We start from the raw sequence: 60,948 nt of genomic DNA on the forward strand, positions 1-60,948 counted from the left end.
TTGCATACGTGGCATCAAGTAATTTACTTAAACTGCTCAATATGGGTTCAGTTTACATGTTATAACCGCGCATTGAATACAGAATTAGTAACAGACCTTATTTTGGGACAGTGACTCAGCAGGAGAACTGCCTTTTATTCTGTTTAATTTGAGTTAATGCATGTAGACATGTATAATCTCTGAGTGCCTGACTATCAAGTATCATAGTCTGCCAGAGTATCAAATCACATTACATAACATTTGTGGGATTTGTTACCTTAGTTACAGGCTTACAGCCCCAATGTTGTCTTTTCCAAAACAAGTTGATATGTGGACTACCTAACCATCCTTCCATTGGAGGAAGTGTCGTTCACGACAGTGTAATTATATGAATGATTGTTTGACTTGAGTTTCATTGAGAGAAGCAAAAATCGGAACCATACAATCTAAAAGGTGGGCCCCACTGTACTTGGTTTAGCCAGAACTGATCAATCATAGGATTTACGCCCATTAACTGTGAGCCGTTTATCTGACATTTCTAGTTATTTTTTCTTTCACGGCCGATCCAAAGGTTACGATCGTTCGATGGGCCATCCACGACACGGGAAAGCTGGATCAATGGTCCTAATCTGTTGGATTGAGAGGCATTTGTGAAATTGACAGGATTCCTAACTTACCTACTTCGAGACAGTATTCAAGAAAAAGAGACCATTTCTTAGTCTCAAAGGGTGGGGTTGGTGAGGGGGATTTGATAATGTTTTGTACTCTGATTGTAGAAATTGTCCACGTGGCATACACGTAGCTCAATCTAGACCATTGAAATTGCCGACTCACTGTATACGCGTCATAATCCCGAGATCCCGGTTGACTGAATGAACGCAGCCTCTGATTAACGGAGACTTGATTTTGAATTTGCAACGTTAACTAATTTTCAATCCTATCCGTCCATTAGATGCCCCCCCCCAAATGGACAGTTAGGATATTACTTCTGTTTAATATTTTGTTCACGACCCATCCAAGTGGGCCCCATGATATTAACGGTCTAGTTTTAGTTTTACTTGTGCCACTTATACAGTACTCCAACTGCATGCTTATGAAACTTCCCAGCCTTTCAGAGTACCAATGCTTTTGTTGCGGTTGGTAGTATACAAGTACGTACAACGGTACAAGTCAGGTGAAAAAACTTTAAAAAAAGTCAAGAGAAATGCTCCAGTGCTCTCAGAGTACAACAGGTTATAGTGCTCCTAGTTGCATTGCGAAGCTCTGAAAGTCCAATACATTGATCTAGACCGTTCATTAGGTTCAATGCCTATTTCAAGGCTACCATAAAAATATTGCACTAATCTGAAAATATTAACCATTTGATCAGTGGACCTATATATGGACGGTCAAGATCATTTAAACAAAAATTGGATTAAGCAGCAATTTGATCCATCTATTTGTTAGGGATCATTATAGATTGTTTATAATTCTAAAGAACCACCTTCATTAGGAAATCATAGCCAGTCAATCCATGGCTTGAGAAAAGAATAACTATTGAAAATAAGACCAAATCAAGGATGGATTGAATCATCCGATCAGTCAGTGTAGTCTGAAATGTTATTCTGAACACAATGGACAGTTCAGATCGATTGATTAAACTGTCCAAGTGATAGGATCACTTACCAAGCACTGAAGCATTTCTTAAAAAAAAAAAAAAGAAAAAAGAATAAAAAAAGAAGATAACAAGATATTGGGATTGCCGTGGCCCACTTACCAAACACTCTCCCAACATACCCATTTACCTACCGTCGATTTGCTCCCATGACTTTCCACCGGATTATATTAAAATAGAGTTCTGGTAATGATACCGTTTGTTTCCATGGCATTAAAGAAATTGTATATCCACGCCGCCCATCCGTGGGCCCACCTTTTAGAAATTGTCCACGTGGCACATGCATAGTTGTAATGGAGACTTGGGACCGTCCAATAATCGAAAATTACACCAACGCAATGATCTTGACTCTCTGAAAGTTGGTCAAGAGTGTATTAGGTGGGTCCCATCAAACAAATGTTACAAGTGATTACTGTATCTATTTTTTTCTACTTGATCTTAACCATTCATTTAACATGCTATTAATTAGATGGCTAGGATTGTCCAATGGTTGTGCTTCTTTCATGATTGCTTGCCAAGAGGATTGGAGTGTCCAGTGTGTCTAAATCTACCAATTGTAATATAAGCCTATGATACAGCTGATTGCATCAGATCATTCCCAAATTTAGACTAATAGGGCTTCAGGCCTTCTACTTTTTTCTGTGGTGTGGTCCACCTGAGGTTTGGATGTGCTTCATTTTTGGGCTCATACCCACAAATGAGCTAGAAAAATGGATGGACGGCGTCGATATTCAACACATACACTAAGATGGGCCCATCTTATATCCACCGAATCCGCTATCCTCCACGTCTTACATAAATACCACGTTGCGTTTGCATGTTAACTCAACATTTTCCACTGACGTGTCACTTGGATATCAAATCCGAGCCATGCAAAAGGTGGGCCGCATAATAAAGATCCTCTGGAAGGAAAATTAGGATGGCCCGTTCATCAACGGCTACATTTGAAATCAATGCACAGTCAACGGTCTAACTCAATGTAAATGTGTGGCCCACATGATACGCCAAATGTTCCAATTTTCCATGCAATTCATCTTTATTATATGGCCCATCCTTTTTATGACTCAGATGTTTCACTGAAATGACATATAAGTGGAAAGTAGAAACATATATCTATTAACATACAACCGTTGGATGTGATCATTGGTCCACATGTTAATAGCCTCTGACAAAGCCAGCATTCACTTAGGGAGACTAGTGCTGGCTCGAGACTACTTAATACAAGAAATATCAAGTGTCCCTTTCGAGAAGTGATATTCCATCTCAGCCCTATCTTCGTTAGATCAGTAAATGGCACACCACCCAATGCTAGTGAAGCACGATGAGTTTTTAATATTTCATGTCTTTTTACAGGGCCTATCAGAATAAGGAATAATGCACGGCCAAGATTTCACGAGATCTTCTGTCCAAATGGGCGCTTTGTTTTATTTTTGAAAAATGATTTTACTTTAGAAAATATGGAAAAAGATCAATGGCCCACCAAACATTAGATGTTGGGATGGCAATGGCCCAAGTGAGGTTAGGGTCGAGCTTGGCCTGAGCCCGGCATCAACTGGGAATGGCCCTGGTGAGGTCCAAGGCCTGAGCCTGGCATCAGCCTGCCACGAAATTGGCTCATGCCTAAACCTAAGTGCCAGTTTGGAATGCAGGATTAAATGGTATTGAATTGCATTAGGTGGTATTAACATTATTATTGTCCAATGATTATATGTCTAAAAATATAATAGTATTTTGACAGTCAAATATAAGTTTAAGATCAAATTCTACCTTTAAAAAAAAATATTGTATTAAGTAAAATCGGTGTTTGGTAAATTAAAAAATTATAATCAATGGATGAGATTTTAAAGATGATTCTGATCACCAGTGTACATATGCAACCCGATTATCACATATAAAGAACGTATATGGATGGATGGTGTAGATAAAAAATATGCATTAATATAGGACTCATATATGTAATGGATTTCCATTTCCAAATCCACCAAAAATCATATTGTATCTCATGTTGTGACTGAATGATATGATACTTAGATTAATCCAATCCTTCTCATCCCAAATAATAGATGGAACTTATATTTGACTAAATACAATTCCATACCACCTAATTTAACGTTCCAAACAGGCGGCTCGGACACACTCGACTTAACTTGACCTTGCTTGAAAATTAATAAGATTCTTATTTCCCACTTAAATGTTCTTGATATCATAGTATGATTAAGTAGGCCATACACGCACTGGCAAATGGCTGCTTAGAGGAACAAACTATACAATCCAAATTCAATATGTGTTGGTAGCTTATTTAAGGATTAGAATAATATATTTGTAAGATATAAGACATGTAAAAACAAACTTGGATTGGGTGATGTTTGGTTGGGACATGCGGGGTGGCACTTAAGTGACTTAAGAACAAGTTTTGCCTGAAAATTAATTAGGCCATACATGCCAAGGCCTAGCTAATAGGTCCAAGTGCAGTCTAGAGTGTAGTTGGACTTGTTGAATTGCTTGACTATTGATATATAAGACTTTGATCGATCGATCAATGGAATAAACCTCGGATTGAACAGATTGGTTTTTGGACAGTTTAAACATGTTCGATTGATCGACCTTCGAAGTTTGAGCAATCGACATAATTCGAAAAATTCATGTAGATTCTCTTGATACTTTTGAGCATGTTCGATTGATTGAATATGAGGAGCTCAATTGATTGTAGGTTGCTCGAGCGACGTTGACCAATCAATCAATGACGCGGGCATTTTTGCATAATTGTGCAATTTATTTCCTATTCCGAATGTAACACTATATATATGCGGGGGGGGGAGATGATTTTTTTTTGTAAAAGTTTTCTATATAAAATCGTGTGTTCTTGTGCATACTTTGTTTGTATTTATCTCTTATAGTGTGATTCAAATTCAGAATTTCCTTTAGTGGTTCCCAACCATAAGGTTCTCCGTTGGTCAATATGAATTTTCTTTTCTTTTTCAAGTTTGAAACCCATGACCTCAGCTAAGAAAGCAGTGGTCTATGCCAAGAGACAACATGCCTTATACTTTTGTATATATATATGGAAAATGAAGGCCGGCAAAGTAGCAAAGGAAAATTAGCAATGCTCCCGGAGCTTTTAAATAACTCTAAGACACCTAATCGATGATTTGATCTATCCATTTATATATACAAGGTGGGCATGCCCTGTTGAAAAATCACACCAATTTAGATGATCCTAAACAGGTCAATGGTATGGAAAATGGCCAATCAAGATTGAGCGTAGAAACAAAATAGATAAAATAATCATCTTGAAACATCCATTATATAGATGCCACATCATATTGCTTATGATTCAAAAGCAACACTTTAGTTTGATGATTCTACCCATGCGATCTATGACACATAATAAATACATTGTTATTACAAATTGGCCCATTTAAAGGGTTACAATCATTTGATGGGTATGATTCTTGCACTATGGTTTGCTTCTAATGATACTATTGAATGAACTGTCCCCATTGATAATTAGCATCCCATGTGTCATTTAAAAGCTTTGTTGCTTGTGTCCCTATTAAAGTGGGATGTTAGCATTTAAATATCCACACACACAAACAAATATTTACTAACATTAAATAATTTAAATACTACTATTATTCTAAGTAATTTTTTTAACATTTTGATAATTATAAGTATTTAAAAAATCTATCACTAACATTTATGAGTAATTTTAGTTAAATTATTACCTATCAAGCAAAATCATCAATTAAGAACTCGGGAAGCGGACCCTACCCAACCTGGCTGATGATTGAGTCCATCTGATTTATGGGGTTTTTTAACTATGGTTCTAACCATGCTTGTAGATGATTAGTTAACACAAGAACAGCCAACTAATGGTTCTGATTGCAAGATTGGGTCCCATTTTTTGTTGTGGAACCTAAATACTACAATTTTGGACCGTCCATTAGACCACTAAACAAGTCCTCATTGTAACATTGGAGTAGGCTATGCCATGTCGAGAGAAATGTAGTTTGTACCCGAGTCAACTCACAACTTGGTTTAGGACCCAGTTGAGTCGACTCAATTGCTGAAACAACACCTCTTTTCTTTTTTCTTTTTTTTGTCAGCTTGTTAGTACACCCCACTGTCAGTTGACACTTCACTGTTAGCCACCCCCACTATGAAACAACACTTCTAGTTGTATGGAATTTCCATAAAATAACCTTGAACCGTCGGATCACTTGGATCTGATATGAAAAACAAATTTGAAATCTTTTATTCAACTTTTCTTCATTTTCCTACTCCGATGTTGATAAAAAACCATATTCTAAAACATTCCACAGGACTCAGCATGCTGCGGAAGAGCTCATCGAGTCAATCAAGCATCTCTACTTTCACATGCAAGTTACCAGGGGAGCCGATTAAGTGTTACCCTTACCGTGTAGGGCCCACCTTGATGAATTTTTTGTATATCCACGTGGCCTGACCATTTTTCCATATCATTTTAGGACTTTATTCTAAAACTTAAGCAGATTGAAATCTCCGGTGGACCACACCACTGGAAAAAGTGGTGAATGATCATTAAAATAATTTTATAGGCCACAAAAGTTTTGGATCAAGCTGATCTTTGTATTTTCCATTCATCTATGTCTATTTGTCCTTGTCAACAGGTTCAATGGAAAATAACATTATGGATCTGCTTACAGTGGTCCTTAGGAAGTTTTTTAATGGCAGTCGTTCAATCACCAATATTTTCTGTGGTGTGGTCCACCTGAGACTTGTATCTACTTAATTTTTTACACCACATCATAAAATAGACTGGAAAAACGGATGGACGGCGTGGATATACAACAAATATGCAAGGTGGGCCCTACAGTAATGGTAACACCCACTAAGGTGTTACAGGTATAACACCGATAAACCGCTCCCACTTACCAGAGTCCATGCCGAGTTATTAATCTTAAAATCTATACGTAGCAGATGACCTGAGTTTGGAAGTACATTTGCTACAATGATGATACATGGAAGTACACATCATTAAGGTGGGCCCCACGATGATAGATGCTTAGTAAACGCAGGTGGACGTGCATTTTCTACAACAGCTAATTTCCTTTTGTGATTTAGTTTGACCAGTATACATTTAATTATTTGAATTAATTCAATAGTCTCACCATATTAAAATAATAAAAATGCCGACATTTTTAGGAGCTTATTTCAACACCTTCCATGCTCATATTATTAGTAGAAAAGGTGAGTGCCGTGCGCAACGCATTGCTTCACCTACTAAGGTCGGTTAGTTTGACATCTCGAAACAAATTTCAGAATTGGATTTTGAAATTTTCAATAAAACTATATATATATATATATATATATATATATATATATATATATATATATATATATATATATAGCTTCCTAGGGGTGCACACGGGTTAGCTCGGTCCGGTTCTGTGGTGAAACCGGAACCAAACCATTCCTAATGGTTGTAGGATTTTTGGAACCAAACTTTTAGCACCCTAAAACCGAACTGGAACTGGAATGTGAAAACCAATTCGGTTCTGGATCGGTTCCATAGTTTTGAGCTTTTTAAAATCTAGCCGGATTGGTCAAACAAACCTAGACGGAAGGAAATACAAATGTCGGGTCAAATAGACCTGACTGGAGGGAAAATACAAATATCGGGTCCCCAAGAAGTTTTTAATGGTGAGCGTTCGAACCATACCCGTCAAAGAATACATCTTGCAAGGCCACCCATCTAACCATACCCATTTGTCAGTATGGGCTGACATAGGAACTCTCACCAACCAGGCACCCAAAACGCATCCTCTGAAGCCCTTCCTTCAAAAAGCATGCAAACAATTCCTCATTTTGGGTGTTTGCTTGTAAACAAATAATAATAATAATAACAATAAAAAATAATAATAAAAGAGGATGTGGAGCAGCAATTGGTCATTTCAAACACGGTATCATTTGATACACGTGCTCCTAACATCTCATGTATATTAAAAACACAGTTCAAAAAAATAAAATGATTGAAATATTGGCTATAACAGGTGGTACCTGGCTCATAATGATTAGGCATATGAATGATATAACTTGATATAATAGGAGTTGAAAGACGGCGAGAGAGAGGGAGACAACGAGAGTGGGCAGGGCCTTGGGTAGCCGCATGCAGAGAGAGAGAGAGAGAGAGAGAGAGAGAGAGAGAGAGAGAGAGAGAGAGGGTTTTTCTGAGTTTTTTTTTTTTTTAAAACTAAGTTTGGATCTAAGGTTCGGATTCATGGTTCGGTTCACGGTTCGGATTCATGGTTCGGTTCACGGTTCGGTTTGGTTCTACATGCTCCTAAACTAGAACCAAACTGTAACCAACGGTTCTTGAATTTTTGGAATGGGAATCGAAACCGGTGCAGACTAGAACCAGACCAAACCAGACCGTTAGATCGGTTTTGATCCGGTTCCACGGTTCTACCGGTTTAATGTGCACCCCTAGAGCTTCCCATGAGATTAAGCTGTGTGGGCCCCACTATGATGTTTGTCGAATATCTACCCCATTAGTCAAATGCACCATTACATGGTGGCCTAGGACTTAAGAATCAAGTCAATTCATGACTTGTGTGGGCCACACCACATACAAAAGTTGAGAGAGGTTACCCTCCCATTAAAACATTCATAATCATTTTTTACACCCAACGAGATGTGGTTCACAAATTCAACCCATCCATTACGTGTGTCCCACTTGTATGAGGGGTCATACCAAGCTTTAGACGCATTCAAATTTCAAGTGGGCCCTGCCAAGTGATTTTATATGTTTAGGCATGTCTTCATATGATTTTAGATGGTATGGCCCACCTGAGTTCCGTATCTGTCTGATTTTTTGGATATCCCATAATTTAAAGGACACCCATCAAATGCACAGTGTTGATGTTCGGCATATATCATGGTGGGGCCCACACAGACCTCATGGAACCATTTCCCTGTATATATGAATATTGCATGGAACTAATTAATTATTTTTGTACAGATACAAAATAATGCGTTCTGGATGCCACCTAAAAGTAGGTTTAGCGAGTAGTCGTTGAAACTCATATAGGCGGCTAAGAGAAGATTCAATGTACTTGATAAAGTACATATTTCAGAAATAATCTAAGAAAATTACCTATTACTTTGACATTTTTCAACGCATTGAATTTGACATTTCCATGGCATTGAATTCTCCATGCTGTCTTTCACTGACTCTCGGCATAAGGTCCTGTTTGGCAGACTGGATTATATGGGATCATCGTAGCTCCTGTCAGTGGTCTTCGTGGATTTGCTGTGGATTTGAAAATGCAAAGATGCTGCGTAATCTTGTTTGGGAACTCAAGGATTTCTGGTGTAATGGTAACATTGTATAGTCGGCGTGTTTGGTATATGGCGGTAGGTCACAAATTAGCTACAGAGCAGTTTGAGTCGCCACACTCACCACGTGTCTGTGTTAACTCATGTACAGGTTGGATCTGCATATAAACATCACGTTGGACCTTAGGAAGGTTTCAACGGTGAGCGAAATTACAAACAGTCAGTGACATGAGGGGTGTTCTCAACCCACTGTCACTCGTAGTGTGATCTACCTGATGGTTTGATCAGACTAATTTTTGGACTCATGTATTAAAATGACTGGGTTAAAGAGGTAGATGGTGTAGATTTAACAACTTATGATGAATCCTACAAGTGAAAACTTACTCCAAAACTCTAAGCATGCAACGGAAAGAGTCATCCACGCTGGAGCTTTCCAGTCATTGTACCTCATGGTATGGCCCACTTGAGATGAGGATCGACTTTATTTTTTATTTCTAAGGCTAAACTAATGTGGAGAATCATATGAATGACTTTAGATGAAACATTTGCATCATTTTGGGACCCACCAATGAATGCCCCACCCTTCCGCTGTAACTCATGAGGTGGGATTTGGAAAATCAAGGGAGAATAGTGAAATCCCACCTGGTCTAGAAGTGAAACTCAAATAATTTTCGTTCAGGTATTTAGCATCCTTCCAAACATGCCTAAACCATCTATTACGGCTGGCCAAACAGGTAAGGGGATTGCATGGTGTATTGGTGTGCCAACTTCAGTTGTGTGTTGACGTCAATAAGTTCTATGGGTCCCATCATGATGCATCTATTATATAAACGTTGTCCATCCATTTTCCGAGATCATTTTAGGATATGGACAAAAAATAAAAAATAAAACAGGCATATCCTAAATTGAAAACTTTCGGGCGTCCAAGAAGCTTCAATGGTAGGCGCTCAATCCCTACTACTCTTTTTTTCTTTTTTTTTTTTTCTTTTTTTTTTTTTTTTTTTTTTTGTGGTGTGATCCATTTGAGATTTGGATCTGCCTCATTTTTTGGTCCATGCCCTAAAATGATCTCACAAAATGGATGAATGATGCGGATAAGACACATTCATCATGGTGGACCCCACAAACTTGGTGATGTCAATACACCAACAACGTTGGTAGCGTGTGGCACACCACACAATCCACTTCCCAACCCCTCCATGCTATGCTTCATCAGGTACGTTGAATCTTCACCAAGATGATGTCCACAAGCGTGGCCCGGCTGTTATCCAATGTGGCTTAATTTCAAGGAAGCTCTTTCTCGTGATGGTCCATTCAATGAATGGTTTGGATCTCAAACGTAGATCACATATTACAACCGAAAATCACTTTTTGGAAATTAGGGCAAGGGCAGTTTTCCGGACGAGTGCAGGTGTACTACAGAAAATTCGATGATTTTGATTTACACCGAAACAATACCTAGAGCATGGTTTGGGTGAGAAAATCTCGACTTTAGTGGGTCCCACACCCTTTGACGGGCATGCAGTTCTTGTCCATGCTCTAATAAAGATCTCAAGCATGGTTTTAAGATCATGCGACTCGTCCGAGTCGACTCGGACTCAATAGGACCCAATCCGTTTCTGTACCCTGAGTCACCCGACTCTGGTGAGTCGGGCCAATTCAATCGCAGACAGAGTGTTTTGACCATGCTTTGACCATGCTCTCAATTGGATCCTTACTCTTGCTTGGGTGGTAGACTATCAGGAGTTTCAACACCCGGTCAAGGGTTCAAGCATCCATAGGTAGTGAAATCACACTACTGTGTGGGGGTGTGTGCGCGTGTGTAAATAAATAAATAAATAAAATTCACCGTTGACTGTGGGGCCCACTGTGATATATGTGACTTACATCCACGCTGTCCATTGCTTTTGAAAAATCATTGTAAATCATTATCCCAAAAATGAAGCAGATCCACATCTTAGGTGGACCACACCACAGGAAACAGTGGTGATTGAATACTCACCATTAAAAACTTCTTGGAGGCCACCTAAATGTTTATTTGCCCTTCAACATATTTATAAGGTGACAAAGACCTGAACGAGTGAACCACTTAAATATCATCTTAAACTTTTGTGCCCCACAAGAAGCTTTTAATAGTCAATTACCACTGTTTCTCGTAGCGTGGTCCACCTGAGATTTCCATTTGCTTCATTTTTGGTATTATACTGAAATGAGCTGTCAAAACGGATGAACGGTGTGGATGTAAGTCACATAAATCAGGGTAGGCCCCACAGGGATACACCCACCTCAGATCCACCTAAGTCCAAACGAATTTCACGTGCACTATAAAAACGTTTATTATTAAATGGCCGACTGCCCTTTTGGCTATAGACCGAAAAGCTCGGCTTTTAAACTATTTCACAAAACCGCCCACCTATTTCGAATAGGTCTCGCGGCCGCTTATACTGACGAATGCTTAACAGATGGAGTCAGTAAATTTTACCCTCCATTGTTCATAGATATTATTATTTGATGCTCACTTTCGATTTTATCTTTGCCAAATGACAATACTGCCCCCCTTTTGGCCTTATTTGAGTTGACTCATCGGTTGTAGACGCAAGAGGAAAGGTGGGGCCACATGAACACGTCTATGCATGAAGATAGGTGCGGTCCACATGGACGGTGCTGATTGTATGGACATCTTTTTTTAACTAACATCCACCGATCACGTGGCAATGGTGGATCCAGATCGTCAAAATCACACCGATCACAGATATCTTGCCATGAATTTAGCTGATGAGTATATGCAATTGCCATTATTTTACTTGAACTGTTCTTTTAAGGCCACCTAATGAACAGATAAGATTGATTTATCAGTGTTGTACTTAGCTTGGTGCTCATCCACGCTAATACTACGATTCAGAAGGACTAAGATTACAGTGTATAAGAGAGCACCAACCTAGTACTGTATTGGGGTCCTTAACTCTTACTCCAGTGGTAGACTCTTATGAGTTTCAACACCTGGTTGAGGGTTCGAGTACCCATAGGTGGTGAAATCACATCAAGGCGTGAGTTCCTTGCGCTCCATCAACCTTTCCTCTGCCACTTGAGGACAGATTGTGCAGGAGTGCAAGTCCACTCGTGCATTGCAAAATTCCATTGAATTTGCCCACTGATTTTAGGGCACCGGACGAAAATGAGGCTGATACAAATCTTAAGTAAGCCCAACGAATAGGAATGAGTGGGGATTGAATGCCAACGGCCAAAACATTCATGGGATCATTCCATGTTTATGACAATCCCACTCCTAACTCAGCTCATTTCAAGGAATGAGCCCAAAAAATGAAGTATATATGCAGCGCAAGTGAGCTAAAAAATAAAAAATAATAATATTGAATTCTCACCATTGAAGCATCTTGGGGTCGTCGTGGGGCTTCGCATCTGCCTCATTTTTGGGTACCTGCCCAAGATTGGCGGGTGGATTTCTCACAAACATCAAAGTGGGCACAACGTACAGTCGGAGTTAAGCCGGCATGACAAGGTGGGCACAACGTACAGTCGGAGTTAAGCCGGCATGACATTTAAAGTCCATTAATGTGAAGTGAGAGGTTTGATGGACATTTAAATCCGGAGGAAAAGATTGCTCGACCTATGTGGGGCCCACCATGATGTTTTCCCACCTTATTTGAGGACATGGACCTAAAAAACATAGCCGTATCTAAAGCTTGAGTGGGCTAACCAAACATGAAAAATGGAGAATAAACGCCCATAGTTGAAATATTTATCTAGTCAATTGATATTTTTTTTAACTAATCCACTTCGTCCATCTGTTTTTTCAGCTCATTTTATGCCTTGTGACCAAAAAAGAGGATGATATCACGCTCCAGTTGGCCACACTACAAGAAGAAGTTGGATGGAACACCTCCGTTAAAACATCTAAAGGCCATCTTAGGCCAATTTTAAACTTTTGATCATCTCGTTTTTAGGCCCATGCCCTAAAATGAGTTGAAAAACAGATGGATAGGTAAATTTCTCACAAACAATAGAGTGATTCCCACCTATGGTCAGGTCATGGTTTAGTTTGCACGCGAATCAATATCAATCAATATGAGATTAAGTCCACGGACGATGATGGTTGTTCAACCATACGTGAGGCCACCATGATGTTTGTGAGCAATCCACTCTGTCCATCTATTTGACCACCTCATTTTAGGGCATGACACAATAAATGAAGCTGATCCAGAGCTCAAGTAGGTCACACAACATGAAACAATGGTGATTAAAAGCTCACAGTTAAAACACTCGTGGGGCCACATGATGTTTTCGAAAAATCCACCCCATCTATCTATTTTTTACCTCTCATTTTATGTCATGGGTCAAAATTTTAAGGCCAATACCAAGCTCCAGTGGGCCAAACAACATGAAACAGTGGGAATCGAATGTCAACTGTTGAATAATTTTGGGGCTATCATAAGCCTGTAGATGCCTCACCCAAGCTAGCAACTTGATAAGGCATGAATGATCCCTATGAGCTAAACCAAAAACCCATATCCTACCCCAAACGTCAACCAAAAGCCCAAAAAACCCAAAAAGCCGAAATGCCCAAAAAACCAAAAAAGTCCAAAAACCCAAAAAATCCAAAAGCCCAAAAGCTCAAAAGCTCACAAATCAGAGTTTTAGAGTCAATGGGAGTCGGGCGGTAGTCGGACTACCGCTGGCGGTAATCCAATTACCGCTCTCTCTCTCTCTCTCTCTCAATGTGCTCTCTGACTACACAACTGTTTCCCCTCCAAAAGTCAATTCTTCCATAGAATTACCCCTACAATTCACCCTATTTACCATCCTACTAAAACCTAAAAACCAATAAGAAAGTGTCATGTGGCATTACCTTTCCCTCAATCAATCACAAGCTGTCACATTAGCATTTACCCTCCATAAACCCTTAGAATTACCAAAATGTCATCCCAAAAGGCTATAAATAGTTTTCCTTTCTCTTCATTGTACACACACCAAGACCAAGAAAAACCATCATCAATAACCCACAACCCATTACCAACAATTACCAACTAAAAGGAGAGTGAGAGGGAGAGCTTGAATTCTCAAGCTCCTATCTCTTCAGCCCCCCCAGCCATCCTTTGCCTCATAATTCTATTTGGGTCAATCATTTCTAACTATAGTGTATTAAAAAATTCAAGCTATTTCAAGTGCAAGCCAAAGATCACGCTATCATCATTAGCATTTATCGCATCATTACTTCCCTTCTTAACCCCCCTGCATTTCTAAGTTATCATTAAATGTATGCTCTGTGACCTGCCGAAATACCAGATCCTGTCACATCAGAAATTCATGGTAGCCTAGTTTTTTTTTAATGATAGTTTAGCATCATTCCATCTGTTAAAAAACTCCTCTAGACATTCTTTGGATGTATGCTCTACGACTTGTCGGGATTTCAGACCTTACCACATCAGAAATCCAAGTCTATCTAGTCTCATTTCAATCTTATCATCCTATCTCTTATGACTATTTTACCACACGAAATAGAGAACGTACATTCATACGGGCAGAGAGGGTGTCTAACACCTTCCCTCTTTGTAACCGAGGTCCCTTACTCAGAATCTCAAAACTGCAGATTATGAGTCAATTTAAAGCAAGAGAATCCTCGAATTCTCTAGCTTTACATATTTTGCGGGTTTTAGCCGACTGCAGGATTTTGAGTTAAGTGGCAAGTGACAACTCCATATTTATACTGGCAGAGACAGTGCCTAACACCTTCCCTCTTTGTAATCGAGGTCCCTTGCTCAGAATATCAAAACCATAGATTAGGAGTCAATTTAAAGCAAGAGAATCCTCGGATTCTCTAGCTTTACATATTTTGCGGGTTCTAGCCAACCGCAGGATTTTAAGTTAAGTGACTAGTGGCGACTCCAAGACATCACACCAACAGTCCAAATCAGTTCAATAACCCATCATAAATGCCAAAACCAGCGTGAGTGCCGAATTCCCAGCGTTCACAGAATGAATACTCTGCTGGGGATTTTTCTAACTCGCACTAGCTGAGACTCGACTCGAAAGAGTGTAATAATACAATCTTAGGGGACATTCTACATACAAACATTCGCTTTCATACTTTGCTTTTAAATTTTTATTTTTTTTAAAAATAAAAGATGAGCATTGATCTTTGGCTTGCACCCACTCAAGGCTTCAACTCACCCCATGCTTACCAGGTTTAAAGTTGTCATGACAAATCAAAAAGAAGAAACCATTGTGCCTAAAAGGCACCCCCAGATGACCTGAACTCATGGCTGGTAATATTGCAACCACTACATCCATGGTCGATATGGCCCAAAGTCTTAATGTTTTATAGGACCTTCTTTCCTAGTGTATTGAAGGAGGGGCTGCCCAAACTATACAAGTATCACCGCCTAGTGCCCCAGTCATCTTAACTTTCCAGTATCCTCTCCGCAACGAAAGTTACCTTCAAGGCCAATTTTCCTCAGCCGAGAATCCTTTTTAGCAGCCTCTCACTAATGAGAACCGCTATCAAAATCAACCTCCCATAGCTAGGAATCCAAGCCAATTCCAACATCCTCTTCTTAGTAGGAAATCCAGTCAATTCCAAAGGGCATAACCCCCCTCATTTGATCCCTCTGAAATCGAAGAACTCCGCGAGCAATTACAAGAGATGCAGAGGAAGTTGCAGAAGCAGCAAGGGGTGGATCTCCCACCCACTAAGTTCGGGGATCTTTGTCCCTTTCTCGATGCAAAGGTACATCAAGACTTTGAGGTATCAAAATTCAAAAGATATAATGGTAAGGGGTATCCTATGGATCACTTAAGAGCATTCTGTAGAGAGCTTAATACTGTGACGGGTAATAACGGAGTGTTGATCCGTTTGTTTCAAAAATCCTTGAAAGGCGATGCATTAGATTGGTACACATCATTAGATTACCATCGAATTAAAACTTCAGAACAACTTTCCCAAGCTTTTTTTGATTGTTTCGTGTACAATTTTAATGTAACGCCCAAAATGACGGATCTTGTTGCCCTAGGGCAAATGAATGATGAGTCATTGTCAACTTACATACGACGATGGCAGGCAATGCTTGCCAGAATGAAAATATTCGTTGATGACGAAGAAAAAATCTACATGATCATTCAGTCAGCACACCTGAGTATCTATGGATACTTCGTCTCGTATCCGTATGCCAACTTTACCCAACTCATCCATGCTGGGGAGCAAGTCGAGCCCGGAATAAGGGATGAAACGATCTCCCCTTGATGGCCTCATCAAGCCTCCCCTGTACAATGGATAGTGAAAGGAAGGCTTACTGGATACGAGAACAACAGAAGAATATAATCTTGCCGCCTCTACCCAAGATGCTCAATTCGCCCCGCAAGAGGGATAATGACAACAACAATAGTACAAAGACATTCCTCGGTACCCCATTCTTGGTCAGCATATGGGGATGGCCCAGGAACCCAGATAGTTCACACCGATAGCCCAAACTTGCAGTGAGATACTAGCCATGCTAGTCCAAAGGTAAATACTTATACTGCTACTGCCTACGCCCCTACCAAATCCTTTGCCACCAAACTATAATAAGAATGAGTACTGTGTATACCACCAATCAAGATGCCACATAATAGACTGCTGTTTCACTCTGAAGCATGCGGTCCAAGATCTAATTGACAACCAAACGATTATACTTACCTCTCTTATTGTTGCCATCACCAACTACATCCTCCGGAATTCCTTGCCACTGCATCAAGTATGCCCCATCTCATCAGGAACCCCTATCAACAATATTGTCCAGGGGGAATCGCCTTGCCTTCTAGTCCAATCCATTCATGCAATCACCACCAACCCAACATTAATGCTCCCGATTCTGCGAGGGGCACACCCAACCAGTCCCATCTCTGCACCCTTAAATATGCAAGGAACATCTCCAACCAGTCCAATCTCCATGCCCCTAAGTCTATAAGAGCCACACCCAATTAGTCCAGTACATACATCCTCTATCTTGCAAGGGGCACCACCTGCCTATTCAACCCTTACTCCAACCGTCATACTCCAAGAAAATGCCCCTTCCCCAATCAACATATCGCATGCCCTAACAAAATCAGGGCCTAGCTTCAATCATGTGATGGCTTTTCAGGAAGGACATTTTGTTACTCAAAGTGATTTGTTGAGCTATATTCAGTCTTTAATACTTTAAGAGAAGAGTTTAAGACAAGTGCTTCTCGCTTCTACGAGATAGGTCGAGGGAGAGATTAATGTTGAGATTTTGATTAGTCCCAAAACATTAGCCATCATTTTTCAAGTCTTCGACATTACAGCTTCATTTCATCTCCTCGCTGATCAATCTTAGATCCATAGAGTGAAGGCCATCTCTTCAATTCTTCACAAAAAGGCCAAGTACATTTTCAGAGATAAGGCGGTGGCTATCATGGATGATCCCTAACAAATCTTTCTGATAAAAGCAGCTAGTCATTAAGAGTTAGAATTGCCAGTAATAGATGTACAATGCTTCGGTGAGGACATTCCATACCATAGTGTCGAGTTTGAGACTGTAAATTGCATTCCTCTTGCATGTCTCATGGGATCAAACTATATCTTCCCTCCAGTCAAGTGCCAATATTTTTATTAACTCGAATATCAAGAGAATGCAGGCATGAGAGGATCGGAATATCGGCCTCCCATGGGTTAGGTACCAAAGCACAAATGGATTGGAGGAGGGCAAAATCGGCAAAAGGAGGATGATCCTTTCATCCACACAGCAATCAGATCCACCAAAGATGGGATCATCTATCCGGTTGGTAGGCCGAGATCCACCATGGAGGATTAAATGAGTGAAATGAGCTTGAGCTATTTAAAAATGACTCGAGCAAGGGGCAAGAATTGCTCCTAATTGACTAGACCATAGTCTGAGTCCTACCCGAGCTGGAAGAATCCAAAGAGTCACAATGCATCGTGGATAATATGAGAAAGGTGACATCCAACACCAACTCAAAGCCAAATCCCAAATTCATCATAGCATTTGGGCACAGTGATAAGGGTTCGCCTACTGATTCGTTTGGCCCTGCCTCCTGAGGTGAGGGAGTGCATGGCAATAGTTGGTTCGCGATCTCTAAGACGACACAATAAAAGAAAATAGTGTTTGGCTCCTCGAGCCGAATTAGGCAATCCCTGGTTCACATCACTATCTTTTTCAAAAAGAAAAAAATCAGAAAATTTCAAAAAGCCAAAAACATTAGATTTTTTTGAAATGCCAAAAAATTCAGATACTTGTCAAAAAAAAAAAAAAAAACAGAAAATTCTCAAAAGCCAAAAACACTAGATATTTCCGAAATACTAAAAAATATTCAGATACTTGTCAAAATCCAAAAAATTACAAATTTCTCAAAACACAAAAATAATAGAAAATCTTTAAAAAATCAAAAGCAATAATGTGTCAGGTGTGTCGGTCAAAGCACTTGAATTTGAAGTCAACTCATATGATTTCGATCAAGAGTTAGAATTCAAATTCATGGATTTAGACGAAGCCCAGGATGAGGAAAATGATGATCCAACTCTCGAGCTAGAGGATTCCCTCAGAAAGTTCGAAACAAAGGCCAATGTCGTTACGGACGATTTTGAAATTGTGAACTTGGGATCCCTTGAGCTTCCTAGAACAGTACGCATCAAGAAATCCTTGCCTCTTGAATACAAATAAATAATTAACGACAAAATTCTTGAGGCTGGGGCTATCCAACTTTGGGTTCTCCTACGAAGCCTTATCCAGATCAGACAAAGAGCTAATCATACGTTATTTGCTATGAAGCCTGAAGTCAAGCCTATCAAGCAAAGTTGTCAAGTTTGAAGTCCACGATGGAGCCCACAACTTACGATAAATGAACATGCGATGTCCAAGAAGAACTTGTGACTAAGCTGTTACTGATGAACGATGGAGACATACTATATTAGGAAGTACTTCAAGTATTCGAAGCTTGCATAACGGATTCATGTGCATGCTTCGAGTCTTTATAACTTGGTAATACCCTAGCCCTTTTTCATTGTGGGGTGTGGACATCATCAAAAGAATGAACCCAAAGGCATCCAATGGTCATGAGTGCATTCTCATGGCAGACAAAGTGAGTGGTGACAACATCTTACTTCATCGATACAAATCAAGGAAAATTAGTGGTGGTAAGTTCAATGCAACTAACTATATCTCGCAGACATAAAGTACACAACGATCGCTAAGACCAATGACAAACATGTCTGAAAAGAAAGGTTAGCAACATGATAATAATTAATGCATATCTTATCATTGCACCTACTAGATCTAAGGGGTAAGTCCAAGCAATTATGGGATGATCTACTGATCGTTCGTGAAGTTCTTTCGGGAGGTGCCATTCATCTCACCATCATTAGGGGCAAAGATCTTCCAGAGCCTATCAATGTCGATAACGCGAATATCTATCACAGGTAATCCTACCTGACTATGTCAACAACCACAATCGTAAAGCTAAAGACAAATAACAAGAGGTTAGCATCTTGAGGTACATTCCATAATCATTCCTTCCCTCCAATAAGTGTTCCAAAAAAGATGAAAAAAAGATAAATAAATTAAAAAATGGACGAATAAAGCACACAATTCGAAAAAAAAGGAAAAAAAAAGGAGTCGAACCAAATGAGTAAGAACATAAGTCACGAGTTCATTTCCTCTCAAAATAGCTTATCTCAATGTCAACAGCTTCACGGTCGTGATTGAAGACAAAGTCAGGCAACTTACCAGTTGCCGACAATGAATGGAATCTAGCCTCTCGCCTCTTCAGAAGAAAAAGAGAAATCAAAAGAAAAGTAACGTGCCTAAGCAAAACGGGCAAGGTGAAAATCTGAAAGGGCGCCTTAAGTAAAAACAGCGGACATATAGCGAACTTGGTAAAGACCTTAAAAGGCACCAAGGGTAAAAAGAGTACAGTTGTCAAGGGGCAGGCAAGATCAAAGACCCGGGACGTGGTGAAAATCCGCGAGGGCGCCACGGGCAAAAATGACGGGAAAGTCAGCCGTAGTGAAAACCTGAAAAGGCGTTACGAGCAAAAATGACTAGAAAAAAAGAGTAGGTATAAAAGAAGCCAAGACAACGAGCAAAGTGAAGAAGCACAAGGAAGAGATAAGTTATGTATCAAAATTCTGTCAGATTCTACCCAAATCCAAGGGGTATGATCCTAGTATGTGTTACTCTCAGGGAACTAAGATCTCTGGTAAACAACTCAGAATACCAGATTTGATATGGACTGAGTTCAATGTCCTAATTCCACTAGGCACAAGTTTAGTGTAACGCCCCGACTTTTCAGGACCCGAGTATATGACTCGTTTCCCAAAAATCCGAGTGTTAACCTTAAAGGATGGTCAAATTTGAGTGTGTATATATATATATATATTTTCTTTTATCAGAGTAAGTAAATGAGCGTAGAATGGACAAGTAAGCATAAAAGAAAATTTCAAATTTCATTTAGAATATATAAGAGGTTGTCCATAATGACTTATACAAATCAATGTCTCCAAAATTAGCAAATACAAGAATTACATGATCTAATATATGAGAAATAGTAGGATGCAAGTAAATTTGAGCCGCAAGACCCCTCAACTTCTCAAGGTAGATACAGTCATGCAACCCTTACACTTGAACCCGGCTCTTCATCAGCCCGAACTTGAAAATCGCTTAAGCCACCTGTGCTACCTATATGGTTATATTTATTTGATAGATGAGTGGCCAACTCAGTATGAATTTCCCTCAAGATTACATACCGCTGTATTAAGTAAGCATAGTTATAAAATCAAGCATACAAAACAATACATGATGCAGGTCTTATTATGTGCATGTATGCATGAATGTAATCATCACCTGGGTATGCTCATCTGTGCGGACAGTGGGCTCGTCACCCATGTAATCATCGATCTAGAAAAAACATCCAGTCGGACATCATCGACCTGGGAAAAGCATTCAGTCGGATAGATACGTACATCACGTACAATAGCAATAGATGCTGGTCTGTGTCATGTATGCATGATTAGCCAACCCGTTATTAGTCCAATTACAACCAGCCATTTTAAATAAGCTCAAATGTCATTACAGGGGCTCGTCACCAGCGTAGGCTGATAAATCGGGCATAGGTCCCATACCAACATCCCCAACTCATGAGGCTACTACCTTAGGATGTCTAATAGGAACTCGTCGAGTAAGTGCCAATCATATTAAGTATATGGGGCTTACCATCGCATGGTTGCATGGTATAAAACATCGAACCCATCTAGGGTAAATACTAAAATAAAATCACGTAGGGCGAATATAAAAACTAAGACACATAGGGCAATTATTAAAACCAAGCCACGTAGGGCCAATATCAAAACCATGGGATAAGAAAGTATCCTTAAAAATCATTGGTCACAATAACCCTGGATGGTAGGCTCACATTAATGATCAATTTAAACCACCACTCAATAACCATTAGATCGAAGGTCCATTGTAACCACTATCAATCGAGTTACATCCCAAGTACGGGTGTACATTTATAAGTGGGAGTTTCCCACTGATGTACCAATTTAAATCCCATAAACAACCCACAAATAATCCACAAGCATGAACAAATATACAGGGTGAGCATTAAGCATGTAATATAACAATTCAATTTCGACAATTAACACATGTGATTATAAAATGGAGATATCAATTATAATTTAAATAAAAATTATGACTTAAGCTAATAGAAAAATGGAAAGCTCAAGGGGAAGAATCATCACCTTATAATTCGAACCGCCTACCAATGTTGCTAGAAAATGAGTGTTTCCTTAGAACCAAACCCTATCATCAATCATAAAGTTATACCGTTAGATTTAAGTTTTATACGCTATTCTTGATCAAGGTCTTAATCTAAGGTTTGAATTACCTTGGTTTTAGAGTTTTGATGTAGAACTAGGTTTTTATCCTAGAATTAGGTCTATGATAAGTTTTTAGGATTTGGATTGTAGTTGGCGTACGATAATTTACAACATTAATTTGATAAGTGAAAAGTATTTGTTAACATTAGTGTTATAATTAACGTTAGCCAACTTAGTAATAATAATCATTATGATGCCAATAATGCTATGATCTACTATTAATGATTGTGCCTAAGAATGATAATTAAATGACTAATATTTGATAACGGAATTTTGTTTGTAATCACTACTTTTAGCATGGACAATCTACTAACGGTTAGTTGTGTTTAAAAATCAAAATTATTATCGTAATACTAATGATAATAATAATAGCTATCAAGTATCATTAGTGGATCTAATCATGATAATAGATACTATAATCTACCATTAATGATAATATTTAAACACGATTAATAATCGCAGCAACAATAGCAATACTGATTATAATAATAAATCGAGCGATTTATATAGGGAGATGGAGTCGACTTACATAAGTTGTCTTGACAGCAAGTTGGGTTTGAAGGGTCCCATGAACATGGTTATTTGGGCCTGTACTAAAGTGACCAAGCCCAACGGATTCTTGTCCAACAAAGGCCCAAAATGGATAAGGGCCTATACTAGAGTGATCTACTCTCTCTCTCTCTCTCTCTCTCTCTCTCTCTCTCTCTTCCCCCCCCCCCCCTCTTCCTCTCTCCCTCCCTCATCCCCCTCCTCTTCCAAATCCAGTAGCCACCTACCACCATTACCACCCTCCTCCTCCTCCTCCTCCTCCTCTCTCTCTCTCTCTCTCTCTCTCTCTCTCTCTCTCTATCTATCTGACTCGGTGCCAACTCGACTCGACTCGGTACTTTTGACCAGTTCGGACTCGGTTCGGATCAGTCCAAGGCATACGGAGTCGGATCGGGTCAGGCATGCTAGACTCGGTACCGAGTCGGGTCGAGTTCGGGTTAGGCATATTTCAAAACCGGATCGAGTCGAGTCAGCCCTAACTCGGTTTGACTCGACTCGATGCCTAACTTTATTTAAAATTCTGATTTTTCAGGCCCAAGCCCAGTCCATTGATAGGCTTACCATTGCGATAAAGTGAGGGCAATTCCGTCAATACTAAAATATTTAAATCCATTTGTACACTAAAGTAACAGCAAGTGGTTTAATCTCCACTGGAGAAAACTATAAGCAGGTTACAGGAAATAGTGTAAAAGTGGGAGGTTTTCTGTCTACTGCCAAAAAGGGAGGTGGCCATATGAAAAAATTCCTTACTTTTATTCACACATGCTTACATACAACTAGTTGGACTGCTAAATTACAGTCCAACTAGATGATGATTACTAATGTATGTGCATCTACATAATCCAGCCCATCGAGAAAGTAAGTCCACGGCAAAGATCAGCTCACATAAAAATTCAGCCTGATCCACATATTAGGTGAGCCGCTTCACTTTGAATCTGATCAACGGCTACCCGCTGTTTTTCGTAGTGTGAACAACTTGATTAGTGGGGTCAATTAGATTTTTATATCTGCAGTTCTCGGTGGTGGGCCCAATCTGTTGGACGGATTGGATTTCTATTCAAAAGACCATCTGTTTGTCAGTTGGCACTGATCCACTGTGCCATTGATATTTCACTTGTTAGCCTGGCAAGCACCAATTTAAGGACGTATTTTACTTTTGTAAGGCTAAGTAGGGACCACCACTATCATGTGTGTGACGTCCAGTCCATCCATTATTTGGGACAGCCACATCATAGGATGCCAACCCAAATAATGAGGCGGGTACAAGACCCAAGTGGGCCACATCTAATGAATATCACGTCCGTCCATTATTTGCGACAGCGATATCATAAGATGCCAACACAATAATGAGGCGGTCACAAGACCCAAGTGGGCCACATCTCAACGAAAAGTGAGGATGGGATGAATATCATGATGAGGAATCCGATTGTGCAGTGATCCCTCCAGTACCAGGTCTCAGTGCTGGTAGTGCTCGTCGGTGATGGGAGCCCACCATAATGTATGTGTTTTATACGTCCATCCAAAAGGTTTTTAAAGGTAAGCGTTCAACCCCACGAGGTGTGGAATGCTTGAGCTTTGAATCTGACATATTTTTGAGCTCATGCATTAAAATGATTTAAAAAATGAATGGACGTAGGCAACGCATACAATACGGTGAGGCCTACAAAAACTGTGCCACGTCAACAAAGAATCGTATCCGGCCCTCTCAAGATAATGTAGGACTTATAACCGTTACATTCCTAGCATAGTTGGACTAAAAGAAGATACGCGGTATCATCATGAGACGCACAACTCTTCGATCTTTATCGTGCCCATCCGAGGTGAACGATCCACAAAGTTGGTCGCATCCGCCTATTTCACTAGAAAACGCGTACATTTCCCTAGAAAACACGTTTTCGGCTTGAAAGAAAAAAAAAATAAGAAAAAAAATCTTATTTTTAATAATTTCAAGTTTTGTAATATTTTATTATTCAAGAGTTTTAGATTTTTTTCTTTTTATAAATAACTTCTAATTATGATAGGACTCTTCCGACATAAGTTTATTTGAAATCTTTATTTTTAAAAATTAAGCTTTAAAAGAATTATACTAGAATTAGGATTTTTATTACATTTAGAATTTTACTATTAATTACGAATTTTAGTCCGATTTGGAGTAGTTATCCCTATAACGAAGACGATAGTCCATCTAATATCATGCGCAGCACGTCTCATGCTTCGTAGGGCCCACCATACTGTATATGTAAAATCCATTCCGTCCATCTGATGGGAAGATCTATTGGCTACGTACTTTCAATATAGAAGCCGGATTAAAAACTCATATGGACCATTCTAATGGGAGCAATGTAAAATTGCTCCCAAAGCCCATAAGTTCCCAAGATGGTTCCTCTCGAGAATTTTTTTTTTGAATCAGGCTGTTGTTTTTTTCTTATTTAATATTCTCTTCATCCATGTGATTTACACCTGACTAGCGGGTTTGATGGAAGATACCATTGTGCCACCATATAAAAACATATGGTTTTCATCCCAACCCGTTGTTCCATGTGGTGTGGCCCATTTAAAGTGTGGTTCATACTAATTTTTTGTCTCGCCATCTAAGATGAAGGTTAGAAACTGATGGACGGAGTAGATTTTACATACAGAATATGGTGGCCCATCAGACTAGGGTGTTATACGCAGGTGTTGGAGAGGATTCCGGTACTATTTCTTGGGAAGGTTCAGATTCTGATATCTTTTAAAGATGTTTTTGTCAGCTCGTTTAATAAGAATATAATGTTATCTGGGAAACGGATCGGCTACTGACCACTATCTAATGGCTATTGGTAGGCGCTCTATGGGCCCCACCATGATGTATTTGTTTCATCCATGCCGTCCACCCATTCTTAAAGATCATTTTATGGTATCAGCCCAAAAATGATGTTGATTCAAATCTGAAGTGGGCCGTACAGTGTTGATTGAACGAACACCATTAAAAACTTCTTGGGTGCTACAAAAGTTTTGGATCAAGATGATATATACTTTTTACTTTCATCCAAGTATGTATTACCTAATCAACAGGTTAGATGTCAAATAACTATTACAATGGGCCACAGGAGGTTTTTAACGGTGGATATTCAATCATTACTGTTTTCCCACCCAGCGTCCTTGCGCAGGAACTTCCGTAAAAGGCTTCCGCAGAAATCCGCGTCTTTCTCAATCTGACAAGTGGGGGCCATGATTCTATGATCCAAACCGTTCGTACGGTGGATCGCAACGTGCGCTACTCATGCACCAGAAATCTCTCCCAGATTGAAGATCCAAGAGTCCAACGATTCTCTCATTTTTGTCAGTGGTGGATCGTTCCTTTTATTTTCTTCTTTAAGCGTCTATTGCATCACATGCACAACGTGGTTTCTTGGGAAAAGAGCCGCACAGAAAGAAAAGGCTTTTAAATTAACTGATAGGCACGTGACGAGAACGTGGATGAGATCTGTCCCATCCATCAGGTGCACCATCTCAAGTTCTCAATGTGGCCAAACAATGGGGGCCATCCAACTTTCGTGTAGGTCACACGTGAGACAATCATGCATAAAACCGTACTTTCACGTGGTGTGGCCCACCTTAGCTTCGAGATGGCTTAATTTTTGGGGCGTCCCTTGGTCCCGGAGGGGGTCCCATGATGTACGGATTGCATGGCGTATATACAAAATGGTGGGCCCCACACAATCGGCAATATTTTAATGGTGGGTGTCCTCATCCCAACTCTCCCTGTGGTGCGGACCACCTGACTTTTGGATCATCCGCGCCGGACTTATTTGATACTCCGTAGAGTATGATGCTTGCTGCACAGGCACTCAGAAAGTGTATACATGGAGGATGTTAAGTCAAACTAAACCGACCTACTGTGGACCTCACCGTTGCCAATTTCAGTAAATGTTTGCCACGTGTATAATTTTGAGGACTTGCGTACGAAGCCCGACTCTGCTAAACGTGGGGATTTTCTGGACAATCCTACCCATCCAACCATTGGCCTTCTCTTAATACGGACCCTTTGTAGTATCCCTTTTCTCAGCCGCCCATTAACAAACCACCACTTGAAGGGTTCTTATTGGCCAACTGACAATTATATTTTCCCCAAACCATCCTCTATTGGGGTCCATCGGATCAATGGTTATTGGCTAGGATGACTCCTCACTTTGTGAGGACTGAGACATTCTAGAGCTGGGCTAGTGCGGGCATCGAGTTGAGTTGGGCAAGTAACGTGTGACTTGACTCAATCTTGTCTTGAAAAAGTCTTATCTCAAATCTAATTTGACTTACGCTGTGTTTGTTAACATTGAATTTTTAGCACTGGATGCGGAATGAAAAAAATTTTCGTGTTTAGTGGTGTTTGTTAATACGTTGTTAACGTGGAAGACGGAAAACGCTAAGTGATTTTTCACTGAATTTTTTTCTTGATAGGAGTCTGGCTTAATGGTGAACGTGGAATGCGCTCCATGATTTTTTATTAAACAAAATTTTGATCGGAGTTTCTATTTGACCTTGACTAATATAGTCCATGTCTAATCGAGTCACAAGTACCAAGTTGATGAGTCAAGTCAGCACCAAGTTGAGCTAGGTGCAGCGGTTATTATCAGCTAAAATCACAACTCAAAATCTAGATGCACTTACCTAATTGCAATTTCATCAGATACACAACATCTCAAATTTGAAATGCCATATATATATATATATAACTTAACTTGGCTCTCATATAGAGAGAGAGATGGATTCCATGGTAAATCAAGCTAAGTTATATATATAGAGAGAGGGAGATAGATTCCATGGTGAATCAAGTTACTAGGTGGCCTGAAATCGGCTCAATTTTAATTTAGATTGGACGAAGTCTACACGGTTCGGATCGAGTCACCCGCTCGAATGGAATTGAATCGGGCGTGAATGAATTGGATGAACCAATTTTACCCAGTTGAGTTGTCCGGTGCCCAGCTCTTGATATTCATATTATTATTCAAGTGTGCCATCATCCTGCAGTAAGCGTTGATTTATACATTGTCCTCTTACTAAATATGCACACGTGGAGATAGACGTCATATCCCTCGGATATGCTCACACGTTTTTACCTCATCAATAAAAACAAGACACGTGTCTTTCAGGGACATGGATTGCAGATTGCCCACATGGGCACGGTAGTGGACGCGCGGTAGGTAAGAATGTAACCTTAGCCGAGCCATATGGCTTCGTTTTACCCTTCTGGCTCGGCTGATTTTTTTTGTTTTTTTTGTTAGAATGCTTGATTGCTGCGAGAGTATGATTAACCGTGCACAGCCATTTAGGTAGTTTTCATATGGTGTACATTTATCTCAATCCAGACCGTCCATATTTTGTGGAACTTATTAGATAAGGACTGACCCAAAAATCAGATTGACTGAGAGATGATATTAGTGTCCATCAAATGGATTTTTTTGTGATTCATGTAGACCGTTAGATTTATTTAATTAAACCATTCATGGACGAAACTAAGAATAATACCCCACCTATTGGTTGTCCTAGATGGTGTGGCCCACCCAATGGATTTGATAATTTCTGTCAAATTCTTCTAAATAGAGCCACCACAAACTTCTCTACGGCCTGAGGACCGTCCGATTGGATCCGATGGTTTCAATCTGAAATGGGAGAAGCAGCATCCATTTGTATGATATTTAGATTATGTCCTGTAACTTGAACGGACGAGATCGACCGTATGTCAAGTATATACACTGGGTCATCAATCAAAAAACGAGATTGGCTAATCCCACACGCGTGTATAGTAATGCTAATGCTCCCGCCCACCCCGTGTGCTAACGTGGCTGACAAGTGGAGACGGATTGGCTACTCCCCCTGACACCAGCCCCTTGGCTGATGGTCGGTGCTCTGTGGGCCCTACAATGATGTATTTGTTTCATCCATTCCGTTTATCCATTTTTAACGATTATCTTATGGATTGATGCAAAAAATGATATGGATATAAATCTCAGATGGACCATAATGATCTGATATCCACCATTAAAATCTTCCTAAGGGCCAATGTATTGTTTATTTGACATCCAATCTGTTGATTAGTTCATAAAGACCCAGATGAAGGGAAAAAATAAATATCAGGTTGATCAAAAACTTTTATGTGCCCCAAAATGCTTTTAATGGTCAACGTTCATTTAATATTGTTTCTATAACGTGGTTCACTTGAGATTGATATATACCCCATTTTTTTTTGTAATACAAAATCATCCGTCAAAATAGATGGACGGCATGGAGGAAACACATACATCATTGTGAGTCACCGACAACCAGCCAATAGCTGGTGGCAGGGGAGTAGCCAATTGCCGGATTGCGTGCTACCCCGCCCGTATCCAGCTAGGAACGGGCAGGAGATTTGAGTGGCCACCGTGATGTATGGGCCTTATCCACACCGTCCATCTATTTTCTCGTATCATTTTAGAAATCAACTCAAAATTAAGGCAGATCCAAGGCCCAAGTGGACCACACCACAAGAATCAGCGGTGATAATGATTCTTACCATTGAAGCTTTTCGAGGTCCCACCGTGGTGTTTATTTGCTATCTAAGATATTGATAAAGTTAACCTGTATGAAGAGAAAACGGAAATATCAGCTGCATCCAAAACTTCCGCGGCACTAAGAAGTTTTCAACGGTAAGAGTTTAATCCCCATTGTGTAGTCCACATCAGCCTTTGATTTGTCTCATTTTTGGGTTTATTATGTAAAATGATACGAAAAAAATGGATTAACGGTGTGGATAATACCCATACATCACGGTGGCCACTCAAAGCTACTGCCCGTTGCAGGGGGAGACGGTCGGGGTAGGACGCAACGCAATCCACGTCCTCGAAAAGGGTAGCGGGTTGCGTGAGAGTAACTTTGGTACGATCAGCATACTAGTAAACTCCGTGTATCCAACGTCTGTTACATCCATTTTTCGATATAATTTTAGTACTTGTTCCTGAAACGAAACGTATACAAATTTCAAGTGGACGGAAAAAGTGTTAATTGAACGTCTATCATTGAAATTTTCAAATGGGCCACAGAAGTTTTGGATCAAGCTGATATTTGTGCTTCCATTTTATCCATGACTGCGTGGTCATATAAACATTTGTCATGACTAATAAACATTAGTGTAGGCCTTCTGAAGGTTTCAATGGTAGAAATCATTATTCTCACTGTTTATGTGGTGTGTTCTATCTGAGCTTTGTACCTAACCCGTAAAATAAGTTGAAAAAAACGGATGAACAGCTTAGGTAAACTGCAGGACCTAACATAGGTTTCTCAGTATGATGAAGCTTATTAATGAGTAACTCAGTACGATTCCTATCAATATTCTCCCCTAAGAATAAATCTGATCCATTTAGCGTGTTGGCACAGTCTCTTAAATGACATTAGTCAAGCTGAAAATTTGTCGAGTGAGATTTGGCTCATGTATCAGAGTGAGATTTGGCTCATGTATCAGACTATCACTGAAATGGATTAATTCAACTCTGACATTACCGTTACGTTTCGAAATTTGGCACTCAAATATAAAGATTTCGATCCCAAATTTTAGTGCATTAACATAGTAAAATTAATGAGTTCCCACGTTCAAATACAGTTCAGTTAACATTTATCTATAATTATTAATTAGAGTAGTTTTAAAATAGCAACATTAAAAATTAAACAAAAATAACTAAGTAATTAAACAAAAACAATATTAGTTTTAGGTAGATTTTTATTAAACTGCAGTGATTTTGATTGATCAGTGGTAGGTAACTTAAATTTATGCCCTTGACTAATAAATCATAAGGTTATGTACAAAATTTTGGTGATTGGATATATTCATTAACCTTTTATGGTTAATTAATTAAATTTGTATGATTTCTTATTGATAATAAACACTTATAAAATATGATTGAGTGTTAAATATCACCAAGTGATGAAATAAAATAATTCTAACAAAATTTTTAAATTTCAAATTAACAAAAATAAAATAAATTACCACTACAATAAATCTGATCCATTCAGCATGTTAATCATGATTTCATAAACATTTGGACGGTTAAAAACGTCAGTTAAGTCATAAATTTATTTTATAAAATGTGGGCCCATCTGCCGATTAGACTACCTAATTCTGGGCCAAGTAATAAATTTATTTTCTAAAATGTGGGCCCATCTGCCAATTAGACTGCCTAATTCTTGGATGAAAGCGTCTAAAGGGTGGTACGCCTCCGATGAATGGATTAGATGTCGTAGCAATGTGCCAGGCTGGCACATCCGGTCCCATGTGCATTAGCATCATTGTACCTGCGTGTCGACTTAGCGAAGCCCCGAACACCCATGTCCGTCCGTACGTACGTGGGTAATGGGCCGTGGTGTTCCATGCCGGGAGTGGATTAGGTGATCCACGCCGTCCAACCATTTTGAAAGCTCATTTTAGGGCAAGAGCCAAAAAATTACGCTGTATCAAATCTTAGGCAGACCACACCACAGGAAAGAGTCATGATTGAATCCCACCATTAAAAAGTTCATGGCTTCTACTGGAATGTTTATTTAAAATCCAACCAGTTGATAAGGTCACAAACACGTAGGCGAAGAGACCACACGAATATCATCTTGATCCAAAGCAAAGCAGTTGTTGCCCACGGGGAGTTTCTAATAGTCGATCACAACTGTTTCCTGTACTGTGATCCATCTGGGATTTGCAACTGCAATTTTTGGCCCTAAAATAATCTTTCAATACGGATGGACGGCGTGGATGTAGTCGTATACATCACAGTGGGCCCCACGGTCAGGGGTCCCACCCACCTCGGTGGATCCGGGGTCTCACCTAATCCGCTCCTTTCCATGCCTGGCCCACCTTGGGCTGGACCTGGTTTGTGTCTATTTGCCCATTTAATGCGTCAAGGTCTCATTTGTCGGATCAAATACCAGCTGCACGAGTCCAGTTCTGAGTATTGATGATGGTCAAATCCGACGGTCCGCCTTTATTATTTAAGTCTGTTGAGCTGACTGCTAAATCATTAGGCCGGACCATCTGAACCGTCCGATCATGGGCCAGTATTCGAGTAGTTTCACCTGATCTACGTAACAACATTCGTCAAGAACAATGGAAATAGAAGGACTCGGATTCGCTGCAAAACCCTTCCGCAGGAGCCCAAGGATGAGGGGTGGGGTCCACAGAGATGTTTATGAGAAATCCACCCCGTCCATCCGTTTTATGAGATCATTTTACAAAGTGCAACAAAAAATGAGATGTATTCAACGATCAAGTCAGCTACAGAAAAGGAAACATTGGGAATTTAGTCACCACCGTGGAAGCATTCTCATGACCATAAAGATTTTGTATCATGCGGTGTTTTCATTTCGTCCCATTGGGAATGCCCTTATAAACGATTTGGATAGCATATAAATATCAAGGTAGATCCCAGTAAGGTTTCAATGGTGGGAATTTCATTTCCCAATTTTCCCTCTAATGTGACCAACTTGAGCTTTGTATCCACCTCAGTTTTGATTACACGTCCTCAAATGAGCTGGTAAAATGGATGGATAGAATGGATTTCTCACGTGCATTCCAGTGAGCCCCTCCCAAAATCCTTATAAAGGATGAAATCCACTTCCATTGGAGAATGGGTCCATCCCGAGCGGAAATCAGATTGATTATCGTACTGAGTAAATTCAGTTGGGTCCACTTTGAATGTATGTGGTCTAAGAACATTGTCTATTTATTTTTCCATTTAATCTAAGAGGTTGAGTACGAAATTGAAGCATATCTAAAGATCAAGTGGATCATACTGCAGTGGGCTTAATAGAAACCACAAATATAAGCTTGATCCAAACCACGAATATAAGCTTGATCCAAAACTTTTGTAACAGCGGAGAAATTTCCAGCAGTAGATATTCCATTCAATTGTTTCCTATGATATGGTCCATTTGAATATGGTATATGCTTTATTTTATTTTTTTTATGAAGCTCTAAAATTATTTAATAAAATAGATGGACAATGCAAATAAAATACATATATCCTGGCGGACCTCACAGAATTTACTTAGCACGCAAAACGTAGCGAGTTACTACGCGATCCACTTCCGCCCACGAAGATCACAAGGAACCAAAAGTTATGTGGGGCCCACCGTGATATTTGCCTGTGGCACCCACAACTGCCATCACTTGAGCCACTTCAAGCAAGGACCTGCGAAGTACATCACTACTGTTCCACTGTTGAAACCTGTTCATGAGATCTTACAGACATGGATGAAGGGAAACGTTCAATTCAACTTTTTACTATGTTGGGGTCCATTTGAACATTGCATGTTCTTCATTTTTGGGCTAATGCCATAAGATTATCTGGTAAAATGGATAGACGGAGACGCAATCCGCTTTCTTGGATTTCACACGAATATCGCGGCGGCCCCCACAGACCTTTCCCTTGGGGAAACGGATTAGCTATGTGGGCCCCATCATGATGTATGTGTTTCATCCATTCCGTTCATCCATTTTTAAAGATCATTTTATGACTTTAAAATAAAAATAATAGGGATATAAATCTTATGTGGACCACACCACAGGAAAACAATAGTGATTTGATATCTATCATCGTCCTAAGGCCTACTGTACTGTTTATCTGACATCCAATCTGTTTATTAGATCATAAAGACCCAGATGAAGGTAAAAAACAAAGATCAGCTTGATCCAATACTTTTATGGCCCCCAAAAAGTTTTTAATGGTCGACGTTCATTCAACACTGTTTCCTGTAATGTGGTCCCCTTGAGACTGAGATATAGATAATTTTTTGTGTAATATAATAAAATGACCTATAAAAATAGATGGACGGCATGGATGAAACACATGAATCATGGTGGGTCCCACAGAGCACCGACCACCTGCCATTGGCCGGTGTCAGGGGGAGTAGCCAATCCATTTCCTTTTCTTGCACGGTGTCCCTGCCTCAACCGCAGGAAAATCGCTCCCATATAAGATAAGACTCACCAACCTTTTATGAATTAAATGTATCAAGAGAGTTTCCTAATTCCACACGCTGGCGCACAGAAAAATAAGAAACACATGTGTGGGATCTAAGCTTTCATCATTGGAAATTATGCTTAGGTTTCCTACAGTCACCAATTTAACTCTTCAAATGGTTCAGCAAGTATAGAGAAAATTGAATGTTAGTATTTCTTTCTTAACCGTTCATTTCTTCAATATACTGTGGCCCACCTGGGGTTTGAAAAGGAATTAATTTCATAAAATAAATCTAAAAAGAATAAAAAACCTTGATGGAAAGCTCAGATCTTATACATATATGACCAGACACATACGCCCTCGTGTGGATGTGTACCGTTCCCACACGCGCATGGACTTGCTAAATCTCACGTTCTCAAGTCAACTTCCCGCACACAAGCCAAGCCAAGCCGAAAATCCTAATAATCACGCAACCATTGCGTCACGCGCAGCTTATCTCCCCGGCGCAGCGGACGCGGTTTGGCTAGTTACCTAACTACAGCCAACGAGCTGATGTCAAAGCTCCATGGCCCCACCATGATGTATGTTCTTTATCTACGCCGTTCATCCGGTATTAAAGCTCATTTTATGTAACAATAAAAAATATTAGGTAGCTAATTACCTCAGGTGGACCACACCACAGGAAAACAGTGTCGATTAAACTTTCACCGTTAAAAAATTCCCAAGGCCCACTGTAATGTTTATTTGCCATCCAACCTCTTGATAAGTCGGAAACGGATTGGGGCTGGTGTTCGTTTCGCTGTGGGTGCCACCATGATGTATTTGTTTCATCCATTCCGTTCATCTATTTTTAAAGATCATTTTAAGCTGAATCCCAAAAATTAGATGGATATAAATCTAAGTTGGACCACACCACAGGAAAACAATAGTAATTGAAGATCCACCATTAAAATCATCGTAAGGCCCACTGTACTGTTTATTTGACATCTAATCTGTTTATTAGGTCATACGGACCCAGATGAAGGGAAAAAACAAAGAACAGCTTGATCCAAAACTTTTATGGCCTCCAAAAAGTTTTGAATGGTCACTGTTCATTCAACACTGTTTCCTGTAATGTGGTCCACTTGAGATTGGGATATATCTCATTTTTGGTATCATGCCATAAAATGATCTATAAAAGTAGATGGACGTCATGGATGAAACACATACATCATGGTGGGCCCACAGAGCATCGACCACCAGCCATTGGCTGGTGGCAGGGGGAGTAGCCAATCCGTTCCCTTATAAGTCACACAGTCCTGGGAAAACACAAATATCAGCTCGCTCCAAGCTTACGAGGCCCCGCAGGAAGTTTTCTAACACTAAGTATTAAATTCTCACTGTTTTCTGTGGTGTGGTCCACCTGAGACTTGGATCTGACTTTTCTTTTTTGGATCATTACCTAAAATGAGCTGTAAAAATTGATGGACGGCCTTGATAAAACAATACATCATGGTGGAGCCCACTGATCTTTGACCCCAACTAGCCGGCTGGTGTTTGCGTCACTAGCCAAACCGCTTACCAGCGTAGCGTAGTAGGTGAAGCCCCGGCAATCCGGGACCGGGAAAAGGCTCCTTAGCCCATCAGCGGTAGGTAAAATCCTACGTGGCAAAGTGGAAGGTCTCCAGTCAACGTGGGCCCACCACTATCATCACCAACACCAACACCAACACCAACGAAGCCCCCCCTTCTCTGTCTCACCAACCATCTACTCCACACAGTCTCTTACCTATCCTAGCCCCACACAAATACCAAAATCCCCAACATACCCTCCGCACACCCGCTTTCCACCTTCTCTTATATTAACTTCCCTCCTTCCAAACCCAAACCAAACTCCCAACATCTCCCTCCCTTCTCTTTCACACTTCAACTCCTCCCAATGGAACAACAACTCCAGAATTCCGATTTCATCTACCGATCCAAGCTCCCAGACATCGAAATCCCAAACCATCTCACCCTCCACAGCTACTGCTTCGAGAACGTGGTCCACTTCGCAGATCGGCCATGCCTCATCAACGGCGCAACGGGCGACATCTATACATACGCGGACGTAGATCGCACCGTCCGAAAGGTCGCGGCGGGTCTCGACAAGCTGGGGATCGAGAAGGGCCACGTCATCATGCTCCTCCTCCCAAATTGCCCTGAATTCGTCTTCGCATTCTTCGGCGCGTCTCGCCGCGGTGCCACGACGACGATGGCGAATCCGTTTTACACGCCGAACGAGGTTTCCAAGCAAGCCAAAGCATGCGATGCACGGCTGATAATCACGCAAGCGTGTTACGTCGATAAGGTGAGAGATCTCGCGAAGGAATCCGATATCAAGATCATGACCATCGATTCTCCACCGGACGGATGCCTGCATTTCTCTGAATTGCTGATAGCTGATGAGAATCAGATCCCAGCCGTTGAGGTCAGCCCCGACGATGTCGTGGCGCTCCCGTATTCCTCCGGCACCACCGGGCTTCCGAAGGGCGTGATGCTGACACATAAAGGGCAGGTGACTAGTGTGGCCCAGCAAGTGGACGGTGATAATCCCAACCTCTACATGCACAGCGAGGATGTTGTGTTGTGTGTACTGCCGCTGTTTCATATATACTCCCTGAATTCGGTTCTGCTCTGTGCCCTGCGAGTCGGTGCGGCGATCTTGATCATGCAGAAGTTCGAGATCGTAGCCCTGCTGGAGCTCGTCCAGCGGTATAAGGTCACGATCGCTGCGATCGTGCCACCGATCATGCTGGCGATTGCAAAAAGCCCGGTCGTGGACAAATACGATCTGTCCTCGATTAGAACGATCATGTCCGGGGCCGCGCCTATGGGAAAAGAGCTCGAGGACATTGTTAGAGCTAAGCTGCCCAATGCCAAGCTCGGCCAGGTGAGCGGATCTCTCTCTCTCTCTCTCTCTCTCTCTCTCTCGTTTTTCTTAATTAGATTTAATTAAGCTAATTAACGGAGCATGCTACGCAAGTGCCAGCATGGTACTTTCGTACGAGATCCAATCCGTCCATTAGTCGGTCACAACTATCTATAGATATCCTTTCCCAAGAAACTGATTGTGGTCTCACGTAGTTAGTGGACGAGGTTTATTTTGGATCGAAAAAGTTTAGACGGTCGGACCCACATGATGATGGTTTAGATATTTAACCCGTTTTCCATTCTAGTTTATTTATTCCTTTTGGTATATACACCGACCTTTATGGATAGACGGAACCTCTCTTTCTAGTTGGGTGATTCACCTTTCCCGAGTCACCATCTCACCGTCTACGTGGAAGGGAGGGCTTTAGATCGTGACTGTTCAAACGGTGTACCTATTGTGGTTCACCACTGAATGGTGTCTTAAATGGAAAGGATACTTTCAAACAGCATATTTGTGGGCCTTTAGATGAACGGTGCAGAACAGATAGAGTTGATGGTCCCAGAGAGATTCCCAGGATTGTCTGATTAGTGTTGTTTCTGAGTCATGTGACATTGAAGGCAGACATAGCTAGGTGAACGGTCCTGATCCACCCGTCTACGTGGCGATAAATGATATTATGATGGTGATGGCTCTAACGTACGTTTTTGTTTGGGAAGTCTTTGGTGTATATACCCGAATTGAGTGTATATTTGTTCGTATGTAGTGGTGAGTGGACCCCACCACTTGGTCAAGGTAAACACGTTCTTTGATGGGCCCCACACCGAGTTGGACGTGTTCGACCTCATTCCTTGCTTGTGTCCGCTGAGGTGGTCGGTGGCCTAGGTGGAATCACATTGACATGACATACACCAAACATTTCGGTGTATAAACTTTACATCACGAATTATTCATTGTCTTTTAAGTGGTTCACGTTAGGTGAACATCCTTGACCGTTGAAAAATCAAAACAGCTCCACATATCTCATGTTTTTGCGCCAATGTATATGATGCATGGTACGCCATCTTCGAGTAGTATACAACACCTTTTAAATTCTGAAAAGTGAGGTCGTGGTTTATTAATCCATACCATTGATCTTTTGGGTCCCACGTTAGATGAAGAATGCCCTAAACAAATCAAGGGTTGAAAGATAAAAGAGACCAAATACTAGAACTACTTTCAGTTTAATCTGTGCCGTTGTTATATTTCTTCATTAGGCCATACATCGAAAGTCTCTATTTATGGTAGGACACAACAGACAAAATGAAGTGGATTACGGAACCGTGGCCCCCACTGACCAGAACTGAAGACGCGTGTATACAAAAGTGCAGATAACTATTTAAGGACACACTTCAACATGATACACGTGTGAGATGAATGCAAACATGGTTTCCTGCCTTGATTTTTTGGTCGAGTGGTGGCCACACATTTGAACGGCATGGAACTTTACACAGAATCTCAACTGTGTCACGTAATGTTGAAGTTGTATGAGTGGTGCGATTAAAGAAAACAAAAATGTGGAATTTTGAGCCACACGTTATTCAATATTAATACAGAGAATGCTCCCATACAACCAGATATGCCAAGCTTACAATTCTACACGATTTCCTGCCAACGTGTCAGATAAGCATGGCATCCCAACCGTGAAAATGTGGCCCCATATCATGAATATCACCAGACGGAAAAATAAGGACGATCAACTCATCAGGTGGACTACACTATCGAAATAAATATATGGCCGGTGATCTGATCCAACGTGTAGTTGTGGCTCATCTAATAAGTGGATCGTCCTGATCTTTCCCTAAGGTCAACGACATATTGAGGCCCACCTTTTAAGTGGCTCGGATGTCCTGCACGTTATATTGGTGTAGCATTGAAAGCTTAGCATATCACGGTTGCATGTGATCATCGTTATTTAAGACAGAATCCCGATCATTCGTCAATCAAGACTGCCGTGGCGTGGACGATCATCAGCTCAAAACGTGGCACCAACCTGGAGATTCTATCTTTCCGATCAGTGGAAATCTGGTAATATAGATCTTGCCGTTATTCATTAAAAAAAATAAACACCACACCGTTAATTATTTTTGGAATTTAATGTCGACTTGTCAGAGGATGTCTACGATCTAGAGTTATATGGTACTCAGGCTGCGTAGGACGCTTTATACGCAAGCACTCAGAAATCATTCACGTGTCATATATAAAATAAAATAACCCGCCTAGATTGTGTAATCCACTGTCTCAAAGTCACGATCCCAATACCAAATTTGGTGAACAATCCTAACCTCTGATTCGTTGATACTTTTTCTTGGAAATAGGACCGTTGGGTCTTTTTCATCATTTTAAACAGTTCAATCACCACTTTTTTCTTCTGGTGCGGTCCAATGTACGGTGAGGATGAAAAAACATATATCGTAGTGGGCCCGACAGAGCAATGTCCAAAAGCCAGGTGCCTACTGGCAGCGTCAGTAGGCAACCCCTATTCCTGAGCCACGTGGACAATTTTGGATCCAGTACATAATTGCTCCTTGTAGCTGTAAGACATTGCGGGACTGATTAATTATGGGCCCCACTCAATAAATTTCTATCACGTCTCTGGAATTATTCTTCCTCGGTATTACAAGCAAATACAGTACGTCTACCGTGGTTTTCTTTTTCCTAATTTGCCCCCGAAATATACTTAGCTTGGATTTTGGAACCGAGGCTAAAATTGGAATATGCACACAGGGGTACGGCATGACGGAAGCGGGTCCAGTGCTTTCTATGTGCTTGGCCTTTGCAAAAGAGCCGTTCAATATAAAATCGGGCGCTTGTGGAACGGTCGTGAGGAACGCTGAGTTGAAGATCGTCGATCCCGAGACGGGCGCTTCCCTGCCTCGCAATCAGCCCGGTGAGATTTGCATCCGAGGCGATCAAATAATGAAAGGTGAGATTTTAATCTCTCTCTCTCTCTCTCTCTCTCTCTCTGCCATTTACTCATTTTCTAACGTTTGGTTGTCGGTATCGTCTGGCATGCATTGGAACCATTCAATGGACTCTTTGGTATCCGCAGCATCTATCGGTACTGTCTACCAGGTCCAGTCCACTTTTTTCAACTATTCCCTGAAAAAAATTCATTAAAATCGAATGGCCTAGATCATCCAGTCAGTGACATGAAAAAATAGATGGATAAGATTGTATTTAGAAGATAGGTTCAATCACGATTGTTTCCGACCGCCTGATTGCTGGGGTTTTTTGGCATACTAGCAGAAGCAGAGTGGATTGGACCTAATGAACGGTCCAGGTGATATGGATGCTAATGAGTCCGTACACAACTACGTGCATGGGAAAATTTACACACACTTAGCCCCCTGGAGCAATCATTACTCGAGAAATACTTAAATCGAGACGCTCCATCTTAAAGGGCCCAGTCCAAATGGGCCAGACGTGCCAGCGCCAAACATGTTCGCAAGATCTGAGGCATTCATCAGATGACTGGCCTGGTTTTTGAACTGATCCAGAGGGACCCACTAAATAATTTTCGTTAGTCCGGAGCAGGGCCCGTCGGCAGCCATGCTGACCGTCCATTGAGTCTATGTGATCATTGCTCATCAATGACTAGCTTACAGAATATTCAAATCCCAATATGTGGGGTCCACCTTATAGGTGGCTCACCCAAGGCAGGAAAAACAGAAAATAAAATATGTAACATGTGAGGTGGTAGTGGTCTCTCCACCCAAGAGAGGCTCTCTCTCTCTCTCTCTCTCTCTCTCTCTCTCTCCTGATAAAGTTTACAACGTTAGGCAACCCGGGATCGAATCCTGCGTAACGTACGCATCATGCCGTTAGTATGCATTGGATTCACTGGCATCTTTGCATGGTGCACACGTGTTTATTCTTCTAGCAAGTTAGGACATGTGCGGTCTTTTCTTTTCCACTGTGGATAGAGACCCATGTTAGAATATATAAATGACAAATATTATGACCCTTTTAATTGAATTTGGACAGTTGATGCTTTCCTCTACTTAACTATTTATCTATAGGGGGCAAACCGGTCAAGCTTATAAGAATCTGAAACCCATACATTAGGATGTATTTAGGGGTGGGAATGGGTCAGGTTGGGTTGGCCCATGGGTCAACTGGCCCGTCCCACTTGGATTCATGATACAGGGGAGGACGTGAGGTCGAGCACCCTCTTCCTCAAGAGGATAACTATTCCGAATCCACGGAACTTTTCTAAACTCCTCACGGAGACTTCTCGAATCCACGAGGAAGGAAAGCAAAAAATAGAAATAAATTCTAATAAATTTGAAATCGATTAATTGATGAATAAAAATGAGTTCACAACCCTTTAAATAGGGGTACCAAGCAATGGGAAAGAAATCAGAATCAAACTACAACTCAAACTCCTAGAATCCGCGACTTACTATAAATAGTATAAACGGTCGTGATGTCTACTAGTGCGCAAGGTTTTCGGCCAAAAATAGTAAGTGTCCTATTTAGCTTCACCAAACCGTTCTTCTAATTATTCTAAGCTCTTTTCACGTTGGGCGCAACTCCTAAAGCTCGACAAATGAAGAGTTATAATTAAACTAAAACTTACTATTTATAGTAAAAACGAAATTAAAACAGGGAAACAACCGTCGATCAAGGGGTTTCGCGCAATTCCGGGCTGCGTAACCCGGCATAGCCGGGTTGGTTGGCTAAAGTAGCTCGTTCTACTTCAAAATCATATATTTTATGTCAGATAACTCATTCCGGATTGCGAGATACACCCGATCTAAGGTCCGATGGGCCGGATCACTTCTGTCGTCGACCGGGCCTTTTCTAATCCATCTTGGCCATGAAACTGTACGCGACCCGCTTTACATCAACTCACCTGCTGCCTTTTAGGCAGGTTTGGGAGGGGCTGCATTCGGTGTGGGTCTGGTTGGGCAAGGAATGTGGCCTGTTCGTTGGGCTAGGTTAGATGATCGAACCCGACCCAAAATCCAAAACGAATAGAATATAAGTGCGTAGATGATGTGTGTTTGTGTTTGTATGCATTCACTAATTTGTGAGTGGTAAGCATACTTTTGGTCCTATATTCTATTCTTAAACATGTGTAAGGTCATGTCAGGTTGGGTGACGCAGGGATGGGCCTAGTGAGTTCGATCACCGTCTTTCTCAACGGATAACTACTCCAAATCTTATGGACTCCTCACATAAATACTTTGAATCAACTTTAAATAGTGATACTAAACCTTTGAAGAAGTTTCCAAATCACCTTGAACTCCCTAAAATTCATTACTTACTATAAATAATAAATTTTCTGTTTATAATAAGTGTCCTATTTTGCTTTATCATGTTATTCTTCTAATTTTTCTAAACACTTTTCGTGTTGGACACAACTCCTAAACCTCAAAGACGAAGAGTTATAATCAAACTAAAACTTATTATAAATAGTAAAAACAAAAATAAAATAGATTTTTGATCATTGATATGATGAAATTTTGCATGGACAATCTAGAATAGCCAGGTTGGTTGGCTAAAGTAGTTTCTCTTACCCAAAATCATGTATGCTAGGTCGAGTAACTCATTCGATTTGCGAGATACGTATGCTGTAAAGTTTTGATGGTCCTGATCACCTCTGCTCCGATCACGCCTTCTCTGATTCATCTTAGACATGAAAGCATCTGCGACCGCTTTACATCATTGGGTTAGGTCAATAGTCAGAACTAGTTACAACTAAATGTGTTAAGTTGGATTGGGCGTGGGTTTGAATTTTAAGTGGATTGCATTGGGCCATATGATAATGGAATCGGTGGCAGGTTTAGCTCTAGGCCAGCATTTTTATCCCGTATAATACATGGGTTAGGCTTTTACCGACCCCCAGCCGCCCACTGCCAACCTTGAATGCAATACACTATGCATGGGTATATCACCCAAATTCATGTGCTGACATGACATGACATTAGGATTCAGAGTTTTTTTTTTTCCTTCTATTTTAATTTTTTTTTTAATTATTAATATTTTAAATGTTAGTGAGGCTGCATCGATTGAGAACATAGCCACGGGATTATTGAGGGAGCTAAAAAAGGTGTAATTAATTAGTGTCAGCTGTCTACTAACAACCGGGACATCAATTCGGATTATTATTATTATTATTATTTTGGTAGTCTTTCTTGGTGAATTTGATGCATTAATTTTCTCTTCTACCATACATTACAACTATTTACGGTCATCCAAACAGGCCCTAATGTACGGATAGTGTGGAGTGCACATACACACATTGGGCTATAGAATTCACAGAATCTCTGATGTGGACTGTGTCTTGCCCCGGCCTGTAAGGACAGGGTCCGTGGAGCCCACCCTGATGTATGGGTTTTGCCCACATATCCATCCATCTTGACAGATTAGTTTTAAGGCATATGAACCTAAAAATGAAGCAGATCCAAGGCTAAAGTGGACCATATCAATGTTGAAACCTTCCTTGGGCCCACTATTTTTTTTTTTCCATCCAACTTGTTCATAAGGTCACGTGATTGGACCTAAATGAAAGGAAAACACAAATATCGGCTTGATCAAAACTTCTGCAACTCCCACTCCGTGGGTCCACATAAGCCTGGATCTGCCTCATTTTTGGGATCATACTCTAAAATGATCTGCCAAAATGGATGGACGGCATGGATAAAACCCATACACCATGGTGGGTCCCACAAAGCCCCTCTCTGGACCAATCCGTCAAGGCAGTGGGCAGGACCCAATCCGCGTCTCCCACTGGTGAGGTGTGAGCCCTATGAAGTGCGGGGAAGATGTCAGTGGGCAGGAACGAGTGGGGCCGACCACCTGCTGGTATTGGGGCATTAGAGGCACCTTCACATTCTCCTAGCGAGTGCGGTGGCCCCACCCAACTTTCACCGCTTTGTGGTAAACACGACTGGAAGTGCATATGCCATTCACTTGAGAACTTGTATGCTCCACACGTTACTTGTAAAGTGGTGGATCCTACTTGTCACCACCTTTTGATGATGTGCATTAATTGATCTGGTACTCTGGACAGCTTGTAAGCCAGTGTTCAGTGCATGCCTATGAAGTTATTATATATAATGCTCGGGCAAAAGAGTTTGTACAGTGTGGCCCACCCAACTTGAATGAACAGTTACTATATTTTCATTCTCAACCGTTTCTCTGTAGGTTACCTGTTTAAATGTTATGTTTCATGCCAGAGATTCTCAAAGAAAGAGCATGCCTTATTAGAATATATTAAAGTAAATTAAAGTAGAAATATTTTCATATTTGTTTAAATGCATATTCGTGAGGATCTATTTACATCTTTTACCAATGTCCCATCTACTTTATATATCAGGCCCAAGTACAATCTATTAGGCAGGCAATATATTTTTATGCCAGTTTGAAACAAGAATCATGACATGTTCAAATCAGATGCAACTTAACTGAATCGACTCAGACTCAATCCAGTCCAGTCTAACTCAGCACCACGTGGCAGAATTTGAAATGGACTTGACTGGGCCGAGTCACCCTCTACTTGGCTACGTCAGGACCCATGGAGTGTATGCATCTTAAAACCTTGGTTCCCCAACAGCTAGACATGACACCATGTACCAAACATATCCTCTGCTTGTCATGAGTAGAGATTTTCAGCTTGTTGCAGTGTGATTGGTCCACATTATCACTGACGTTATTAGTATTGCCCTGTTAAATGCAGTCAGTATAGATGTAGCCTAATCACATTACACATGCAGAAGATTGTTGTTTATAACAACCAAATGATCAGATTCTTGCTACTAATGAGTATGAAGTGAGAAACCTGAAATGTGGTTGGGATTCTTGCCCGCCCTTAACTGATGACTAGCCAGGCAATTTGTAATTGGAGGCCATCTCATTTGGTAATTTGTTTGAACTGATGAAATATATTACAATGTAGTGCATGAACTGATATGTTTCAAGTGTAATTAACTTAGGTTACCTCAATGATCCGGAGGCCACGAAAATAACTATAGACAAAGATGGATGGTTGCACACTGGTGACATTGGTTTAGTGGACAACGACGAAGAGCTCTTCATCGTTGACCGGCTCAAAGAGATCATCAAGTACAAAGGATTTCAAGTAGCCCCCGCTGAGTTGGAAGCCATGCTCATCGCTCATCCCAAGATTGCTGATGCCGCTGTTGTTCCGTAAGTTAAAAGATAGTTAGCCGTCTCTAATTATTTGATTGGCAATGTGTGGCTCTGATCGGATTTCATTTGTTTTTTTTATCAACTCAGCATGAAAGATGAGGCTGCCGGCGAGGTCCCAGTGGCATTTGTAGTAAAATCCAACGGTTCGGACATCTCTGAGGAAGAGATCAAGCAATACATATCCAAGCAGGTAAATTTTCAACTCCAATATTTGGAAGGGATCTCTTGAGCTGTTCATCTAGTGGGGCAAGGTGTGAAAAATCGCTCTGATAAAAAGGAACACTGCCCAAGCAATGGCCTGAAAATGTACCGCTATAATCAAAACCACAGATAGGACTGAAAAAGTTATCCCATCAAGTGTCATTTTCAGTACTCCCACACCACGGCGCTATGGACAAATCCATACGAATATCCGTAGTGGCTTGATGTGATGAGGCTTGATTTATAAACATGTCACCCTCAGAAATGAGGCAATCCAGTACGGAAAGTTGGCCATGTGGATGGGTCCAGATGCATCTGGCAGGCCATGTGAAAAGATTCGTTCTCAGCTAATCATCCCACATTCACAAAGGTGGCAGGATTTGATTGGAGGATAGGATTCACTTGAAGATAAGATCTTGAAGCATGTTTAAAAGTTATTAGTTGAATATATACTCAATTGAATTATCTTTGAGGCCAACCTATCATTCAATCAAATCCCATTACTTTAGGGTTAAAGTGAGTTTAGTCAACACCGACGGAGGATTCTAAGGAATTTGACTCCGTGGAGCCCTCGTGATGTATGTGGTTTATCGCGTTGTTCGTTAATTTTGCCTTGTCATTTTAAGTCATGAGTTAAAAATTAAAGTAGATTCAAAATTAGACTGAAAAGCGAGCCAATGAAAGGTCGATCATTTTGAGGGTATGAGCTAAAAAATGAGGTAGATACAAAAGCTCGACTGAAAAGTACCGCAGGGACAACGAAGATAACGACATTCACTGAGCTTTGGATTGGTGTTATTTCTCCCCCCATGCCGAAAGTGATATGCCAAAACCGATGGATGACATGAATAAAACACACACATCACGTTGGGTCCCACAGACTAGATGTTCGTGCTATCCGTGTGTGGTCACCATTGGGGTGGGCCACCCCTCTCGAAAAGATGAAAAGTACTCGACCATTTTGGACGTGAAATTCGGGATTTGTTCGGTTGTTAATAATTGCATACACGTGGTTGAATTGCATTTGACCGTACCCACGCGCGTGTATAACTCGTGTGCGACGGTAGCACAGAGGTGCGAGTTCTAATCCATTCATCAGCAGCTCAGCTATGTTGATGTCCTGGTCCAAAAATCGGATCCATCCACCAATCAGGTGGGCCACAGCATACCAAACACATGTACAGCTGGCGAAAAGTTGGCCCAGCTTTTCTATAAAGTACATGTGTTTATAACAGTGGGGAAGACTGGCCTGGTTAGAACATCGATCTACCATTCAGAGCCACTGGATAGACGGCTTGGATGTTGTACCTGTCTGCCGCGCTGGCATTTATGTGTGTCACAGCCATCCATTCCCCCAGCTGATGTGACTCTCACATCCAACGGTTGTCCATTACCATATATGGTGGCCCACATAGGTGGACCCCACGGATGAATCTGAACAGCCCACTTGATCGTTGATCATCAATCAAATAAATCAATCTCACATCTATATAATCTGTTGCATGTAGGTTGTATTCTACAAGAGGATTAGCCGAGTGTTCTTCGTGGAAGCCATTCCAAAGGCCCCATCAGGTAAAATCCTGCGGAAGGATTTAAGGGCTAAGCTTGCAGCTGGTTTTCCCAATTAAACGTCCACATCTGGCACATGGGCCGGTAATGGTTTCTATGTGACCTACTCATGTATGCAAAAAGATCAAGCATTAAAAGGAGTGCTTCTGGGTAGCCCGCGGACTACATTTGTTTCATCACACTACCCAGCTGAAAAAAAAGGAATATATTGTTTATTTGTGAGCTTAATGTGATTATACGGAATTTTACAATAAACAATACTAAGTTCGAATCTCATGTATCTTAGACTCATGCTATTTTGATGTGGCCCATTACGGACCATCACCAACTGGGTCTGCCTAAACATGGCTCAAGGGTTTTGGATGGTCTAATCTCAGTCTAGTGATGAATGGTTGGGCTTAGGTTCTTGGCTTGATCTAATTATTAAGTCAGTTATAAGTATAAAGAAATAATGGATGGTTTAAAGATACTTGTAAGTATTTCCAATTCAACATGCATCAACAAGACAATGGTTAGAAATGTTATCTGGTTAGGCATATCATGAATGGAGGATATTATTTGATATGGCCATGTGGGGCTCATAATATTATTTTCTAGACTACATCTTTTTACTATTTTACTTTAAATTAATAATTTTAAATTCAAATAAAAAAGATTATAATAAATAGTTTGGATGTGATAGGTGCATGCTCTATAGGTTCCAAATTCCTCTTATCCTCTACCTATCGGAAGATATTTTCTCGGTTATGTATTTTAGTAACTTTGCGGAAAATAATAATAAGAGAATATCAATTGAACATTACACCATCATGTATTTTAGTAACTTTGCATAAAATAATAATAAGAGAATATCAAATAATAATAAAAGAATATCAATCATACATTACACTACACTGTCACTTAGACAATTTAAATCATTGATTGTGTCCTGTGATCATTCTTGCTGATTAGAGGAGTGACTAGCTCTTTTCTATTCTCATAATAATTATTTATGCAAAGGTTTCTAAAATCGTGTAGATACCATCAGAACCTATGGACTAACCTTTTAAAATTTAAAAGAAAATCATGAGAATTACTTAAAAAGGTTTTTCCTTATAGCCCTTACATAGCCAAGCTAGGGTTTTTTCAATCTGAATAGGCAGAGGTGTACATGAGTCAAGCCAAGCCGAGTATTGCTCAGCTCATGCTCGACTCGGACTGCTTGAGTCTCAGCTCATGCTCGGCTCGGCTCGGATTACTCGAGTCCCGGCTCGTGCTCGGCTCAGCTTTCGAGCTTGGAATAGCAGCTTGTGCATGACTCGTCCGCGTTCGAGCAGATTTTGAGTCGAGTTCAAGCCTGTTTCGAAGATAAAAGACAGATTTGGGGAGAAAGAGGAAGAGGAAGAGGGAAAAAGAAAAGCCTCCTTTAGAGATCCCTGTCCGTTCTTCAATCGAGGAGATGAAGCAACTGCTCGATGAAAATCCATCGGCTATGGAGGATCTGAAGAAGAAGAAGAGAAAGGAGGAAGAAGAAATAGCGGAGGAGACGGGATTTGTGCATTTGGACCCAAGTGGTGGGTTCCGTCCTTCTCGCCCTTGATGGGTTTCGTCACCTCCACTTTATCTATCTTAGACCCCTTTTAAAACCCCAGCAGCCATCATCATCATCAACATCTCTGTCATTTCCTATAATTTCACCAAAGACGCCTGCCCATTGAAGGGTTAGGGTTTTTTTTTTTTTTTTGTGAACAGGCAATGGGATTAGAGCTGGGCAAAAAGGGACCGACTCGACGGATCCGACCCGATCTGAACCGAAGGCCAGGATCGGGTTAGATCGAGTTGGTCCAGTAAGATCCGACTGTAAATCGGATCGAATTCGGAAAAAAGATTAACCCGGACCGGTCCGAAATCCAATCCGATCTGATTCGATCCACACAATGCTTATTCACCATTCTTTCTTATAATGTTGTCCACTTGAGATTGAGATATACTTTTTTTTTTTTTAATAAAAAAAATACCATAAAATGATCTAGAAAAATAGATGGACGGCATGGATGAAATAAATACATCATGGTGGGGTCCGCGGAGCACCAACTTACCATCGTTGATTAGTGGCATGGGGAGTAGCCAATCCGTCTTCTCACCCGCGGCTCGAGCTGCCTCGAGTAGTGCTCCCTAACGACGACGGAAGCAAAGCCTTTCACATGAAGTTGCCACGTGGGATGCTAGGTGGGTCCCAGTGTGATGTTTGTGATAAATCCACACCATCCATCCGTTTTGAGAGCTCATTTTAGGACATGCGGCAAAAATGAAGTATATCCAAAAATCACATGGTCCTTATGAGAGGAAACAGTGTAAATTCAATGACCACCTTCCTCGGTTTTCCCTCTCGTTCGGTACACTTGAGCTTTGGATCCACCTATTTTTTGGTATCATGTCCTAAAATGATTTCTCACAACTGATGGACAGTGTGGATTTCTTACAAATATCATTGTGGGCCCACATAGCATAAAATCCTCATTCCAAGAAAAAACCCTTGGATGCGGATTGACAAGTGTACCACGCACCAACCCAGCTGGTTTGCCGTGCTGCCGCTAGCAAGTTCTGTGGGTCCCATCATGAGGTATGTGTTATATCTAAACCGTCCATCCACTCGGCGGGCTCATCTTAAGGCTTGAGCTAAAAAATAAGATAGATCTAAAGATCAAGTGGACCACACTGCAAAAAGCAGTGGGGATTGAATGTCTACCATTGAAACTCTTTTAGGGTCAAGAATATTCGATCCGAATTGTACCTAACTCGATCCGACCCGATTTCCCCGAACAGAGTCTGTGCAACGGATTGGATCGAGTCAGAGGACCCAGACTCGGTCCCGGATCGGATCAAGTTCGGGTTAGGCATCGAAAACTTCGGACCGAGTTGAGTTGGGCCCAATTTGGTCCGACTCGACTCGATGCCTACCTCTAGCTGGGATGGGCGATGAGGTTAGGATTTTTTGTTTTGGAAATTAGAAGGGTATATATACCTTGGTCCCTGTACCGAGTCGAGTCGATTTTGAGTACTATTGAGTCGAGCCGAGTTGAGCAGGGTCAAGCTCGTGCTCGGCTTGAACTCATTTCGAGCACGAAAAATCAACTCGTGCTCAGCTCAAACTCATTTCGAGCCGAATCGAGTCGAGTGAGTTACCGGGCTAACAATGCTCGTGTACAGCTCTATGAACATGGGAAGGGCTAGGGCCAACCTCGGTCCACCCATTGCCATTGTTGTGATTGATATCATGATATGCGTTGAAAACGGGGTCATGGATTTGGACAACTAATCGTTTGGGCTATATCATGGGTAGACGTACGGACAAAAATCACTTTCTTAGGATTATTCTAACCATTTAATCGTTGGAGCCTCATCCATTTACTGTGTATGAAAGCATTACCAGAGCCATAATACCTACTGCTTTTAATTCTAACTTTTGGTGACAAGGACCATTCATCTCACCTCTCATGGACCATGCCTCGAAAATCACCTCTCATGGACCATGCCTCGAAAATATCCTTGTTAGGAGTGAGCCCAAAATTCAGGACGTGGATTTCCTGAAAGCCTTTAGCGGGAAGTTCCTGCGCTGGGATGCCAGGTGAGGCCCACTGTGATGTTTGTTAGAAATCCACTCCATCCATCCGTTTTGCAAGGTCATTTTAGGATTCGACTGAAAATTAGATGGATCCAAAACTCAAGTAGTCTACACGAGAGAAAACAGCGGGGATTCAGTGGCCACCATTGAAACATTTTTATGGCCATAAAAAGTTACCTATCAGGATAAAATTTCCTCGTTTTCACTTCCTCCCAGTGGGGATGACCTAATAAACGTTTTGGATGGCATTTGAACATCAAGGTGGAGCCCAAGAAGGTTTCAACGGTAGGAAACTATTTCCCCAAATTTCCCTCTCGTATGGCCCACTCGAGTTTTGGATCCACCTCATTTTTGGTCTTATGTCCTAAAATGATCTCATAAAATGGATGGACGGAGCAGATTTCATCAAGGCAGGTCCCACCTGGTATCCCAGGGCAGGAAATCCCGTCCCAAAACTAAGTGTACCCTTCCAAGGGGAAAACCTAACTATCTATTTCTTGTTATGTGGTCCACTTAAGCTTTGGATTAGCTTGATTTGTTAGCTCATGGCATTGCAGTATCTGTTAAAATGAAAGATGAAATAAAAAAAATGTTCCATCAATATCGTTCACATGTCCTTTTGTTTCATCCAAGTAGTACAAGGCCTGTCCTGCCTATACCTTTTAGCTTGTAAGCCACAACTGTTCTACTAAATAGTACAATCACATGTGGGGCGCCATCAATAACAGCCATGAATTTTCAGGATTAAAAAAAAAAGAAATCAAACATGTGCAGCTGTCGAGGTGGGCCATGCTACTGTGACTGGGTCGCTGACAGTTTTTAAATGGTGATGACTCATTTTGTACATGTGGCTTCCATTTAGAGCATTTCTGACCTTCCAAGTTGTGGGCCCCTAATTTTTGTCCACACTTAGAGAATGCAAATCAAAGTGTAGTAGGCACATAAGGGAAAACATTGTAATATTGGGCCACACCATTGTTAAGATCACCATTAAAATCATACAGCCGATGTGAGATTTCGTTCTGTCCATTTAGCTGTTTTGGAAGGGAATGTCCATTTCAGCGTGTCTTTGCACCCCAAATGGCATGAGATATGATCCAAAGAAAATGAAATATTTTGAATATTTTCATGTATGAGGTATATGTATTGTTTATGAGGTTGATTTAAGATTATATAAGAAATTTTTTAATGAATTTTTTGGACTAGAATATTATTAGGGCTGTAATCCTTTTGAGAATAAGATTTTCAATGGGGGCTCATCTATAAAGTAGGTATAATGTTGAACCACGTAAATTATTATTATTATTATTTTTTAATGTTTAGTTCTCCTTATTATATTAATTTATTTTCTTACACAAGGTGTCGGATAAATTTGACGCTTTCTTCAAATTCTTACCTTTGTCACGGGTGTGAAGAATTTAAGGTCTTGATGGAGACCCGCAAAGTGGTCCTGATAGAAAAGGCCCAGTAAGGGTGCAGGTCCTTTTCAAGATCTGTAGCTATTAATAAAACAAGGGTCTGAAGTCAAATGTCGCCACCTTTTTAGATACACCCTTGAAGAGATAATCTACACGTAATTGTAGTGAAATTTGGATAAAAATATCTTCATATCTCAAAGCAGAGTTGGTTTTAACTTCTTTAATTCATTAGTAGAAATCATTGGATCTTTTGCTACAAGAAAAAAACAGAATAGGAGGAGAAAAATGGCATCATGAGTTAACTCTCATCTTGCTACATGTATCACTTGTAAGAATGTATGGACTACATTGTGAAAATTTAAAAATAATAATAATTTGTTGATGTAGAGTTGGTTGCGGGCACTTTCATGTCCAAGATGGATCAAAGAAGGGCCAATCAAAAGCAGAAGTCATCAAGACCATCAAAACCTTAAACCAGGCATATCTCGCAAATTGAAATGATTTACTCAACATACCATATATGATTTTGGGATAGGACAAGCTACTTTATCCAATCAACTTGGCGTATCCAGGTTGCCCACACCGAATTTGCAAGATTCCATCATATCAACGGTTGAATTTCATTTTTATTTCTGTTTTTACTATTTTTAGTAAGTTTTAGTTTGATTATAACTCTTCATGTGCTGGCCTTTAGAAGTTGTGTCCAACATGAAAAGTGTTTGAAAAATTAGAAAAATAACATGGTTAAGCCACATAGGACACTATAAAAAGTAAGTTATGAATTTTAGTGAGTTTTAATTATAATTCAATTCTTAAACTTCTTTTTAATTTTGGTATCTTTATTTAAAGGGTTGTAGACTTGTTTATTTCATTTATTAATCAATCAATAAATTTTTTCTGTATATCTTAAAATTATTATTATTATTTTTCCTCTAGTGGATTCGAAAAGTCTCTGTGAGGAGTCTAGAGAAGCTCCATGAATTCGGAGTAGTTATCCTTGAGGAAGATGGTGATCGACCTCATCACGTTCATCCCTATGTCAAATAAATTGCATGTATAACACATGTATACATACATACATACATTTGTACATTTGTGCTTGCTTAGCCCTGTCCGGCCCGACTTATATAAGAATTTTTGGGCTGGGTTGATCCGCTACTTGGCTTGGCTGGGTTGGGCCCAAGTTTTTATCTCACTGACTGCGCTCGAACAAGCCTCACTCAACCCAAGTGTGCCATCTCATGGCCTGTGAAGTCAAGTACAGTCATTATGTGAGTCAACATTCCCTGGTCCACAAACCACAAACACCCCATAATTATAGAGCTACACCCCAATAATGATATATTATTCATATTCTATGTATGTATACCGTTCGCCTGATGAGCGGACGAGCTTGGATTTCACGTTCATTCATGTTAAACATTTCTAAAGCATGGCTTATAACTTTTACATGTTGGCATGTGTGCTGAGTCTTACATACATTGGATCGGGTGGATAAGACTGTTCTCTCCATTCATACTTGGTGGGATTTGATAATATACAGGCCGGTGTCAAAAATGTAGTTGATATTGACTTAACAACTTTCAAAGTCACATCGCTATCAGCCACTTGCAGCTCGCTCAAATCCCACTACGTCAGGACTGACAGGTTCAGCCCATGGTTCGTAATGTGCTGGCCTTTTGAAAGGCAGTGGATTCAGTGAAGTTGGTGAAGCTGTGACTAAAGGGTCCACCTTGATGTCTGTGTTGCATGCTCACCTTATTCATTTGCTTTGCCAGCCTATTTAAGAACGTAGGCAAAATAAAAATAAAAATATATAACTCAGTAGTGGTGGTTTAATACTCATGGTTAAAAACTTCTTATAGGCTTTGCAAGTTTTGAATCAAGTTAATATTTATATTTTTATCTTCATTTAGGTCTGTGTGACCTTACCAATAGGTTGCATGGAAAATAAACATGATGATGGATTAATAATGGGCATTTAATCACTATTGTTTCTAGTGGTATGGTCCACCTGGGATTTAGATCTGCTTCATTTTAGGCCATGAATGGATTGTGTGATGTACAAGACATTTAAAATGGCCCCCACAGTCATGGCCTCACCAATGTCAGTGTTTCCCTGCCTCACCAAAACTGTGTTTGTTCGAATATATATTTAGTCGTGCTATCTCTAAAAGTGGCTTGCCATCCAATCAAATTCTGCTATGCCATGCTTATACTAAGTTAGAGACAAGCATTGACAGTTCCCAATTTGTACTCCTCGGGAGAGAAAACGGATTAGTTACTACTCCTATCCTGAGCTCAGCAGGGCGAAGAGCTCTTTGTGGCCACCATGATATATGGGTTTTATCTACACTATCCATTTTTCATATCATTTTAAGGCACAAGTTGAAGAATGATGTGATCCAAGGCTCAAATGGACTACATAGTGGGGATTGAACCCCCACCATTACAAACTTCTTAGGAGCCATGGAAGTTCAGGTTGATATTTGTGTTTTCCCTTCATCTATGTCTATGCGGCTTTATGACATGTTATATAGCAAATAAACATCATAGTGGCCTCTAGAAAGGTTCCAACGGTGGGCATCGGTACCACCACCATGAGGCCTACTTGAGCCTTGGATTTACCTCATTTTTTATCTTATACATAAAAATGAGATGACAAAATGGATGGATACGGTGGATAAAACCCATACATCATCGTGGCCCTTAGAACCCCTGCCCATGCCTAGCTCCAAAATGGGATGGGGGTACTAGTACCCAATCACATCCCTTTGCACGGACAACGTCCCAAAATTTTCTCAATCAGATTTAGATGATCTTAGCCACAGGGGTTTGATCTTTGGGTGGAACCATCAAAGGTGGTAGATTTTTTAGGCATGGCCTAGCCACTATGGGGCCTTATGAATTAATGGTCTGTATGGCTAAAATAAGGCTTGAAATAGAAACAATTAAGAGAGAGAGAGAGGTCTATGAAATGAAGATAAATTAATAGGAGGGATTTATATGGTGTTCGACGTGCAAGTTTGCAGTGTACATGGGTTTTTAGATCTGACAAGTAGGTCTTGTGATTTGATAACTTAGACCATTAATGGTTAACAGCACGATGCCCTAGTGTTAAAAATCTCCTCTATAGGGGCAATTTACAGGTAGATGGTTTGGAAGATAAATAAAACAATGGTATATAGTTAAATGAAAAATGGTCCCAATATTAATGGTTGTGAGTTTTCTCTTTATATCCGACCTAACATAGTCAGGTTAGATGGCTCAAAAGGCACCACGTGGCAACAATTTACCTTGGCGTGAATGAAATTCTGAGTCCATGTTGGAATGTATTAAATGCAAGAGTTTAAGAAAAATTAACCTCTAAAAATACATTAAATACAAGATTATAATAAAGGGAATGCATTAAATACAAGAGTCCAATAAATACAGTTCATTATAAAAAAATATTGTGATCCATATGTGGTAAGTTATGAATGGCCAAAGATAGAATAATGGTTCATGAGAGTATGCACAATCATATAATTTGATTGAGAAGTAATTCTTCATGTTTTGAAATAGCATGTGTAAGCATATTACTTTTTGGAGACATTTTTTTTCTTATATGTGTGGTTGAAAGTGAGAGGCTACACTTGTGCGGAGGGCTTACACAAGATCACATGGCTAACTAGCCCAATCTCTTAGGACGCCAAAGATCACTTTCCAACAACTACCTCTCAAGCTTAATATAACATAGAACAAACAACTCTAGGACATACAGTAACATAACAAAACCCAACGCAATGCTACTTGATTATCTATTTCTCATGATCGCTTATCTTTTATTATATTTTAGTTTTACTCCCATTACTCACCAGCACAACACTACTTATAGCATGGGTTATAGTTTTTATCATTAGTTTATTTATCCACCTTTTATTCACGATATCTCAATGAATTGCAGGAAAAACCACTTAGTTTCAAACTGAAGACCGTGGGAATTTTCTACTACATACTAGGTCATGATCCCATTAGTTGTCTTGCTTTGGACTTTGGTTCACATTAGACGATGAATGGATAGACGAATAATCACAATCTCACTATGTGCTTGATTTCCGCTTAGTCCTTGAATAGACTACCACTCACTGTCCATCTGGCTACGAAGTCCGGATTTAACCAAGTGATTAACAAATTGTTGAAAATCCGTCCCCATTGGTCGTCTTGCCACAAAGCCCTATTTTTGATCGAGTAACAAACTTACAATCATCTTGAACTTCATTACCATTTTGCTATACAAAGTTCAATTCATACTAGGTAACAAACGGATCAGCATTCCTTTAAGCTGGTTGTGAGTGTCTATATCTAGTCTTAATCATTCTATCTGGACGTCTAGGGTAAAAAGGAGTTCGGTTGGAATCAAGTGATATCCCACTTTGAAAGTACATTGCACGATTAAATTTGAGCCAAACAATTCCAACTTAGGATTTTTATCTAATTCTCCATCCACGGTGGGAATCATATGATCAATGGTCCGGATTACCAGCCATGGGCTCCATTTTTCAGAATTAAAAACCTTGTGCATATATGTGGTTTACTTTGTAATTTCCCCATCACGACCTTCGCAAGTCAAGTCAATGAGAAAATGCAATAAGGAAGTTCTATCATCATAGTGGAATCCCTTAAAACATGTAAGACCCCTAATCTCTGTGGGCCCACATGTTGGATATGTTACATCCACTCCATTCATCCATTTCTATACGGTGGGCGACACCACATGGAGCAGTTGGGATGAGATGTCAAACATAAGTTTGTGTCCATGGCATGCATCTTTCATTAGGTGGGCCACACTGCATGAAAGAGTTCTCACCTTGTGGACGGAGAGGATTAACGTATACAACATGATGAACATGTATTAATTTGACCGTTGATCTGGTGGGCCACGTGTGGATCTGCAGGAGGCCAAATAGCAGTGATTGGAAATCTTTCACCCTACAGTTTCTGTAAGTTTTGCGGGTGGAGCGTGGACCGTTGTTCTAGCCTTTCATTTGGTGTCCACTAATTGGATAACCATCACAATTCAACACAATGGGTGGCCCACCATATCAACAGTGTCGATTAACCCTTTTAAACGTAATGCGAGCTGCAAACTAGGATTCCTTAATATTCCTTCTAGAGTTGAAATGAGGCCAGGGACCGGATGGGTCTCAGTCGGGTCCCGGTCAGCCAGGCCCATCCCGAATCTGAACCCGAGCCCAATGGGCTTGTCTCAGTTCAGCTCAACCAGACCCAACGCATTTGTAAAATGGGCTAAGAATTCAAGCAGGAGCCTGTTGGGTTTTGGTTCAGTTTGGGGTAGCCCAACCATTGTGATCAAATCCTGATTTCCTAATATGAATTTTTCTAATCCATCCGTTGATCACGTGGGCCACACATGCATAAAGAAATAGACATTTAGAAGATGAAAACCAATGGTCTACATGCAAGATTGGAATTGGTTAATAGGACACATGTTATATGGGTTATGGTTGACATGTTACATAGGTGTCGTGATTGACAACCACGAACCACTCAAAAGGTCGTGGTTTTCAACTAAAATGGGTCGTGGTTCACAGGGCAGTGAAAGGCACGATTCTTATAACATGACGACCACGATCCATCTGGCATGAATAACATGACCCATAACATCTACCAACCACGACCCATGTAACATGATGACCATGACTCATGTGCATGTGAAAAGCACGATCCTTATAACATGACAATCAACATCCAATGTGCATGGGAATCGGTAACCACTATCCTTCATCTGGGTTGTGGTTTTGAATACGTGACGGGTCATGGTTGTCACTGTCGGTGGTTGAGGTTTGATTTCTTGAAGGGTGGAAGGTTTGAAAACGTGAAGTCGTGATTTTCTACTATTAATGGTGAAGGTTTGATCGAGATGTGTCCTATAGTAAGCTCCCTTCACGTGACAAGAACCTTCTCGACTCTGATATTCCTTTACCTTATACTACAACAATTTAGTCTTTTCGTGACGAGTCAACTCGTCGCTAAAAACTCCAAACTTTTCGCTAAAAACTTTTAGCGACAAGTGTTGCTCGTCGCCACGTTTGATGCAAATATGACGTCACTAATTCTATTTAGCGATGAAAACGGCAACTCTTCGCCAATAACTCAACTATTTGCGACGACCTAATAATTTGTCGCAAAATACAGTTAATTAGTGATGAGTTGACACGTCGCCATTGCATATCGTAAAATGTCGCTAAAATGAGACTCGTCGCGAATAAAGACATGTTGCGACGAGTCCTCATTGTCACTAACAAACCCAAATTTGTCACAAAAAGTTTTTTACGGCGAGTGATGCTTGTCGCCAATTTTGTTGCAAACAATAATTATTTGTGACGACTTAATACATGTCGCTAAATAAAGCTTATTTGCGACGAGTTTATATGTCGCCATTGTATATCGTAAAATGTCGCTAAATATGAGACTTGTCGCGAATAAAGACGTGTTGCAATGAGTCCTCGTCATCGCTAACAAAACTAAATTTATTACAATTTTTTTTTGCGACAAGTGTTGCTTGTCGTCAATTTTGTTGCAAATAATAATTATTTGCGACGACTTAAAACATCTCCGCTAAATATAACTTATTTGCGATGAGTTTACACGACATTATTGCGTATCGAAAAACGTCGCTAAATATGAGACTCGTCACGAAGAAAGACGTTTTGCGATAAATCTTCATCGTCGCTAATAAGCTCACACTTGTCGCAAAAACTTTTTTATGATGAGTGTTGCTTGTCACCAATTTTGTGACAAATACTCTAACATTTCGCAATAAAACTACATTCGTCGTAAAGAGTATAATTCAGTATTTTTTGCAATGAGTTGAACTAGTCGTTGCAAAAGCTACTATTTGTGACAACTTTTGTGTCATTGTAAAAAACTTTTTTTACGACACCTAATTTGTCACAAAAAGTGGCTATTAGCGACGACTGGTTAAGATATTTGTAAAAAATTCATACGAAAACTTTTTGCGACAAGTTTTATGATGATAATTAAAGCTCGTTGCAAAAAAGTTAACTATTAGCAACGATTTAAATTGTCATCGTAAATAATTTATTTTTTGCAACGACTTGAAATGTCGTTGTAAAAAATTGCATTTCCTAATGAAACTAGACTCGTCGCTAAAAAAATCGTTGCAAAAAGTTTAATTTGTTGTAGTGTTATCAAAATGCCTACAAAAAAACTAAAATACGGAACTAGTAGTGGACGAGAATTTTAGACAAGGATAAACAACATCGCTCTCGGAGAGTTGGTCCCTAGATCTTCACTTTTATATGAAAACGAAAGAAGAAGAAGAAGGTCTGTAAAAAGTGCATGTGAAAGGCAACGTTCGGCTATTCCAAGCTCATATATTCTTCCGTATTTTTCGGGGGAAAACAGATTGGCTACTCCCCCTGTCACCAACCATGGGCCCAACCATGACGTATGTGTTTCATCCATTCCGTTCATCTATTTTTACAGTGAAATGCATGATCGTTCATCTGTTTTGACAGATCATTTTAGGGCTTGATCCCAAAAATGAGAGGGATCATTTTAATGGTCTATGACGCTCATTCAACACTGTTTCCTGTAATGTGGTCCACTTGTGATTGGGATATAACTCATTTTTTTATCTCATACCATTAAATGATTTGGAAAAATATATGGACAGCATGGATGAAACACATACATGGTGGTGGGTCCCAGTGTCCACCGAGCACCTGCCATTGGCTAGTGGCAGGGGGAGTAGCCGATCCGTCACTTTCTTGGGCGTTGGAGCAGTGGGTGACTTCTACTTCATTCAAGGACCGTACAACTCCTAAACTAAGGGCATGAGTATTTTTGTCTGAAACAATCTTCAAACGTTGTCGGAAGGCCACTCTTAGGATATATAGAATGTCCTAGCTTTCTAGGTAATTGGCCCAAACTTCGAGGTTAATACGGTCAATTTCCCGCTTCAATTTTAAGCTCATTCCCTCAATGATCTAGCAAAACGGATCGGCAACGTAAATATATAATATATACCTCAAGAAGGTGGGCCTCACAGTCTAGTTCGCACCCTATTGGGCGAGATCGGGGCACACCTAATTCCTTATAAGTTTTCCATGTTGGGAATTTTGTGGTGTGGTCTACTTGAGATTTAGATCTGCGTACGCTTTGATTTCATGGCTTAAAATGATATCAAAAAATGTATGGATGGTCTGGATATGACACTTACATAACAGAACTTGATGACGTCAACACACCATCGAGGTCAGTGGTATGCACACTACGCCGCTTCCATTCATCGCGGTTAAAATGGGACGTGGATTTCCTCCGAAAGCCCGAAAGTTCCTGCGCTGGAAACCAAAGTGGGGCCCACTGTGATATTTTTGTGGAATCCACTCCATCCATCCGTTTTGTGAGATCATATTATTACATGAGACCAAATTTGAGTAGGATCCAGGACTCAAGTAGGCCGTAATAAAGGAAAAGGTGGTTAGGGATATTCGCACCGTTGAAACCTCCCTGTGATCAACAGTGATGTTTGAATTTAATCCATACCGTTAATAATGTCATTTCTACTAGGATTAACTTAAAACAAAAATATTAGAATGATTCAAAAATTCAATGGCCCCACAAACATTTCAACTATAGATATTCAATTATCATGTTTTCGGCTTACTTAAGCATTTAATCCGGTTCATTTTTTCCCTAATATCCTAAACTTAACTCAAATAAAGGATGGACAGTGTGGATTTCTCACAAACAACACAGTGTGCCCCACAGGAAATCCGCGTTCGTTAATTAAAATATAACAAACTAACGAACAAAGAATAAACAAGATTCAATAAAAAAGAATCAAGAAAAAGAACCAAGAACAAGATTTAATAACAGTATTTAAGATTCGCTAGTTGTATTGTATTTAAAAAACAACGCATCGTCGTCTTCTTTCTTCTTTTACACTTCTTCCACACGTTGTTCTTCTATTCCTTTTAGATACTTCTTCCCCACTGTCTTCCATTTTCTTCTTGGACGGCACTAGCAGCACCATCTACCATTTTTTCTTCCACGGCTTTCTTTTTCGGTGGCACTAGCAGCACCATCTTCCATTTTTCTTCGACGGCTTTCTTGTCGTGTAATCTTTTACTATAGATGTAACCTTTTCCTCACCTTTTTTTTTTTTTTATCCCATTGCAAACTTAGTTTATCAAAGTAGACTCATCACCATACGGACATCAACTATAATGATCAAAATACCCCTCCTTTTCAGGGGTACCTTCGTTCGAATGTCTAAATTGGTAACGTATCATTCTTGGACATCGCCATATCACGCCGGTTGATAGGTAGCATCTACAGTGCTAATTTTTTCTTTCCTGTTTGATGGCACTGGCAGCACCATCTTTCATTTTTTCTTTCGACGGCTTTCTTGTTCGACTGCACTAGCAACATATAGACGTCATGGCATCATGTGGAACGGGATACCGTGTGATACGATTTACATTAATCCCAAGGATGATACGATTGCTGTCACCGGCACCTACCCAACTGATGATGGTGTCCTGCATGGATGTCTCAAAGTATACAGTTCTGACTTAGATAAAAAACGGTATTCTTTTCCGTATGAACCCCCGATAATTGATTTCACGTGGTTACTAAACCACAATGACCACTTGAACCACATTATATTAGCAAG

The 60,948-nt window shown here is 40.4% G+C and overlaps 1 protein-coding gene across 1 annotated transcript; it reads left to right on the plus strand.

Annotated features, from left to right (window-relative positions):
- Positions 1-35,146: 35,146 nt before the first annotated feature.
- On the plus strand, positions 35,147-46,496 carry LOC131256757 (4-coumarate--CoA ligase 2-like). Its single transcript, XM_058257793.1, has 5 exons — positions 35,147-36,272; positions 39,018-39,216; positions 44,234-44,447; positions 44,538-44,640; positions 46,160-46,496. The coding sequence occupies exons 1-5, from the start codon at positions 35,280-35,282 to the stop codon at positions 46,277-46,279; spliced, it is 1,629 nt and encodes a 542-aa protein (XP_058113776.1). The 5' UTR covers positions 35,147-35,279; the 3' UTR covers positions 46,280-46,496.
- Positions 46,497-60,948: the final 14,452 nt, after the last annotated feature.

This window comes from Magnolia sinica, chromosome 9, assembly GCF_029962835.1.
Source record: "Magnolia sinica isolate HGM2019 chromosome 9, MsV1, whole genome shotgun sequence".
Classification (NCBI taxonomy): domain Eukaryota; kingdom Viridiplantae; phylum Streptophyta; class Magnoliopsida; order Magnoliales; family Magnoliaceae; genus Magnolia; species Magnolia sinica.

Coding starts and splice junctions, on each gene's coding strand:
- LOC131256757 (XM_058257793.1), top strand. CDS start 35,280: ATGGAACAACAACTCCAGAATTCCGATTTCATCTACCGATCCAAGCTC. Junction 36,273..39,017: donor CCAATGCCAAGCTCGGCCAG/GTGAGCGGATCT, acceptor ATATGCACACAG/GGGTACGGCATGACGGAAGC. Junction 44,448..44,537: donor GCTGATGCCGCTGTTGTTCC/GTAAGTTAAAAG, acceptor TTATCAACTCAG/CATGAAAGATGAGGCTGCCG.